The sequence below is a fragment of the Enoplosus armatus genome, chromosome 3, assembly GCF_043641665.1.
Source record: "Enoplosus armatus isolate fEnoArm2 chromosome 3, fEnoArm2.hap1, whole genome shotgun sequence".
Lineage (NCBI taxonomy): Eukaryota > Metazoa > Chordata > Actinopteri > Centrarchiformes > Enoplosidae > Enoplosus > Enoplosus armatus.
In genome coordinates this window covers 18,811,554-18,862,781 of record NC_092182.1, presented here as the reverse complement: position 1 = coordinate 18,862,781, position 51,228 = coordinate 18,811,554, and the positions used below count along the sequence as shown (strand labels likewise).

General features: G+C 41.4%; 5 protein-coding genes and 1 long non-coding RNA gene across 15 annotated transcripts in view; 4 read left to right on the top strand and 2 right to left on the bottom strand.

Annotated features, from left to right (window-relative positions):
- Positions 1 to 2,705: 2,705 nt before the first annotated feature.
- tubb1 (tubulin, beta 1 class VI) lies at positions 2,706 to 6,194 on the top strand. Of its 8 annotated transcripts, none has more exons than XM_070902022.1 (5): positions 2,713 to 2,795; positions 3,751 to 3,859; positions 4,088 to 4,198; positions 4,594 to 4,686; positions 5,290 to 6,194. In XM_070902022.1, the coding sequence occupies exons 1-5, from the start codon at positions 2,739 to 2,741 to the stop codon at positions 5,736 to 5,738; spliced, it is 819 nt and encodes a 272-aa protein (XP_070758123.1). In that variant the 5' UTR covers positions 2,713 to 2,738; the 3' UTR covers positions 5,739 to 6,194. The 8 variants fall into 8 exon arrangements, with proteins under 8 accessions (XP_070758122.1, XP_070758123.1, XP_070758124.1 ...); XM_070902023.1 differs by having other exon boundaries at positions 4,594 to 4,721; positions 5,445 to 6,194; XM_070902020.1 differs by having other exon boundaries at positions 4,594 to 4,910; positions 5,412 to 6,194.
- Positions 6,195 to 7,387: 1,193 nt separating this feature from the next.
- prelid3b (PRELI domain containing 3) lies at positions 7,388 to 13,853 on the top strand. Of its 2 annotated transcripts, XM_070902675.1 has the most exons (6): positions 7,388 to 7,483; positions 8,866 to 9,034; positions 10,356 to 10,445; positions 10,824 to 10,894; positions 10,996 to 11,098; positions 11,625 to 13,853. In XM_070902675.1, exons 1-6 carry the CDS (start codon positions 7,452 to 7,454, stop codon positions 11,739 to 11,741), a joined length of 582 nt encoding a protein of 193 aa, XP_070758776.1. In that variant the 5' UTR covers positions 7,388 to 7,451; the 3' UTR covers positions 11,742 to 13,853. The 2 variants fall into 2 exon arrangements, with proteins under 2 accessions (XP_070758776.1, XP_070758778.1); XM_070902677.1 differs by lacking the exon at positions 10,356 to 10,445.
- Positions 13,854 to 14,532: 679 nt separating this feature from the next.
- On the top strand, positions 14,533 to 15,738 carry LOC139283459 (uncharacterized). The gene is made up of 2 exons (XR_011597316.1): positions 14,533 to 14,669; positions 15,236 to 15,738. It is a non-coding gene; the product is annotated as an uncharacterized lncRNA (long non-coding RNA).
- A 1,635-nt stretch (positions 15,739 to 17,373) lies between these two features.
- Positions 17,374 to 20,849, top strand: aurka (aurora kinase A). Of its 2 annotated transcripts, none has more exons than XM_070902834.1 (8): positions 17,374 to 17,433; positions 17,805 to 18,141; positions 18,253 to 18,295; positions 18,444 to 18,635; positions 19,312 to 19,450; positions 19,612 to 19,760; positions 19,980 to 20,154; positions 20,483 to 20,849. In XM_070902834.1, the coding sequence occupies exons 1-8, from the start codon at positions 17,374 to 17,376 to the stop codon at positions 20,663 to 20,665; spliced, it is 1,278 nt and encodes a 425-aa protein (XP_070758935.1). In that variant the 3' UTR covers positions 20,666 to 20,849. The 2 variants fall into 2 exon arrangements, with proteins under 2 accessions (XP_070758935.1, XP_070758936.1); XM_070902835.1 differs by having other exon boundaries at positions 18,253 to 18,299; positions 18,448 to 18,635.
- A 3,290-nt stretch (positions 20,850 to 24,139) lies between these two features.
- Positions 24,140 to 26,991, bottom strand: slc32a1 (solute carrier family 32 member 1). The gene is made up of 2 exons (XM_070903379.1): positions 26,605 to 26,991; positions 24,140 to 25,327 (listed from the first exon to the last, which is right to left on the bottom strand). The coding sequence occupies exons 1-2, from the start codon at positions 26,989 to 26,991 to the stop codon at positions 24,140 to 24,142; spliced, it is 1,575 nt and encodes a 524-aa protein (XP_070759480.1).
- Positions 26,992 to 49,679: 22,688 nt separating this feature from the next.
- Positions 49,680 to 51,228, bottom strand: part of LOC139282983 (rho GTPase-activating protein 40) — a 17,302-nt gene continuing 15,753 nt past the window's right edge. The window contains 1 exon segment of the mRNA XM_070902911.1: positions 49,680 to 51,228. This exon segment is cut by the window's right edge and continues 1,211 nt beyond it. The gene's annotated coding sequence lies outside the window, so the exon portion shown is untranslated.

Here is a 51,228-nt window from a genome sequence, read left to right as displayed (position 1 = left end):
TACCTCCAACAATATCTTGGGTTGGATAATGATAAACCTTGATGTCTCAGTCCCAAAAATGTATACTATTATTTGCAATATTTGGGTTCAAATGACTGGAGAGTTTCCATGAACGGCTTTTAAACCCAATGGTTATTCAAAACAGTTGCAACATTATTTTAATTAATCGATACAGTTTGAGAAACATTGAGAATTCAACCCAGATGTCCTGTCAGCTTAACTCACCTAACGGTGATCTGAATGTTTCCCCTTTAGCTCTCACATGCATGCATGGAAACACTGTGCATCACTAATCATACACCCACAGACACACATACTGTTTGGAGCAGACAAATAGGCAGAGTGCTGCACGCGCACACACACACACACACACACACACACACACACACACACACACACACACACACACACACACACACACACACACCAACACCTCCCTCCACAAATACGTCAAAAGGCAAGGGAAAGAAGCTCAGGGCAAAACACATAAAGGTCATCAGTGACAACTAAATGCTACTGTGGCTCTCTAATGAACCCCAACAGACAACTGAAGGAGTAAAAGAAGTAATGGCTTTAATCTTAGAAGCAAGTTAAAGGTGATCAAATCTCTCAGAACAACAAACACTGGTCTGTGACCTCATGTTGTGCCTCTGTGGCGTTTCTACTTTACAAACTTTGTGTACTCAGACCAGGAAGGCCACACTACTTGGTAAACATCTAGTTTCACTGGTGTACAGCAGTGGAAAGTAAGTTGTACTACTTTGTACTTCAACTCCATTATAATTCGGAGGGAAATATCGTACTTGTGACTCTTGGTTGGAGACCACTGGACGAACATAGTAGTTTAAACTAGCTCCACCTTGAACAGCTATAACAGTAAAATGTTGGTTAAGCATCGATGCATCTGTAGCTGTATCATTTTGCTGATAATACTTCTATACTTGAGTAGGATTTTAAATACATGACTTTTACTTATAATGGAATATTTTTTACATTGTAGTATTGGTACTTTTACGTAAAAGATCTAAGTACTTCTTCCTCCACTGCCGGTATACCTGTGACCACTGAACCTTTGTGCATATGCTTCGTAACTATAAGAGGTTGGTGGAGGAAAATACACGCATTAACCACAGCAACAAATTAGAAGTTTTTAATTTGGCATTTCTGTGAGTAACAGAGTTTTCAGGGTCCTTTATCTTTATCATCATCCTGTGCTCTACTAGTATTGTAATAAGTCAGTTAATACACTGTCTTGTTTAAACTGGTGACCTTGTGAACTTCATATGCTATTAAATAGTTAACTACATTTTACACACACACACACACACACACACACACACACACACAGATGAGGAAAATATAAAGCGCACACTGGCTATCTTTTTTTGACAAAAAATATGTATCCATTCAGTGTGTGGACCCCCATCCAAATCAACGTTTCTTAAAAATAATCTACTAGACAACCTTTATGTATTTAGGTTTATCCGTTCAATGATTGTGCCACACATGTCCTGTGGTAAATCAAAAGTTTAACTAAAGATGCTGCTACTATTTCTAACATTAATACAACAGGCTTTTTTCACAGCAGATAGCTTGACATGTCAGAGTAGGAATAGCACCAGTGTTACTAATAACATTAATGATGGCTCTGCTCTGTTCAGGTGTTGCAGTAAATCAAACCATTCTTATCAGTGGCTTTATTCACATGTTGGATTGATAAATTCTGACATGAGAAAATGCTCAAATCTACAAATTAAATCACCTTGCTCATCTATAAAACAATAAGTGCTCCAACAGTATCGTGTTATGCCTGTGACAGCCCTCTAGATGGTAGCATCAATAAAGTATTTCTGATTCTGATTCTGATTCATCTCTCATACATGATCTCCCACCTGTCTCATATTTTACTCCATTATTATTACACCTACACTGACATAATCGCTGATTGTTACTGTTTATTTTGTTACCTCTGGTTCATTTAGGGGGGAAAAAATGGAATACATTGTCAAAATCATGTGGTGAAAAGGCAGCAAATTGTCATATTACAATCTTTTAAAAAATATGTTTATTAAATTTTTTTAAAAACTATTCCTTCCTGTCAGACATGGGAACAACATGTTCAGTATTACCGTGTGTGTACAGTATAATCATATTAATGTAGTTCTTATATTATTGTTGTGTTATCTGATACTGGCCAGAGAAACAAACTACATTCATCTTCTCTACACTTCCTTCCTGTTTTTGGTAGGCGGCACAGCTGTGTTTTAGCCATAGAGAGCCAATATAATAATAATGTTGTTCTGTCGTGCATCATTTTCTTCTGCAACAGTTGATAATTCATTAATTTATAGGAATTACTATATACATTTTCCATTATTAACAACTCCTTTTTAATGTAATTGAATACTTTCATTGTATTATTTACACACAAAACAGAGTACAAACAAAATGAAACATACACATATACAACGAAACACATGGCAGCATACCAGAGGACACAGTAATCCAACCTAAACTACCTAAAGAGTGTAAAAGTATGGAAAACTCCTTCATGTAAAATAATAGATACTTCATCTAATATTTTTCATTGTGTATTGGGAGTGCCTCATATATAATTGACTGGGGTGACTTGCTGACATCACTGATGACATCACTTCTGGTGCTGTATAAAAGACTGGTTAGAGTACTGACGCCTATTAGAGACCCCCAGCAGCTCTGAGTACTGTACCTTGATCATCATGCGTGAAATTGTACATCTGCAAATTGGACAATGTGGCAACCAGATCGGCTCAAAGGTAATACATTAAAATCCTTCTCCACTGTTAAAGTTATAATGTGTAAAAGTCCTGAGTTTGTTGAAAATGTTGAGACGTTAATATAATGTTCTGTCTGTCTCCCGTGGCCGTCATCACAACTATGTATGTAATTTTGAGAAGAATCCTAATGACAGATCTATTGAAATATAAGCTACAAGTGTCACTGTTTGAGAAGAAAAACCTTTGTCACACTAGCTGAGATAAAAAGGGGAAATGTTTTTAAATATTTGACACTTATATCATTATCATTTTACTTTTTAAAAAATGATGACACATATTTTGACGTGTGCTGTTCCTTTGCATGGAGCCATCAACAGTTGTGAGTGACACAGGGTGTTCCCTGTCAAGCATTCAGAGAAAAGATAAGGGGCAAAGCGAGACGAGCATGGGTGGGACATTTTTATCATGGCTAACACAAAACAAGAGAGAGGAACTACAAGATAGTAACACATAATACTTTTTGGCATTGGAGAATGTGGCTGTTTAAGAATCAAGCAGTTAATTATTATTCTGTTACATAACTTTATTATTTTATTGTGTGCAGCAGGGATTCTGGTCAGCAGAATTGCCACAAGCTACTCTTGTTTCAATAAATAAGCAGGGACACATTATAAAATGTACCCATTTGGTGAAGAGTTGGTGTGAGCATAGATCTGAGGTACATGCTGATAAAACAATTATTCTTCTGCTAAGCTGCATAAAAAAACTTGCAGATGTGTCATAAGAGAGCAACCATATAAAGAGCTGAAGGTGAAAGGTGTGAAATAAAGAAAGATAATTCTTGGGTGAAAATATTACCTGTGTATTAATATTCTGGGGAATTCTTTCATCTCTTTAAACAGCTAAACTTTTAAGGTTTTGGCTACAACTAACACCTTGTTAAATTCTGTTGATATTACAATGATGATTTCCCTCTTTGGCTTTGTCTTTGTAGTTTTGGGAAGTGATCAGTGAAGAACATGGGCTCAATGCAACAGGACTCTATGAGGGAGACAGCAACCTCCAACTGGAGAGGGTCAACGTCTACTTCAACGAGGCACATGGTAACATAGAGGTTACTGTAGACAGACTGCGAATACTTCATTTGATAGCTGCAATATTCTTTCTACATCAGTTTATGTCATCTGTATAGTTGTTTACCACCAATTACTTATTAACTAGTTGTTCTTTTAAAATATGACTGTTCTTAAGCTTTGACGCAAAGTGAGGACATATTTATGTTCAGGATACCCATTTCCTATATTAGTAATACATTTCCATTCTGTTTGCAGGTGGTAAATATGTCCCCAGGGGCCTTCTTGTTGACCTGGAGCCTGGTACGATGGACAGTGTGAGAGGAAGTCGCATCGGAGCACTTTTTAGGCCAGACAACTTCATCCATGGTGAGACAAAAAACAAAACAGTCATACTGGGGAATACCCAAGACTGTCTTGCTTTTATGTGTTTGTATCATGTCAATGTTGGGTGAAAATGAGATATTTATAAAATTTCAACCTTCGAGTAAGAAAAATAGCCTTGCATTTTCCAATGGCATTGAAAAAGTTCCATTTAATTTGAGAGAATAGAGAATAATTAACACATAGAAGAAAATGTAATATCTCAAACTGGAAACAAAAACAAAGAATAGTGGAAACATATGTACTGGCAATGGAGAATTGATCATCTTAATGCAGTGCAGTTTTCCATAAAGAAGTGGCACAACTTTTGTGTTTTATGTTTTCATTATTGCAATAGATTAGATTAGATGGACCTACACGCCTTTATTTTGGTGTTACAGGGAATTCAGGAGCTGGGAATAACTGGGCGAAGGGCCACTACACAGAGGGAGCGGAGCTGGTGGAGCAGGTGGTTGACAGAGTGAGGAACGAGAGTGAAAGCTGTGATTGCCTGCAGGGCTTCCAGCTGGTTCACTCATTGGGGGGTGGCACCGGCTCTGGCATGGGAACCCTCATCATCAACAAGATCCGAGAGGAGTACCCTGACCGCATCATGAACACCTTCAGCGTCATGCCCTCCCCTAAAGTCTCTGACACGGTGGTGGAGCCCTACAACGCCACCCTGTCAGTGCACCAACTCCTGGAGAACACAGACGAGACCTTCTGCATCGACAACGAGGCCCTCTATGACATCTGTTTCCGCACGCTGAAACTGACCACACCGACTTACGGGGACCTCAACCACCTGGTCTGCATGACCATGAGCGGGGTCACGACCTCTCTGAGATTCCCCGGACAGCTCAATGCAGACCTGAGGAAGCTGGCTGTCAACATGGTGCCTTTCCCTCGCCTCCACTTCTTCATGCCAGGCTTTGCCCCCCTGACAGCCCGTGGCAGCCAACAGTATAGAGCCCTCACGGTACCTGAGCTCACCCAGCAGATGTTTGATGCCCGCAACATGATGACAGCGTGTGACCCAAGGCGGGGCCGCTACCTCACGGTTGCTGGCATCTTCCGTGGCCGGATGTCCACCAAAGAGGTAGATGAACAGATGCTCGCAATGCAGCAGAAAAACAGCAACTACTTTGTGGACTGGATCCCCCATAACGTCAAGGTTGCTGTGTGTGACATCCCACCCCGAGGCCTCAAAATGGCCTCCACCTTCATCGGCAATAACACGGCCATTCAGGAGATATTTCGGCGCGTGGGCGAGCAGTTCTCCCTGATGTTCAGACGAAAGGCGTTTCTCCACTGGTATACAGGAGAAGGTATGGATGAAATGGAGTTCACAGAGGCAGAGAGCAACCTCAACGACCTGGTGTCAGAGTACCAGCAGTACCAAGACGCCACTGCTGATCAAGATTGGGAAGCAGAGGACGAAGAAGAGGAGGGACCCTCATCACCAGCGACAACAAAGGCTCAGTCTCAGGAGCAAGTTAAACTGGAAACAGTGACTGAATTGAGCAAAGACACTGTAGATGAGTAGAAGACATAGGGTATATACAGTGTGGTGTGTAGGTTGTTGCAAGGATGTGGAAAACATGTGGGATTGTTGGTCTGAAAAGGAACTCCTATTTTGTAGTTTATGTCTATAGTCGATTTAAATAGCCTTTACTTGATAGATAAAAGGTGCTGTGACATTTAGCACAATAGTACTTATTGTCTTTTATGTATTCTTCAAATGATTTGTAAGCTTGTATGTTTGTTTTTAAGATTTTGAGTTTTTTCTTTTATAGTAAATATTTGAAAATTGTGGACATTTCTTCATGTATATATGGAAAATTGTATGTCATGCCAGCCCTATATAATCCACAGCCATAAAAATGAAATTGATGTTAACACTGTTTGTCCAATATTTTCTGTTTCAGACCTACAGTAAATGTTGCATTGAGTGTTTTGTATCTAAGTTATGACGGTAATTAAAAACAGTAAAAACCAAAGAGTGAACAGCTGAGGGTACATTTATTACGACACTAAAAAAATATTTCCCTTTTCATTCAGTTTTATCATTTGAAGTTAAACTGGACTAAAACAAACTAAACTGAGCTGCAGTGATGGACAGCACCCTGACAGCACAGTGACAGTGGTAACGTTCAAGGCTGTCACACAGTTTCCTCCCGTTGTTGCGAGTCTGGGGCATAGAGATTACACATAACTTGGCCAGAGTGTCTGCACTCTGCGATAAGCACACATGACGTGGAGATGCCCCTGGACTACTGCAGTAAAGTCAACTAGACAGGGATAAAGGAGATGATACTGTATGTAACCCACATGTGAATATAGGTTATGGTGACAACACACAGTATTACCTCACGCAGGCCAATCTGCTTCAAGTTACAAAGTGGCAATGAGGTCAAGAAGCCAGCACTCACTAACACACAGCTTTCAGTAGACCAGTGGTTCCAAACCTTAACCTTAAATTAAGCAATGTCAACTTGTGACCCCTCGTCACATTGTATATTTCTTTTTAATGTGACTAGTTATTCCTTGTTTCATTTAAATAATTTTTATTTATAGTCCTGAACAAGTACAATTATTGTGTTAAGAAAGTCTGAGAAAATAAAACATAACTGTCTTGAGCAGAAACATGCTTAAATGTTTAAAAATCACTAAGGATGGTTTCTGTAAATTATGTCATGTAAAAAATATACTCTCTTCGGGCACGTGTTAATAGCTGCAGAGAGTAAAAATAAATAGCCCATCAAGTTTTGCACATTCCAGAGTGATAATTTAGAGCAATACCATATTTGCATAAAGATATCAGTTGATCCTGTTGGATCAACAGCCGACTTTCTCTCAGTCTTCCAAGGTTGCAGAGGACAACGTTCAACCTTCACTGAGCTTAATTGTGTAACATCAAAGGTTAAATGTAGGTTACACTGGTGAATAGGAAATACACTGCGTGCTGTATGTTAAGATGAAGAGCTATTTTCATATGTTGTTCTCTCTACAGTTACGTCGTTCATCGATTCTCGAGTTTAAATAAACTAGTTTTCATTCAGCTTCAGTGGACTCGGCATGTTCTGACTAGCGGAAGTGCGTCACTGTTTCAACCCATGTGACCGCTTTGGTACAGTGGGAGGGGACTTGCGGTTGTCTTTGAACGTGGTTCACCGATTTCAGACAGTGAGACTGTGCCTGTCTACCCACCGGCTAATCCACTCATCCCTCCGCATCACCATCAGCTTCAACTTAAACCATGAAGATCTGGACATCAGAGCACATATTCAAGTAAGTAGCCTAACGTTCGTCTGTTAGCTAGATGATAGTTTTTTTTTTATCCCGGTAGAGATGGTCCAGCTGTCATTGGTTCATGGTCTGGTTCAGGCAGTTAAGTAACGTTAATGGCAGCTGGCTTCGTATTTTATCCTGTAAAGAGCATACGCATGGTTTATGACAGAAAACGTCAACCAGAAAAAGATGCTAAACTAGGTTAACTAATAACTTACACGCTAATAGCTAGTATGCTAGTAGTAGAAGCAAATAACGTTAACTGTCACATTGCCAGATTTCCCTCCGTCCAACAGTTGGTGCCTTTTTTATTGATTACCACTTTGCAAGAAGGCAAGCAACAACACCAAAAACGTACAGATTTACTAAAATGAACTTAAAAACGTATCAGAGGTGAGCTCAAGACTGTCCGTGTCTGGATGCTGAAAAAGCTGTCAAATTGCGTAATCAGCCGGTCAGGGACAGCCACCAGCGCGCGACCTTTCCCCTACATTTTGCCGTGCCTCCTTGCGTCACTGTGCAACGCGGGCGCGTTCACGCGTCACCTTGGCAACCATCCACCACTACGTTCGACCCGCATTTCTACTCGACAGACCACCATCTTTACTTTTCAGTGCTGTTCAAAAATTTTTATTATTATACTGATATTAATGAGACTGAATACCGTTTCGTTTCACTTCGTTCACTCTAATTTAATCCCTGAAAATATTGAAGAGTGGGCAGTCATTCAGAGGACTGGAACCAGGCTAAATTAAAAAAGCTCCATATTAATATATTAACTTTGTTTCAACACATCAATTTGAGCTTTTGTTTAACAAACAGTTGGTGCCCTTGGGTCGGTTAAGTTGTTAATGTCTCAAAAGCAGTGGTGAAAGTATGCCACACTGTACAAATACTAAATTATGGATTATATAGTAGCATTTTACTGTTGTAGTTGGTCTATTTTATACACTGTAGGATAGTTTAATCTGTGACAATGCATCATATTTTATAAGATGACCGTATATGTTGTATGTCCAATTTTAATTTGTGAAATAACTACAGCTGTCAGATAAATGTAATGGAGTACTATGAAATGGGAATGCACAAGTAAAAGACAAGTACTAAAACAATTGTACTCAGTAGGTGTACTTAGTTACATTCCACCACTGCACATTTATTAAAAAACTTAGAACGTAGGGTACTGAGATTTTAGTATATGTTTTTACCATGAAAATAGAAAAAGTAAGTTCAGTTGGATATCAGTGTTTTGTTTTCACTTTTGTCTTGAAATTGCAAAGAATTATTTATTTCTAAAGACATGTTTACAAATTGCAACTGACTATCAGCTCTAGAATTTTAATGCAATGTTACAATAAAATTTTTGGCTTTCTTTTCAACAGCCATCCTTGGGAGACGGTGACCAAGGCTGCTATGCAGAAGTACCCCAACCCCATGAACCCCAGTGTGATCGGAGTGGATGTTTTGGACAGAGGCATCGACAAACAGGGACGCCTCCACAGTAAAAGACTGCTCAGCACAGAGTGGGGTCTTCCATCCATAGTGAAATCTGTGAGTTTCCTTGTCGTTGAACTACTTTGGTCACACTGAAAATGTACACATGTGACTCTGAATGGAGAAACACATGACCTGCAAGTGTGTGTGATCGTGGTCTGGGTGTTTCTCTTTGACTTTGTTTCATCAAAGCAGTAGACACTTGATGAAAAAAGTATTGGAACATAACAAAACACATAATCTTCTCATATTGTGGTGATAAAATGGCTTAAAATTAGTTTAACTGTCAGACCATAAAACACGACACAACAATCCAGTTATAGCCTGAGTCAGTTATGTACCGGAGGTAGGTTAATGCTTTCCAGCCAGTGAGCGTGACCTTAACCCTGCAAGGCTATTTCTATCCAGGGGTAGCAGCAGCAGAGGTGGTTGCTGACTGGAGCCCAGGCGAGTTCATGGCTGGCTGTGTGCCAAGGCTCGTGTTGTACAGGACACGGTAGTGCCATTTCTGTCATGGCTGAGAAGTAACCCGTGATGGCATGTGATATAACTTTCCATCTCTGTCAGCTCGGGTTTAAACTAGAGGTCACTAGAATGCACAGCAGTGACGGAGGCCTCTGGATTTCTGCAACATTTGAACTTTTCCCCTGTTTCTTTGCCTTTCTGAACTCACATGAATGATAAGGCTGGAGAAAGAGAATATCCTGCTACTTGGTCGTGTGTCAACCTTTGTAAACATTGGCCAATCGGCTGCTGTTCTTTAGTACTGACCTTTGCTTAGATGTCTGAGGATGGGGTTATAGTCAATGACGATGTCTATGAATATCCCCTTTTAATTCCAAGGACAGTCTATGACACAGACTGTCCCAGTGATTGATAGCATATTAATGTAACCCTTAATCGGATTGTCTCAAATCACCCTTGAGCCTCAGTGTATGTGTATGAACTGGATGTATCATGAAGACGTCTTCCTGTGATGTTTACCTCTGTACTCTTCTAATCCTGGGGGCAATAGTTGCTTAAAACAAAATAATCATAACAAGTTCAGATTTACTGCATATAATGAAACTGCACTGGTGTGTTTCTGCTGAAAACACTGATTAAGAATTATTTTTAATGTGATTTATGTTAGTTAAGCTGAAGTCAACAGATGATTTGTTTATTAATTGCATACAGTACATGAAGCTTTGTGTACTTAGTGACTTTTTGGTGTAGCCCAACCATAAATAAATAAATATATATATATATAAATATAAGTAAATCAATCAATAAATAAAGGCTCCATTTCAAGGACACTGATTCAGTAACATCTGCAAGAAAACAGTTTTAGCTGTTAATTTCAGTTTGTAGTAAAGCGTGTTTCCATGTTTGTCTTCAGATCATTGGCAACACACGAACGTACACGTATGTTAAGGAGCACTCGGTTGTGGATCCCAAAGAGAAGAGTTTCGAACTTCAGTCCACAAATGTGAGTACTTAAGACATAACACCCCCTCGTTTGGGTTATTGTTGAGATTCAACCATCAGTGTGTGCGTGACAGCCACGAGCAAGAGCGAGACCTCAGTGTGCTTGAATGTATCTGTTTACAAAATAGATTTTATTTTGCATGCCTCAACCAAAAACACACTTAACCCATCTAGATCTAGTTTTCGTGACTTCCATTTGTCTGAACACATAAGCTTAGGGTGTTAAACATGTCTGGAATGAAGTCTTGCTTGTTCCACAGGTCGTTAGCTCATTACATTCATAATGCTGCGTTCCCATGCCCTCACTGTGGGGTGTGATATATAAAACATTTAAAATTCTTAACGTTAACATTAGTTTCTTGTGATGTTTTCTCAACAGATCACTTTCACAAACATGGTGTCTGTGGATGAAAAGTTAACATACAAACCACACCCTGAGGATCAAGAGAAGTACGTTTTTACAATTTTAAAATAACACTGATAAATCAAGAATTTCTGAAGGATTCAAGTTTTTTTTACCATTATTTATTTTAACCCCTTTTCAACTCTAGAACAATACTGACTCAGGAGGCCATCATCTCTGTGAAAGGAGTCAGTCTCAGCAGTTACTTGGAGGGAGTTATGGCTAGCACCATCTCTGCTAACGCTGGAAAGGTAAGAGATCCCTTAGTCTTTCAGGTGGGACCCAAAACATTTGTGAGACCCATTTATGGTAGTTCCCAATATGACAAATATTAAACTAAACATCTAGGCTCAATATTCTTTGTGTCCTGCGCTTAAAAAAACATGTTGCGTCAGGACATTAATTATCATATTCTTGCCCAGTTGTCCAATGTGGCTGATGATATGGCCTATATTTACTACTTATAAAATAATAAAGGAGTGTGTCATCTGTTTCAGTGGCTCCCAACCTTTTTTTTTAAGTTGTGATCTCTTAAAATGAAGCAAAGTCTACTTGTCGCCCTTTAGTGTGGAAGTAAGTTGTGAGCAGTTCAGCCAAATAGTAACTTACCCTTGAAATGGATTTTTCTAGGCCATGAAACTGTGAAAAGTATCTGAGATTTCACAAGAAAAAATACAAAAATCCCCAGAAAATTCTTGTCCTTCTTCTATTCAACTTGACGTAATTCTCTTTATATTGCCTCCTGTGGACTGATGCTTCATGTTTGTTCTTCTTCAGGGCCGTGAAGCCATGGAGTGGGTAATCAGGCGACTGAACGCAGAAATCGAGGAGCTGGCAGCCACAGCACGCGGGACCATACGGACCCCCATGGCTGCTGCGGTCACTGAGAAATGACACCTGCCTCTCTTTTCCAGCAGGTTTCTGAGAGAAGCTGCACGCCAGTAACACCGGCCTCCCTTTATGATGCCCTGGTGCTGTTTTGGTGCTCCAGAGTTTTTGTATTATTTGAGGGTACAATTCATCCGTCTCGTATACTTTACTATCTACATTAGATATATTTTTGACACCAAGCTGCAACATAAAGGGAGTCTGTGGAGTATGTTCAGGAGATGCTGCCTGGCAGGGCCGCAGTGATGAGGGACTTGGGGAAGGAAAGGGAGAGGCACACTCAGGGTCAAACACCACTGTTATCTGTGTGTTTGGAAAGATGTAGCATTTGCAAAGAGGTATTGGAGGCACGGGATGAACTGAAAACACACAAAAAGTGCCAAAGAAGAAACACTGCTTTTTGTCCAGCCTCTTAAAAGCATCTTTGTAAGCTGCGTTTTTATCTGGCAAAAGACCTCAGAGTGCCAGCAAGTCTCCTCTGGCATGAACTCTGTGTTTACAGCGACAGAGCTATAAGAAAAACAGTCATGGTGAGATGTATAGACATGACTGTGAGGAATACTCCTGTTGAAATATGATAGCAAAAACAACAATGCCTTGTTCAAGTCAAGGGTACATGGAAGTGGTTTTGTGTGGTTGGGTTAACAACCGCCGACAGTGACACGTTAATGAAATGTGTCACTGTCAGGTTTATCTGTGTAAGAGAGTCGTCTCCTCAACAATATTTTCTTGCGGGACCTCAGTAATAACAAGACGCTCTGTACCAGGCAATGTATGTAAGCCTGAATGTAAGCTGTATTTTGTTATTATGTGATAACTAATTGTTATTAAAGTATTTAAGTGAAGTGAAGGGATCAAGACACTTGTCATATTTATGTTTTTGAAGTAAAAGACCATCTCCAATGCTGCGTCAGTATAACTTAGATGTAATTCAGTCTGATGTGTAAAGACAAGCAAAACGGTAAGAACTTACTGTACCTGAACACATTTTCTGAACTCAAACTGTTTTATCAATACACACAAGACTACTATTCCTCACTTGTAACACAGTCCTCTCAGCATGTCCTCTCTGTGTAAAGGCTGAGACCTTTATCGACCTATATTTGCACTTGCTAAATAATATATTATAACAAAGAAAAGCTGCTACACATGCTGAGGGTGCTGATAATATGTGAATATTTTGGTATTACTGTTTGAGTGATTAAATGTGGTTACAATTTGCATTTGAGAAGGTCTCTCTTCATATAACAAACAGCAGTGTAGCAATGGTGAAAGATTTAGTTTCTTTTAATATATTTTTTAAACCTATAACAGGAATATTTATTTAGAGAAAGAGCTGGTTTTGAAGTAGTGAGCTGCGACGTGGGTTGACCATTGAGAAATGTGGTATCAAATGCCTTGTTAGAAATTGTACTTTGTGCATTTTGTGCCTATGGAAAAAAATGCAGAATGTGGCAATAAAAAAAATGTTTTATCCTGTTTAATAGAAGATCCAAAGGCAGTAATTCTTCAAATTAGGTACACCAGCTTAAAATAAAAAAAGGTTGCTGTTGAAATGAAAATTGAATGTATTCCAAAAAATAATTGTTCTGTTTTTGAGTTAGCATTCAACATAAGTTATACTATATTTAACATGGAGTGGATATTTATCCAGATAAGTTATTGTCAAATAGCAACATGGCCCATGTGAAAAGGAGCATATGATTCTGTCAAAATAGTAGCTCGACTGCCTTTGGGCGGTTCAGTCAGGAGATTTGCACTAAACATGCATTCCACAAGTCATTGGTATATTTTTGCAGTGCTCCTCTGTATTATCAGCGTCTATACACACTGAAACACCTACAGTAGGTGTAGGACAGTACAACTGCATTCTTCTAATGTTGGTCACTTGATAGCATGCATTGATGTTCCATGTTTGAAATGCAAGAGCCACATGCCGCCACACTGTGGCCAAATGCTAGACTTACAATTTCATCTTGAGAAGTATCATGTCATCTAGGAAAAAAAGATCAAATCTTACCTTGACAAAAGTGAATTAAATATCGCTGTTTTTAAGTTACTTTGTGGAAGTGTGATGTTAATGGTTGAAAATAAAGTTATTTAAATTATTATATGTTTTATCTGTGTCATTCCTTTCTTTATGTGTAGTATAGATAACGGGGTGTTGAGTGCATTGTATCCATTGTGATTGTGCTTTCTTGTTAATTTGGTTATTTTGCAGTATTTGCCTGTCAAAAAAGAAATACATGTTATTATTGATTGCAGCTTCAGTGTCTTTAGTTTGACCCAATTCAAGACCATACAACTATGACTATGAAGTGCAATCAAAAAGACACTGATCCCTTGAGTCAATGCAGTCATGTTGAATCATAAGAAGCAGATGATTATAATAAACAGGCTTCACACAAAACACGTTGATCGTCGTGTTTTTCCTCATTTTCAATGTTTGATCAATTTGATCAAAATAACTACAACCTAAGTAAAATCGAAGATGGCTGCAAAAGAAATTGGTATAATCCCTCTGTAGGAGCATGAACTGTTGCAATATAGCTTCTGACCACAGAGTGGCAGCAACACTCCGGGAGGGGGGGGGGGGTCAGAGAGTAGAGAGACATTCAGACCGGCGACGCGGCGAAAAACGCCGGTCCTCCCATTCATTTTGAATGTGGGTTGTGAAACGCAACCCGACGTCACGCTGCGGTGGCCAATCATGTAAGCCGCCCATCAGACCGGAAGACGCCCACGAGAAGAAGAACTTTGTTTACCATTTAGCATTGTAGCATTCCGCGGTTTACTGAGCAACTGTGAAGATGGAAGAGATCGGCGTCGTGATGACCCTTCCAGAGATGTACGACCCCGCCGAGAGGGAGGGCAACGGCGTGAATCGCTGTGCACTCGCTTGGCGTTGTGTCGCTCTGCAAGTTGGGATTTCTGGTTAGTATTGTTACAATTGGAATGGCTAGCAAATGCTAGCAGCATGAACGACCAAAACACAATGGAGTGTTAACGTTATGTTTCACGTGTAGTCACCAAATTAGGCAGAGTGCACCAGTTTAAACCACACGGTAATGATAAACCTCGCATCCTGGTTATTTATCGAATAACTGTTAACCATATGGGCTATAAAATGTGTGCATACTAACAGCATGGCATAAGAAAACAACAATCTTATTCTTTTACCTTTATATTTTTACATGCTTGTTGTCTGTCAGATCATATGTTATATGTTAAAAAAAAAATGTAGCACCATCAGGCAAATTCCTTGTAATGTATGTTACGTGGCAATAAACAGTTTCTGATTCTGATTCTGAACAATCCCTGTGTTCCATATTAGATTTACCAACAGTATGTGCTTACTGTTCACATCACACATCATACTCACTTACCACGTGTCCCTGTTATTCAATACTTTTAGAAAACCTGTAGGTTGTCTATCTACGCTAGAAACATGGGGATGTAAATTTAGGCAATTTGTCTTGTATGTTTTGTTGCACATGTAGAGGACGCTGCTAAGAAGAAGTGGAGAAATGTCAGACAAGTACAAGAAAGAGCGCTGAGAAAGAGAGTGGTTTGACAGCACAGCCCACAAGGACATGGAAGTTCATGCCACTGCTTCAGTTTCTCGAGCCCTACACCCAGGAGAGACAGACGTGCTCCAACATGAGGCCTAACACACGTTCCGAAATGGACAGTCTCTCAGCATCTGAGCCGTGCCCTCCTGCAGCACGGCCATCGGCCTTGCGATGCGCCCGGTGACGCCTGAGGAGAAGCCGTGATGCCCGCGCCCCAAAAGAGGACACACTGAATTTGAGGCACAGGTGTTAAACTCACTTTCTAGTCACCATCAAGATGAGGATGACTACTTTGGATGCAGCCTGGCGCAAACTCTGAAGAGACCCCCCAGCAAAGAAGCGGCTGCTTCGGTGCCGCATTGGATATCTGATTTGATGTATTGTGTAATATTTGAGTGCGGTACTTGGGTATAATAAACACTTTTAATATATACTGGTGTCACATTTTTTTCAAGTTGACACAGGTCTAAGAGAAGAAATAGAATCACCAATTATCCTGAAATAACATGATTTCTCCACAAAGCATCATATATCCATAATTCCTCCATCAAACACGACGAAACTAAATACTTGATTTAAAGTAACAGCAGCACTAAATGGTATTTTGCGCCATCTTGGATTGACTTAAGATAAGTCGTGGTTTAGTTACTTTAAACGCTCCTGACATCGTCCTTTTTACTCCTGATTGGTCACTGAGGAATCTTTCCCTCTGGTTAGTTCGTAGTATCAATATTGAGCGTTAGGAAACATGGAGAGGACTGAATGCTGGAAGTCACTCAAAATAGAGCCGCCAAGTGGATTTAACCATAATACGAGTTAGCATCGTGAAGTTGATTAATGAACTGAGTGATCTAGCGCCGAAACACCAACTTTGTACTGACTGAACACATGCCAGACATAAATAGTTATTTACACAATACAGAGAGAAGTAAGTTTGATCTAAAAACATAGACTAAATTAATTAAAAAATGACAAGGCAATAATAAAAAGGGATCATTTGTTGCCACTTAATAATCTTGTTCGATGTTCTAGTCCACCGTAGATATTTACATACATATACATTGATTTCAGTTGTGATGTGCGTATTTCATCTGTGAGCGCTCAGCCCTGTCAGCAACGCTGCTGCCCTCTGCTGTTTTGGAGGACTCCCTCTGACGTCACGCCTCAACTCTTATCAGCCAATGGTGAGAGAGCACACAGCATTCCCTCAGCCAATCGGAGCCTGCAGTGTATTTAAAGGTTTTGAACAGAGGGACGTTTGAAATTAAACAAGCAGTGTTCGCCTGCCACATTTGAGGTTGAATACGCACGACTTCGTAGTAGAGTATAGTTTGCATCGGTCCTAATTAATCTGCATTTACCTTTTCACAACGTCGAACGGACTTTCAAAGGAGTTATACTACGATAACGTTGTCAGAAAATACATCTAGCCGGAACGTATAAGTGGATATTTATGTAGCTAGCCACAAACATCAGCTTTCGTCAACTGGCCGACGTAGCTGTTAGTTAGCTAGGATAACGTTAACGTTAGCTTGAATTCTGGAGAAGTTGTCGGCCAGTGGTTCCTCTTGGTCATAGTGCAATAACATCTTTAGGTAAGTTGCGTTATCTATAATAGTTAGATAATGTTACTTAATGACGTGTTGGTTCGCTATGGTTACCAAAAAGCTAACGCTAGCTCTGAACTAACGTTCACGTCTTCATAACTATAAACGTTACTCACGGTAACCTAGCCACGCCACGGAGATTGCTAATGTTGAATCTTATTTTAAGGCTGGCAGCGTGTAACGTTAATGTTTAGATTTCCTGTCCAGTTTCTTCATTCATATCTGTTTATAAAAGTATAAGGGACCATCAATGATACGTTACACTGCTTTTGTGGTGATGAGCTTCATTTTCACATTCAGATAAATTAGCCAAAGATAATTAATGTAGAGTGGCTAACTGCTCAATACGTTCCATCGTTGTGTTCGTTGTTTGAGGTAGCTCTATCCCTATATTAACTATTCATGATTTGTTTGATTAAAAATTAAAGAAACCATCTCCACTTTACCTTTTCTCAGAACATGGACTCTGCCAGGCTCAAGCTGACAAAGGACATGAAACTTCATAGGCCTGAAGTGAAGGTAATGCACAATATTCACACCATCCGCCACACCAGTTAACATGTTGAAGTTCTGCCCCATGAGTATTCGGTAGTCATTATTACATAAGTACTCGTGTAGTAATGTAATACCCATCTATGAAATCTGCCTTCATTTTGATCTCAACTACACAACTGTAAATGTTTGACGATATCATGTTGACAAAGACACACAGATGTATAAACACCAGACACAGACTCACAAGGTGAAAACAATAGGATAGGAGAAATAGGATAATTAGATGTCAAAGTAGAAATCAGTTGAATGTTTACCCAGCTAGTGAAATGATGAGGGACCAAACCAGAAAGATCAAATGTGAATGTTTATTCAGTGTTTCGTGTTTTTCATTGCAGGCAAACGGCGATGGGCCGAAGCGGATTCCTGTGTCGCAACAGTCACAGATGGCTGTAGTTACACCTACTCAGCATCAGCGTGTCCTAGGTGTGTCAAACGGACCTCAGCGCATTCAGCGACCTGTGAGCCATCAGAAACCCGTATCTCATGTCTCTCTTGCTGTCAAGTCCACACGCCCCGCTGATCAGAATTCGAACCCTGCTATTCAGAAAGGAAATCCTGCACCCCAGCCCAAACGTAGTTCCCAGCAAATCCAGCCAAAGACAAATGTGCCGAAGGTGAACCCGGAGCCGGCCAAACCACCATCAGAACTAGCAAAGCCAGAGAAACCACAGAGTAAGTATATTACAAAAATGGACAAACTAATCAATTGAGAGAGAGAGAGAGATCTGAAATATATATATATATATATATATTTTTTTTTTTTTCCCCCCTCCTTTTTGTTAGACAAAGCTGCCAAGAATGAGTCTGCAAACTCCTCTGCATCAAAGTATGTATGATAAGTGTGATTCATTATGTGTATATATATATATATATATATATATGTATACGTATATATTTTTTTTTTATATGATCTTTGGTTTTCCACATTTTGTTGCCATTGTTGTCTACAACTATGCAAATTTCTGCTCACACAGCAAGCGGTGGACCCTGGACAATTTTGACATTGGTCGTCCCTTAGGAAAGGGTAAATTTGGCAACGTCTACCTGGCCAGGGAGCGACAGAGTAAGTTCATCTTGGCCCTCAAGGTGCTCTTCAAGAATCAGCTGGAGAAGGCCGGGGTGGAGCACCAGCTGAGGAGAGAAGTGGAGATCCAGTCTCACCTCAGGTAATGTGTCATTCAAATGCGATACACAGCAGCCACTGCTACTTACTAGAAGACAACTTTCGATATAAATAGCAGTCGGGACAGTAACACCTTGTAACTCATCTCTTTTAAAAAAGAGTGATCAAGATAGCTGGCTAAACTGAAATCTTTTTTGGATAATTATGTAAATATGTTGTGTTTGATGTGTATGTATTACAGTAGTAGACTCAAGTCTCTCTGAACAGTGACAAGGAAGAACTGGGTCCCTCAGTTTAATGCAGCGTTGGTAGACTCATCATATATGAGCCTCCTGTAAGACAGAGGTGTAAATGTGCAAAGCCTCTCACTATCAAGTGTGAACACTAGTTGCGCTCCATTTGGCAATGCTGGTGTGCCAAATGCTGTGTAGCAGCAAGGTCAGGAAAACCAGTTTAAATTTCTAGGTAGCTGGTTAAAAGTTCTTGTATCGCAAGTGGGTAATTCCTTGACAAGCAGAATGAAAAATCTGAAAATTGATAGATTGCATTTTGCACGAGTATTAAAATCCTCAGCGTGAACTCAGACCATGGACCTCCTGTATAAAGCGTCCGCTAATGCAAATGTTCATTAAGTTCTGCCAGTCTTGGCTCTTTTGAAATATCTGTCGGATACTTAAACAACATTTCTGAGAATACTTCTCGGCATCTGCGTTCTACAGGCACCCCAACATCCTGCGCCTCTACGGTTACTTCCATGACTCCTCTCGTGTGTATCTCATCCTTGAGTTTGCACCCAGAGGTGAACTGTACAGTGAGCTGCAGCGCTGTGGAAGTTTTACTGAGGAAAGAAGTGCCACAGTAAGTCTGCCAATTTAAGAACTTTTTGTAAAATGTATACTTTGCTGTCCAATTGACAGTGGAAGTAATTATTGTGAGTGCATACTAATTCCACAAACATGTTGATGTTCGGTGCCCTTCTTGATTTTATGTAACGTTTCTAAACCTATGTGCCACACTAGTACATCATGGAGCTGGCAGATGCCCTAAACTATTGCCACTCCAAGAAGGTGATCCACAGGGACATTAAACCGGAGAACCTGTTACTGGGGGCCAACGGGGAGCTGAAGATTGCCGATTTCGGCTGGTCTGTTCACACACCCTCCTCCAGGTATGCACAGGTGTTTTTCTTCAAATGGCACCTTTTTTGTTATTTGATCTGTAGAGCTTTTTACTAAAACTATGGTATTGTAATGTTTGCAGAGGATTTATGTTTTGGGTTGCATTTGAAATTCACTTGTTTGGCTTCACAAGTCAGGGATTCCTTTTAGCCCCTCTACATCACTTGGAGCTGACAGACTAACTTTCCCTTTTCTCTTTGCTTGTTCAGGAGATCCACGCTGTGTGGAACACTGGACTACTTGCCTCCAGAGATGATTGAGGGAAAAACCCATGATGAAAAGGTGGACCTGTGGAGTCTGGGTGTTCTTTGTTACGAGTTCCTGGTTGGAAAACCTCCCTTTGAAACAAAAACTCATGAGGAGACCTACCGCAAGATATCAAGGGTAAGACAGTCCAACAACTGGCGCATATTGTGGAGCTGCGTAGTTTTTATTGCAGCATCAAATCTGTCATGCAATTTAAAATATTTTTTTAAAAGTATCTTTTTTTTATTGTCCCTTTTTAATGCAAAAGCTATCTAAAAATAAATGACAACCTGTAAATAAAATGTTTTAAATTGTGCCTTACAGTCTGAACAGAAGTAGCACCTGCACTTTGCTGCAGGACACTGGACATATTCATCCCACTTGAGTTTGCAGGCCGGCACCACAGTTTGTCTCGTAATTGCTGTTTAATGTTTAATCTCACCAGTTTTCTGTCTTTGTCATCCAGGTTGAGTACACTTACCCTGCACAGGCCAATATCGGTGCTGGAGCCAAAGATTTGGTTGCCAGCCTGCTGAAGCACAACCCCATGCACAGACTACCCATTCAGGGAGTCCTGTCTCACCCCTGGGTGGTCGAGACCTCCAGCAAGAAGCCCACGACCCTGAACAACGAGGAGCCCAGCCAGTGAGCCTTTTTTTTGTCCCAACATTCGAGGGCTGTACATGACGTGTGAGGGCGGGGCAGTGCACAATACCGGCTGTATAAAGTTGTGACACATGAACACTGGTGTACAGCTGATTGTCAGAATCTGCTTGTACTGCTATGTTGACCACAAAATCACTTCATGTGGATGTTTTTTATCTGCAGGCATCTTGAGCCACTTTTTCTTTCATCTTATCCTTCTGAGTTTCCTTGTCTTACCAGTGGCATCCTATTGCCTGTAAATATTTCACCATTTTGTGTAATTATGAAAAATTTTATTGAGCTTTTCTAAAATTCCATTACTTGAAATAATAAATTATCTTTCATGGAATATGTTAAGCGCAGTATATGTCTGTTAGTAAAATATTTTATTTTTGTCTTCTGTGCATTTCAAGCTCTCAGTTAATTGTCTCAACTTGGCAAACAAGATTTTGCACTAATGTCCAATGAATGAGATGCTTCCATCAACCCGCAAATACTGATTTATCAAGCTCCTCCAGTGGCCCGCAGCCAGCAGAGGGCGCCAGCACACCACTAAAGTTGACTCGGGAGCATGTTACAGGTTTTTAGTTGGTGTTAATTACATTGTTAACAAACCTTCAGCACAGTGAATTTCTGCTACAATAAAGTGTTAAAATGTAAAGAAGTTAGTGTTTTTAGTAGCTCTGTTGGAGCTGAAAGGCTTGTATATCATGTTTTTTGGCATTTGAAAAATTAAAAGGACTCATATCCAGAGGGCTGCGTCACAGATCAGTGTGTAAACTGAAATGTATCTCTTCTTAAAATTAAGTTTAAACTAAAGCCACGGGCCTTTTTAAATGAGTAACTTCGCTGGGTAAAACCGGGAACTTCCTAAAATGTTGATCTGTAGACTGATTCTCTCGGCGAAGTTATCCAGATAATTTGGTAACCCTGCTTTAAAAAAACTGCTCTAAAACGTGGTCGTCATGAAGAGAGAAGAAGTCGGCTATGTTGTTAAACCACAATGTTCTGTCATAAAGACACTTCAGTATCGCAATCTGTGTTACAAGAATATTACGCAATGCGTCAATCTGGCGCCTTGGAGGCACGAAAAGGTCACAGGGTATTTAATCATAAACAATTCTAACGTAATTAAATGTTAATAAACCTGTTTAAAATGACTGATTGACGAGGTGCTCAGTGCCGCAATGTTCCTGTGTGTCTCTATCGCTCTCCTGTCCGCTAGGGGGCTCCCCAGGCAGGCTAATGTTTTGTAGAACTGTGGGACGTGATTATAGGAGGAAATTCGTCTTATTACTTGTTAGCTATTGTTAGAATTCCTTCATTTGGTTCATAATGTTATTGTAAAGCGGTTTTCTTAATATGTTTTAAGTTTATTCGGTTGTGTCTATAAACTGTTGGCACGCACGGAGTGATGCGTGCCCTCAGGATAATGGCAGTATTATTTCAGATTGGCTCAGCTTTAATTTGGATCTTGTACTACGATAATAAAATAATCAGATTATCGAAGATGTTGATCCACGTGCAGCTCTTTGCTTGTTCTCGCCCCCCCCCCATATCCCTGCAGTTTGGTTGCATGTGGACTGTCCCTTTAAGCTGCTTACAGTTTAGGTGGACTCCATGCTATAAGGAAAATCTGTGCATTCGTATGCACTAGATACCTTGACGCCTCAACAGCTGGAGAATGAACGGTTTGCCCAGATGTTGCCTGCGCAGCAAGTCAACACAGTGGATGAACAGGTCGACCGTAAGGCCTGATGCTGGATGCACACGTGCCTGCAGCAGAAATTCTGTCCAAACGCTCTTCAGCTGAGCACGAGGCAAAGCAAGGCTCGATGGAAAACATGCGTGCTTTTAATTTCTCTTTAGACCAAACTCCACGATATAGAACTCTAGAAAAACAGACCCGGTAGGGTTTGTAAAAGGATTTAGAGTCGACAGGAGGCCTGTCCCCACCCACCCTCACAAACACACACATTGTATGACTCTCTCCCTGTAAGCCGGTAGGCCTTTGCAGCCTCTGTTAACCTCAATCTCGATTTAAAAAAATAAATAAATATCAATGCGACTATTTTCTCCATCATTTTCTGTCTTTTATTATAGAGAAAAAAAAATACACGTTCTGACCGTTTTTCGTTTTACATAAAACCACACACATTTTTACAATATAATTTCACTTATTTCTTTATTCTTTAATATTAATTTCACGATATATGATAACGACTTTGAGATATACATTCCATCTTTTTGAAACCACAATAACACACTACACATACGGTTTTATAACATTTCCACAGGACCCATTGGATTGCACAGAATGAAAAATGTCTGTATGCACATTTTCCTCTTTGATCTCTTCATATTTTTTTAATTTTTTAATTTTCAGACACCGAATTACCGAGACGGGAGTCTTTCAAATTAATTTCAGAACAGCCCATGTATTTTCAAATGTAATGAAAAGCATTATGGTAAATTGAGAGACCAGGATTTCAATTTGGGGTCCCCATCTAGCTGGTCTTGACGTTTCAGGTGAATTTTGTTTTTGCCGATTTAATAGCTCAATAAAATAAATGTCAAATATTGGAAAATAAAATATCAAAGCATTAACACTTTCACGCAGAAGAATCGAAATTTGTAGGATTTTTTTATTTATTATTATTTCCACTTCCCAGTTTCATTATGTTTTGTGTGTCTGAAATATCATACATTCAATGCATAGTTTGTATAGCTGCTGTGTACTTTGATATTTTGCATTTCCAGTATTTTAAACTACTCGGGGAAGGTCCAATTTCCTCATTTCTAACGAAACTTCGCTATTCTTTAACATATTTCTGTATGCATTCATGTGTTTTTGCTGGTTATTGCCATTGTGTTATTTTTCCGTCTTGTGTGTCCACAGGCTTTTTTCTGGATTTAACACCACATTCACTGCCCATAATCATATTGCAAATTACCTAAAGAAGACTTATCTTAATCATCATTAAACCACATTATATCCGTCCATCACGAATTCGAGCGTTACATGAAGTGAAGTCTCATGTGGGGAAGCACCACAAGAGCGACGAAAAGACAAACTGCCCTTTTTGCGATTTTAGTTTAAGGTCAATATTGTAAACGGTCACTCCACTGGAAAATATGTATATGTACGTTTGTTCGCATATTTATACAACATGTATTGTCCATATAGTGTGTTGTGGATGCATTGGATTCCCTCACTGCCACCGGCTCTATTTCTGTGTGTGTGTGTGTGTGTGTGTGTGTGTGTGTGTGTGTGTGTGTGTGTGTGTGCGTGCGTGCGTGCGCATGTTTTTCTGAACTGATGCAAGACTGTATGAGTGCGGAAATGTCTGCGTGTGTGTTCTGTGCGCGCTCTTTACGCATGAATTAAGCAGAGGGGCTGCGCTTGCCGGGTAGTCGTGTGTTTTTTTCACTAAATGGGGGTTTGCAGTTAACACCTAGTTCCAGCAATGACTTGCATCTACTCTTCTATGTTATATTTGAAAGCCTCTATGAGCCCCTCCATGGAGTGGATAAAACCAGATATGCTGCATATACCTCCTATTACAAAGATGGCGACGTCAAAGAAAACCTGGTGCCATAGCAGCTTTCTCCATAAAAGCTTGAGGTGGAAGAGACTGGGAAGCAGAAAGCACAGGCCTGCACCTGTCAGGCTGCCGGTGAGACCCATGAGGAGGGCGAAATGTGGCACATAGATCGCCATGAGCAAGGTGAACACAACAAGGATACATCGGAGAGAGAGTCCCCAGGATTTTAGGCGTCCGTCGCCTCCATAGCAATCCGGAAAGTACGCACGTCCCCCGTCCTGGAAAAAGGATTTCTCCAAAACCTCGACGGCAGCGAAAAACGGCAGCGGGTACGACAGCAAAGCTTTGGCCACGAGGAAGAGGTTGACGACAGCTCGGATGGTTGGGGGCAGGTTGTCTGTGATGACCTCCTTGGTTTCGTCAGCCCAGGTCAAGTAGGCCACTAGTGCGAACAGGCCCTTGAGGATGCAGGCAGCGATGTGAGTCCAGTTCATCATGCAGTGGAACTCGCTCGGTTTGTTCATGTTCCCCTCCAGAGACGGCAGGAAGATCTGCGAGGTGTAGCTGAACACGATAATCCCAATGGAGATGGGGAACTTCTTGACATCGATGTAAAACTTGACCTTGTCCCAGGCCCAGTCCCTCGCCCTGGAGAGGCAGTAGGCTATCACCAGGACGTTGATGACAAAGTGGGCCATTGTGCACAGCAAGCTGAACTTGGAGACGGCTTTCAGGTTCTTGAGGAAGGCGCAGGGGAGGAGGGCGGCGGTGGCGATGATGGCCCAGGACTTCTGGGAAATTGGCATGTTGGGGAAGCTGTTGTACATGAGATTACCGCTGACCACCACGTACAGGATGCAAGTCATCACTAGCTCTATGATTTGGGCTACATTCACGATATGGCCTCCTAAAGACGGGAACCTGGGCGCGCAGCAGGCGTTGGCAATGTCCACATAGGAGTCCCTCACACGGACGAGCTGCCCGTCTTCGTCCTCCTCGTACAGGCAGGAAATGAGGATTTTCCCCGTGTAACAGCACACCACGGCGGCGAAAATAATGAGAAAGAGTCCGAGGTATCCTCCGTGCAGGATGGCGTAGGGCAACCCCAGAACGAACATCCCCTGTAAACATAAAAAGAAGGGGGGAAACACACACACACACACACACACACACACACACACACACACAGTGAAAGGGTTCAATTGTTAGTTTGGTCATTAAGTATTAATCATAATGCTTTTCTGAACATATCACTTTTTTATTTGAATGAACCAAATCATATTTGAACGTGGTTCTTCGGCTTTGGTCGGCCTGACTCTTCAATGACTCCCTTTTTTCTTTCTTTTCTTTTTTTCATGTTGTGGGTTTTCCACTTCGCTTTGAGCTCATCCGCCCGCCTCTGACGTCACCACGAGCTGGAGGAGACACACTCTGACGTCACGGTGACCACGGTCGTGATAAGGCATGAAAAGGATTGCGTCTAGGGATTTTTTTTTTTGTCGCATAGCACTACACACACAGACTCCACTCTCGAGTACCTCCTCGCGCTTTAACCGATGGTCGCTCTCTGCTCACGTAATAATCACCGCGTTTTGGACAAAATAGCTGCGCGCGCACATGGCTCTTTGTGCGTAATTGTATATTCAGTGTAGAATAGAAATATATCTTTTCTGCTACTTATTTCTGTCTGGAAATTCAAAGACAATGTTGGAATATATGTGACTCATTACACTTTATATGATGCGTAAAAATAGGCCTCTGTCCAGACATCTTAGCCCATTTCCGTAGGCTACATAACATTTGTGTTATAGCTGTAATTAATTACAGTGCCTTTTTAAATAGCCCCAAAATGATTGAAACATTAGGCGTTTAACACTCTCTATGCTGAAAGTCCACAAAATGATGGTGTGTATTCGTTGCCATGCGGAGGTGGATTAGGTGAGCAGTTATCAGGGTCGTGCATCGGTGACACTGGACATCACTATACAGACAAAGAATGTGTGTGAGGGGAGGGGGGGGGGGGTACAGGGTATCAACTACCTCCCTTTTTTTCAGCGCATCGTAACGCCTGAGCTGCTCTGAAACCTCTGCATTGTTTCAATAAAAGTATATTAGAATGAAAAATGTGTTGGGTGTTCAAGAAATCTTCTACGTTTAAGCCAAAAGTAATTTAGAGTGAATCATTTTACAGCATTATTAAAAACAGCGACTTGACGAAGTTGCTTCAGAGGGACCGAGCCTGGTGATGTTTTTGTTTGGAGAATATTTTGAACAACCTTTTTTATGCGGTCGCAGGTGTGAGTTTATCTCAAATTTCACTGCTGCTCCGGAGGCGACTCAGCCAATTACAACCGAGCACCGGAGCCGCCCGTTCATAATCCGTGAAGTGCGTCTTTACCTGGATTGCATTCGTGACGTTCCAGCCCGCCTCCCAAGCGGTGATTTTTGGTCTCACTTCAGTCAACTCGTTCGTCGGACCTCCGTCTTTTGAGGCTGAGTGCGGTGGACCGGTGCCGTCCCTCTGGTAGTGGCTGTCCCCCGCCAGCCCGTCTCCGCTCCCCTCTCCTCCCACTTCATCGGATGTCAAAATGTCCATCTGCATGCCTTGCCGGTGGTCGTAGTCCAGGTCATCGCAGGCGGCGAAACCCAGAGCCTCCTCGTCGGTGGCGGCCTGGAACCCCATCTTGGCGAACATCCCGCTCACCTTCGCCTGGGATTTGTTGGAGACGGCGGTGGCTGCATTTGAGAGTTTATTAGAAAGCTTGCTTCTGATTAACGTCGCCATTTTTCGTTCCTCTCCTGAATCTCAACTGTCTGCAGCTTAATTAGTGTTTTTCTCCTCCAGTCAGTACAAACGTGGGGCTACTTTGGATGGCAGCTCTTGACTCTCTGCATGAGATAAAGCCACGAGGAGAAGCGCAAGTTTTGTTTCAAGACACCGACGGTTTTCAGTTGCTATCTCCACTTCTTGTTCAGTGTACTCCTGCTGCTCTTGATTATCCCCAGGTTCATGTCACCTTCAGACGTCGCAGCTCCGTTTCTGCATCTTGGCACTGCGCTCTGATGCTCGACGAGTAGCGCACCTATTCAGTCTCTGAGGCAGTTTGGCGGTGTGCGCAAAAGCTTTACGCACGACAAAAGGCGAGCCACAGGTTCCTGTAGGGCCTATAATATCGTTTTCTTTTGGGTTATAAGGTGGCAGGCGGCGTTTCCAGGAGTTGGTTGTCGGTTTTCAGGTGCCTTTACTGATGCCAATGCGGTACCGTGGAGCCCGGGGGGGAGGCAGGGAGGAGACACGTGTCCTCATCAGCCTGCCAATGCAAAGCACGTCTCCAGCCCTCCCAATGCCCCACCAGGAGAAAACGGGAGAGATTTGCTGCATTTCTAGGGGAGGTGCTTGTAGTACCCCCACCATCCCTTCCCCAACCCATAATCTATAATACCTCATCCTAACATCCAATGACATTCCGGGGGCCTCAAATCTTGCATAACTTTACGCGTATAAAAGCAGGCTAGAATTTGACGAAAACCCAAACTCTTTGGACCAAATTATATACATAAAAAATTAGGGTTTGTTATTTTAAAAGTACCCTCATTTCTTTTTTAAGGAGAAGAGGACGTGGAGCATGAAAATAGTAACCCAAATTGTCTCTGGGATTACATGGACCGGGTTTAAAAAACGTGTTGCGTTTGTTGATGAGGAAAAATATATTTTCGTGCATTTTGTTTTTGCTAAATGATGGTAAGATATACAACTTGAGACCGCACGTATTTTATTATACCCTTTGAAAGTTGTAACTAATTGTTTTTTTAAAAAATATATAAATTAAAGCGTAAAGTTTGATCTACATCTATTCCACCGGCTCTATTTTCAGTGAAGTCTTCATTCAGGACGCTCATTCATTCATTCATTCATTCATTCATTCACTCATTCATTCACTCATTCAGTGACTTTGATTGTGTCTGTGAAGATGATGAGACAGTCTGAGCCATGGCGGCGATTCCGTTGAGAAAACTGTACAAGCTACGAGCTTTGTTTGCCTTAAAAATCAAGGAAAGCGAGTTTGAAAAGAAAAGTTGACAGAGAATCCTGATTTGGTCTGGAGTGAGAACGCGTGATGCGTTTCTTTTTATTCTTTGGAAGTCGAGCGTACTTCCTCTTTTTTCCAATCATACCCTAAAAATACAGTAAGTATTTTTTCCTGTTTCATACAAAAATGAACCACTTTTAAAAATGGAGCCTGGCTGAAGAATCATCTCAAAGTCATGTAACACTGCGGTTATACTTTTAATTTCACAGTCTTTTATTCGCCTTGCTGAAAATTTCTAAAGAGTCATAAAAGCTTTAATTGCAGTGATTGAAGTTTTCGATGAATGTAGCCCGAGTGATTTAGTAACGGAGGCCCAAAGTGCTGTAAACACTTTGTTGACATTGCCTTGTCACTTGTACTTTGTGTCCAGCATGTTCAGTGTTTCCTCAGGCTGCAGTATCAGAGTTCATCACCATGATACAAAGCCGCGGCCCTTACACTAACACACAGTACACTGTCACACGATCTGCTGCTGTATGCATGCAGGCTCTCTGCTCTGAACTGGAGGAAATAATAATAATAATGATAATATGACCTATTAAAAGCTCTGGATCTGGTTTCCTGAATAGGATGTAACCTGATCAGAGCAGCGATGCAGCGGAATAACAGAAGAGTAAAGTGACATCTCCGACTGGTGATCGTCACGAGACAAACGGCAACAATAGTCTGCTATTATTTCTGCTCAGGGTGTCACTTCAATCAGCGTGAGAGGCCTAATGTGAGTGTGTGTCACAGACTTAAAGGAGGAGAAAACACCACGGATGCGCCTGTTAATGTCAAATATGATTTTATATTTCCACAACTCTTCAAAAGTATAATAATTAACTCGTTTGGCGCGAGCTGGAAATTAGTAATTCACCCTTCAATGCCGACAAAATGCGACAAAAGAATATTTTTCCTTTATTGTTAGTTTATCACAGAATTGAATGATCATGAGCTAAATTGCAGGATGAAACCAAAGCCGCGTCACGATGCGATGATTTCCCCGGCAGGCTCAGACGGGGAGTCCAGGCCGAGCTGCATCAGGCCTGCGACAGGCTCTGAATCATAAAACAAGAGGCAAATAAATCGCTAACGTGCTCCTGCTGCGTGCGTCTTGTGTGTGTGTGTGTGTGTGTGTGTGTGTGTGTGTGTGTGTTTTCTTTTCATTTTTCCGTTGTGGGAACGAAAATGGCTGCTTTCGCTGAGCCCTGAATGAAAGAGTTAATGACAGAGGCTGTTATCAGCGGGCTGCAGCCTCCTCTGATCTGCGCTCTGAGCTGTCTGATGGAGTGTGCAGCTCCATGAAAAGAGCAGCCGTGACACCACCAGCCAGCAGACCTTCTCACGACCTGCCGTACACACGATAATAGCGCTAATAATAATCATCATAATAATAACCGAAATATATTTAGTTTGTCATGAGTGTGAAGGGATCCAGACTGGGTTTACAGTAAGATTTAAGCTTATTATGATCATATGAAGAATCCCACACACGCACGCGCACACGGGCTTGTGCACGAGGACAACGCTCAAAATCCTGGTTTGAGGCCTCCGTCACACCGAGTAAGATGCAAGTTTTGCCCCATATTATTAAGTGCCTCATACTGACGTAATCAGCCGGTTCGGAGGTTTCAGACACACACAAAGGTGACAATAAGCGATACTTTCCGATTCCTCCCGGGCCTCGTAAATACTTTTGCACGTTTGATCACATCTACGCGTCCATGCACGGCGCCTCTGATTTGCGGGAGCTGCATGGTTATCCATCTGCAAAGAGGAGGGAAGTGATTTTCCCAGTTTATCACCCATCCTGGAGAGTCATCAGAGGGTCAGGGTGCCACGTCCCAGGAGGATCCTCGTCTCTGTCGGTGCAGATATGACCAATCAAAGCTCTTTATCTGTGTTGTCCGAGTTTTCGCTGCTTTTTGTCTTTCTTGGTGATAAAAAGTCAAATCCAAAATGGCATTGTGCTCTCACTGTGTCCTCAAATTCATTCCCTCGAGTGTACTCACGCCCCCCCCCCCCCCCCCCCCCCCCATCCTCCTCCACTCCTCAGTATTTCACCCCCCGGCTCTCCTTTTTCACATTACACACATGGGTGAGCTGGCACAAGGTTCTCCGCCTTCATGTAACCCCACCACCACTACCCCACCCCTCCGCCGACACCGACCCTGCCCCCATCTTTTCCTCGAATCACAAAAATAAGAGTCTAATTTTCGCGATTATGGGGGGAAATTTCTCCCTGAATGAGCGTCCTGATAACAAAGCCTTTAAAGAACCGCAAACAACAAGCTCCCTTTGGTGATTATCATAAGCTACACCACATTATATGAAAAGAATAAACATCAGATATTTCAGATAAGACCTGATCCACACATACTTGATGTGTTTTAAGCTGCTGCATGTGTATTGTATTTAAATCACACTAAGCAGGGTGAACCGGGTTTTATGTTACCATGGCGTCGCTGACTGCAATTATGTAGGTCTACAATGACTTTCATTGTAGGCTATCATTACCTCACCCATTAAATGTTTTCAGTGAGACAAGGTAATGACGAGTGGAGGGGGGGGGGGGGGTGTTACATGAATCGTTTGACGCACGACCCAGATTGAGCCAAGATAAGAGAGTATTTGAGGGAGAGAAAGAGTTGGGAAATAAGCTCACAAGTGCAGAGATTTTTTTTTTGTTGTTGTTGTTGTTGTTGTTGTTAAGAATAGACGAAGGTTCCTGGAGACAGGAGCGTCCACCCTGCGCCACATTACCTGTCATTTAACCCATGATTGCCTGGCTGCTGCGTCTATCTGTCAGCCCAGCGAGGCAGAAAAACACCACCCAGCACCAACACACTCCTCAATTAATAAGGGACAGAGAAAAGGCACTCGGGGCTCTCTGGGGACTGTAGAGGAGGGAAATTAGCCCACATCAGACTAATCAGAGGACCTCAGAGTCCATTAACATTTGCATCACAATCACAGGTAGCCCGCAGTCTGTGTTATCGACTAGGTTATGTTTTGTCTGCGCTGAACAGTTCTGTGCAAATCGTTTAGAAAGCAGAGAGAAACACATTTCGGAGCCTGTTGATGATGCGGTCCAGATTTCAGGACCACGGACAGCGTTTCTTTCAGCGTCTTTAAAGGGGAAATCCACCCTAAACAGCAATCTATACCTGGTGCGTTTGGAGGTTCAGTCCTGACCTTGGAAACAGCAGCTTGGCAAAAATATTCATCACAAAGTCCACTCGCTTGGTGTTTGTGGGGCTTTCAGTCACATCTCGTGGTCTTCCACCGTGCATAGAGTTGCTTAGAAGTTTTTATCTGTTATTACAGCAGGGCTGTAAAGTCAACATCTTCCTAAGCAGGAAGTCAGAGAAAGACTTTGAATTGACTACAAGTTGAAGAATCTGTAATGCCCTTAGATGACACATTTTAGAAAAAGCACAGAAGAGAAGATGGTGACTGACTCATTGAGATATTAAACTTAATTCTGTTTTGAATGTAGAGCTTCGAGTTGTGAATCTGAAAATGATGTCCCACTAACCTCGTCATGCTTTCATTGTGTCCTATAGGATGCTTGATTATTTACTGTCTGTAGCTGAAGGAGTTATGTCCAGATGAGGCTGCATTGTCGCCTCAAGTTGTTTATCTGCTGTTCATCTTGAGAGAAATGCTGCCTCAAAATCACATTAAAACTGAGCTGCAATGTTGTAAATATTACAGATGTCCAGTAAATTCAACTTTAGGGTGGATTTTCCTTTAAATCCTGAAATTAGCCAACACCCAGGCCAACTTTGAAGAAAGAAAGAAAGATAAATAAGAACATGTGCAGACACAGAGAAGACACACAACAAAACACACAAGCACAAACAATCATCAGACACAATCACACACACATAAAAATGTTCATAATTATAAGTTTAAATGTATCCAATAACACTAACAATAAACTTATCTGATAGCCTGTGGGTGGTATCCAAAGTTTATACCAAACCAGGCACATACATCTTATTTACAAATACTTATCCGCATGTAAAAGATGGATAATACCAAGATAGGCTACGTTTTACCGACTGTCATAGTCCGGTTCAGAGTGGAACAAAGAGCATCGTGTTTGGAAATGAAAATAGCCTGTTTACATGCAAACATCATCGTGTTTATCTCCGCTGCTTTTCCTCCCCTCACTGTGAAGCTGCAGCCGAGCCGTCAGGCAATCACAGCCGCCGCCCACTTCCACAGAGACAAAATCCAGGTGGCCCACAGTGGAAAACCACTAAGAGCCTTTTCATTACTCCTAATGCGCCTGTTTAATGGCTTATTATGGGCTCCCGAGAGACTTCCTCGGAGAGGGGTTTGTATTAGTCCTGCATGATGGCGTCTGCCTGAGAACAACAGTGACAAATAGCATGAGACATTCTTCTACTATCCATCCATCCATCCATCCATCCAGCTATCTATCTAATCCATCTATCCAGTCTTGGTGATCAAATGAATAACAATACTAACTTGGCCAATTTTATACCTCAAGAGTCTGAACTGTATCTATTGGTGACTTTATTCCTCCGTGTGTGTTTGATATAAAACGCTCCCCAGACGCCGTTCTGCTGTTAACCCACAGTGACTCCGCTCTCTCCATCAACCTTTGACGTCCTGCTTCCCGGCGCAGGTCGGGTTCACTCTCCTGCTGCGACACATTAACATTGTAATTGCCTTTTTTTGAGCACAATAAACTGAGCCCGTCCGCGGGGACCTGCACGGCCCGGGGCTGGCACAAAGCTATGCCATCGATTTTTCACACACGCAGACACACACACACACACACACACACACACACACACACTGCCAGTAAAATAAATAAATACATCTCAGCCATCAACAAACACGGACCTGGACATGCATGTTAGTTTTTTCCTTTGCATTTTTTCTCCCATGTTGAAATTCTGCAGATGATGTAGGGCATCTGGTGCACATCTGACACTCGCCTCAGGGCGAATACAATACATTGTGGAATAACGGAGCTAATTATTGTTTTAAATGGTCTTCTAATGACTTGAAACGCTTTTATTCTCAGTTGTTTGTATTTTGTCAGACATCATTTGTAAGTGCACGTGAGTAGTATAGCGAGGAACATGTCTCCTGTATTGATCAGGACTTAAAGTGATGGAAAATCATCAATATCTATCAGACCTAATCTACTACAGTAAGAGCTCCTTCCATTGGTAGTGTTGATGTATTGATGTGTGTGTGTGTGTAAATGCATGTTTAATAGAGTGTATGTGTGTGTGTTTGTGGCTGTCTCACCCCAGGCATGTACAACAGTGTGTGCATGTGTTTGCATATGAGTAACTCGACTTTGGTGTGCGTGTGTGGACGTGTATTACTCGTGTTGTGGGGACATACATCTGTTTACACTGTCACATTGTGGGGACTTACTGCCAGTCCCTGTAATGTAAATCATTATATTTTAGGATGAAGACTTGGTTTAAGGTTGGCTTTAGGCAAGTGGTGGTTATGGTTAGGGAAAGTCTCCAGAAAATGAATGTAAGTCAATGTAATGTCCCCTGAAGTGATGGAAACACAACTGAATGTGTGTGTGTGTGTGTGTGTGTGTGTGTGTGGTCTTGTCACCCAGAGCAAAGTCAATAAATGAGCAGACCTCAGTGGCTGCTTAACTGATGTGTAATAGTTTTGTTCTCATTAAAGTTTTATGTCATGAGAGCAGCGACATCTTGTCAGCTCTCACAGGGATCCCCCCCCCCCATGTTTGAATCACGCTGACACTTTGACTGAGAGAGCTGAAAGGTTCACACAGTGTTTCATCCTGCAGAACTCGACACCAACTAGAGTCACAGGGAGTTTTCCATCAGGACAAACCTGCCTGAAAAGCTTAATTTGTAGTTAGTGTAGCGGTATCATGTCATGTTTTCAATCCACATGTTTTAAAATGTACTCTACAGACTTGCCTTCATGTGTCAATGAATTAATGAATAGTTGACAAAACTGTCTCGCCTTTTGGTAATCTCTGTTTCAAGGTCAGGAATGAATTTTCAATCTCAATCTCTAGTAATGAATACTTTCAAGTGTCACCCAAAGATTCCCACAAGTAAGACACTACTTCCATTACATTACAGAGACAAGAGGGAGAAAAAACAAAGCAAGAAAAACACATAGTATATCAAAACATCGTATATCATTTATACATTTATAAATTCTTACATTGATGGAAAGCTCTTAAAGGAATATTTCGACATTTTGTGAAATATGCATATTTGCTTTCTGGCCGAGAGTTAGACGTGAAGATTGATTCCACTCTTATGTCCGTGTGGTAAATATGAAGCTACAGCCAGAAGCTAGTTAGCTTATCTTAGCATAACGGCAGGAAATGGGGGGAAACAGCTAGTCTGTCTAGCTAATCTGTCTACCAGCACCACTTAAGTTCACTGATTAACCCGTTATGCCTCGTTTTTAGTTTTCTCGTTTTCAAGTTTTAGACTTGCTAGTAGGTGCATTTGGTTACCTTTGGACAGAGCCAGGCTGTTTCCATTCTTCATGCTAAGCTAAGCTAAGCTAAGCGGCTGCTGGCTGTAGCTTCATATTCAACAGACAGGGTGATATCGATCTTCACATCTAACTCTCTGCAAGACAGTGAATAAGAGTTTTTCCCAACAGAGTTTTTCTACATTCATCGGTCTTGTCAAACAGACCGGGACATTGAGCAGACATTTTCAGGACAGGTTTAACTCAAAGATTATTATATAATGGACAGTAGAATACAGAGTGTATTTCACTATCACCCTCATCCAAATCAAACAGGTGACACTGACACTATTAGTGAAAAAGTGTGAATGAAAATATTTACTTTCTCTCATTTTAAGCAGTTTATGGATACACATAACAGAGTGAGATGAGTTCAGGTCAGGCAACATTTATCAACTTGTCTCACAGCTTTTTGTCATGTTTAGGTGCACAAACAGTGCTTTAATTACTGTGTTTAGTTCATTATTAAAAAGGTCTTTAAATCAGTTTAAACAGTAACTCTTTAGATGTTTAGGTGCAGAAAGACAAAACAGCATAGCAGTATATTGATTACAACGATATATCAGTAAAAACAATCTTTTCATATGTTTCAAAGGCCATATGTTATCTCCTTGAGTTGCCTGCATTCAGCACCCTTCAGCTTTCTAAAATACATTTCACTTTCTTAACAAGTGTTTCTTCTGGGAACATAAATTGTTTTATTTCTTTTAATGAGACGCTGGATCAAAAGCGGAGATGAAACAAACATAGCCTGGCAATACAGGGAATCCCTTTTTCAAATTAGCATTGATGCTTTGTGTATTCTAACGCATCCCTGTGTTTTTATTAGTATAACCCATCCATTTCCTCTCCCCATCCAGTCTGAATGATTCATTGAAATGCACATCTTGTTTGCAATTGACTACATTCACAACCTGCTGAAAGCTTTTTGTTCCCTTCCTGTGATGTCGGCAGGCCTTCAAACAGCTTTGATTTAATTGAAACTCGCAGCGCTCATGTGAGAGTGCTCCGAGCTTAATAAAGGCAACCGCTGGCCGTGTTGCAGACAGGTTTATGAATAAAAACCATGTACTCTTTTGAAAATGGGTTTTTCCCTCCACGTCCTCCCATCCCCCACATTCAAACCGTGCAGCCACTCTGGGCTGTCATTAACTGCTATTGTCAGCGGCACAATCAAGAGCTGGAAAAAAAAATACTCCAGCACTTATCATGAGCTCAGCCACAGGACCCACACGTATACACACACACACATACAGGAACACACAAAAATGCACAACACACACCGGGAGAATGGATGTTACTATTGATTTCTGGGCTGATGTGCGAGACGTTGCACAAATACAGGAGCCTGGCTACAAAAGGTGTTTTTGTCTTTCAAGAGCTATAATCGTTCTGCAACACCAGGCCAATGACTGGCTCTATATTTAGACGGCAGGTCAATTCAGCCGTGGAACAGACAGACATGCTGCATCGCTCTGATCTTCAGTTCAATCTGACACACTCCTGCCTGCAAGAGCCCACTTCCTTGAAAATACATATAGGATGAATATGATAAATGAATATGTAATAATTTCTTTCCCCTTTTCCTTTTTAAAATCCAGTTAGCTTTTAAAGATGCATCTGGTGATATTCTCAAATTTTCTTATCAACAAATCCCATGAAAAGACCAAAACCCAACAATGAATGATCCTTCTAACAAGTAGGATCAATGTCTGTACATCCAAAGTCTGATATAGCTTGTTCTTCTGTGCCATAGACCTCCATCGTTGTCCAAAAACTATTAAAAACACACCAATGATCCACACAGTTGCACTTCAAGAACATGGCCACTGTAGATTATTTGGAGTGAATCCCACACACTTCCTGGGGCTTTAAATGCTTACTAACGCATCAAATGTGTATTAATCCACAGCTGAAAATAGTCCCCAACAAATACACAATTTACTCCTGTTTGAGTAACATTTGCTAAAAACTACAGTGGCCAGCTGTATGCATCATTTTATACACATTTACCCCCAAATAGGCCCGACAGATTTGGTTTCTTGGGAAACTAAAAAAATAAAAAATAACCTTCAGAGGCATGACTTTACAATGAGTGACCACCTGTAGGTCGGTCAGTGGGGTTGAGGAGGTAAAAAAAAGTTTTTTTATAAAGAGTTTTTCTTTATAAGAGCAAAAACCTTTCTTAATGTACACCTCTTATATTTCTAGCTGTTTATTTTGGGTCTGCATTTTTGCACAATGGATGTTTCTTTCACCCACTTTGATGAAACCAAACTTCTGTTTTTTAGTTTTTGAAAGCCCCTCAAAACTTCGATTCTAATCTTCTAAGTTTTTCTCTAAAACATTAAATATTCATGACTAATTGAGCAACAATCACAGTCAAAAATATTTATCTTTAGGTAAAACTCAGCTAGTCTTTTCTCATCTGGACTGTGTGGGTGTGGTTTGGTAAGATTGCATTGACAGTGAACTGTCATCAGATTCTGATTGGTGTATTGAATTACATGACATCACCTTTTTCCATCATAGCCCCGCCCACTCCAAACCAGTGAAAAAGGGCTCAGGGAAAAAAGAATTACAAAAAATTTGCACGTGAAATAAGCAAAATTGTTCAAACTTTTGCAAGAAAAAAAGTGTGTTCATATAGGAAACCGTTCCTCATAGTAAAGAGCTAATTGAGAAAATTAATCTTCACGGCCTTTAAAATACTATCAAAACGGTACAGAGTAATGTCCCGCACATTTGTGTTTCTGTTATTCTCTGAAACACATCTTTCATTCTCTTTCATCGACAGAATAGAGACTAATCCAGCCTGTTGTTTTCTCCCTGAGTTGTGCTACAGTGAGCTGCGTCCCCGAGGGCGACTGCAGTAACACGTCTCATACAAAGCTGTCAATATACTCAACTTCTCTCACTCCTCTCGACACCAGCCCTCAGGCTCTCTCCCTGTGTGTCTACAATTCACCACTGATTGCTTTCTGATCCCCCTCTTGTTACTGTTTAAGCAGAACATTGAGGAACACATGCAGAGGGCAAGCTGGCCAGACAGGAAACACACAGATATTCAGGGATTTTCTACATCTCAGACGAGTCCGGTAAAGGTCAAGTCTTCATAATTAGCCAATGATGCAGATGGATGCCTTTTGTTATATACTTTGAGAGTTGGTGTATGTTTGTTTGTGGATCTAGAGGAAACAGCTATAAGTGAGTCTATATGTTATAAAAGAAAAATTATTTATTTCTTTTATAGTCACTGAATATTTCTCAATTTACTAGCTTTAATGTGCAAAACAAAGGCTGCATGTTCGCCAGATTATTACAGCAACATTTTCTGTATTTACCTTTGGTTGCACACACGTTAAACTGCAGCCACTCACACACATTAACAATGAAATGTTAGATATGTAAAGAAAGAATTTAGTGTTGGTGATCACTTATAAATAACAGGCTCAAAATAACTGCAACCTGCGATATGCAAAGCAGGACGTCTCCATTTCCACGCTCGTTTTTCTTCATCCCCTTTATCTTTGGGTTTTGACAGAAACACAAATCAGGCCCTGTCCGCAGCCTCCCTGCTGTCTGACCACAGCCTCTTGTTTTGGTCTCCGGTGGACACGTGTAACAAAGCCAAGCAGGTAAAGAACTGCATGCACTCACATTTCCCCTTGAACGTGGTGTTGGTGGAAACAGGGTTGGGTTTAATTACCATGAGAGCGTTGAGGACCGAATTAAAACAAAAACCTGAAGGACCATACCAGTGGGTTTGCACATTTTAGCCCATTAACTACAATTCACATACTTATACTACATTACTGCCACCCATTTCCAACTGCTTTTTTCAAATTCATTAATGTCCAGGTGGCCATTAGTTTCATTTCATACCAGTATGATGTGAAGGAAGACACCTCTGTAAGTTCAGGTAGACAGTTGCAAGCATGGACTGTAAAAAGGGATACAGAGAATTATGTTTTGCATTAAAAAAATGCTGTTTGGCCAATTATTCTTCAGTCTCTTGTGTCTGAGTTTCCTACGAGTACTTCAATGCACCAACAAGGATTTGTAAAACACTGATGTGTTAATTAAGTGAGGTTGCAATCCTTTGAACAAGGAGGTATGTTGGAAATATCTAAAGTCTGTTTGTGGCCTCAAGTAATAAACACATTACAATTTTAAACAGCTGGATTATCACAGCACTAAATCAGTGTCTATCACTCTCTTTTAACTTAGGATATCAAGTTCATTTTACTGTCTTCAAGAATAAAAATAGGCCCACAAGGTTGTGTCCATGTTGAAGAATTCCTATAATTTCCGCAACAGAAGTCAAACTATACGATCACACCTCTCCCTAATTCAATCTTGAATGTAGCTTATCAGCTTCCACCACGATCTGAAATGTTTCTCCCCCTTTGGTGGGCGAGATAACATCTCTATTGTGCGGTTGTGTTTAGTCAAGATAAATAGCAAGCAATATTAAACACCGCCATATCTGCACCTCCTCTCTCTCCAGTTCTCACTCTCACTGCTGCGTTGTTGCATTTCAATCTCACAGCTCTCTGTATTCTCCTGTAATATGCCCTCACCTCCTCCACCACCCTGTGTGTAGTGGTATCTCCCAGCGACGTGGCTGCAGTTTGTACCTAGCCATGTTAGGTGCATGGGACAGGGATGATACTGAGGGTCAGTCCGCTGATTTGTCCACACATTCGAGGCCCCCAGAGTATGAATCCTTATTACTTTGGTGATCCCCTCACTTTTCATCTACATTTTGTGTTTTTTAGAGAAATGCATCGACAGCTTGACAACTATTGGATGTATTGCCATGAAATTTTGTTTCAGACGTTCATGTTTCCCTCAGGATGAATTGTAATAACTTTGAATTGTAATTACTTCATGACCAAATATCTGTAAAACGAATGACATTCCCGTCATCGTCAGCTAGTAAACGTTGGCACGCTAACACACTAAATTAAGACAGTGATCATAGTAAACATTACACCTGTTAGCATTGCCATTGTGAGAATGTTAGCATTTTAATGTTAGCATTTGGCTCAAAGCACTCTTACTATTGTTGGATGAAATATGATTTACTGTTTTAATTTTAGAGCTCGAGCAACAGAAAACGTATTAAATCCTGATAATTGCTTATTCATTTAAGTCAATCGTCAAGCCAAGATGCCAGACATTCTCCAGATGCAGCTTCTCAAATTTGAAAATTTGCTGCTTTTTCTTGTCTTACATCATAGTAAACAGAATATCTTTGGCGTTGGCTCTAGGAAATTGTGATGGGCATTTTTCACTGTTTTCTAATGTTTTACAGACCAAATAATTAAACGATTAATTGGCAATGACAATAATGTTTTGCCGCAGCCCTAATTCGTTTAGTGACCTCTCCTTCTTTTCAGTGGTTTTATTTCTCTCTTTCAGGTATCCACCTGCAGCCATTAACAATTCTGCCTCTTGTGTCCTTGCCTTCCAACCCTCATTGTCTCCTTCAGATCTTCTCTTTCCTCTCCACCATCCTCTCTTCTCTCCTTCTTCATTGTCCTTCTCCTCCTCCTCCTCCTCCTCTTCCTGTCTCCGTCCTCCTCTTCTTTCCCTCCCTGGCTGTGTCCTCTCTCCCTCTGTTGTGATCATACCTCCACCCAGGCACCTGACTGCAGATAATCACCCGAGAAGAAAGGAAAAAAACAAGCTGAGTTTTTATCTGCAGCCACAGCTGCAATTCATTGTAGAGTAGTGAATGAAGGGGAGAGATTAATAGCACCCCCCCCCACACTCACACACACACACACACACACTCTCTCCTTCTCTTATTTTTTTTCTCCCTTTCCTCCACTTTCTGTCAATGCTGTCTCCTACAGCTGGTGCTTTCTGAAGGGTGAAAAGACCCAGCTCCATTTGAATGCCCCATTTTGAATTTGCTGAACAGCAGCTGTAAATTGCAGGCTGTTTTAGCAGCAGAAGATGATCATGTCTCAGATGAAGTTACACATTCTACGGGCTCAGAAAGTGTCCCCCTTTCATTGTTCAATTTTTATTTTTTATCTTTGGTCTTAAAATGGCTTTAGATATCTTCTTTCTAAAATGTTAACATTGACCTGCAAAAGTACTTTCAGACAGTTTGTTTACAGACAAAATTTAAGCTGCTGTGTATTTAAAGCCCGTTTAAGGGATGGTGAGAGGAGCGAGGTGCTAAAGAACCGTTTGCTCCTGCTATTACAGAAAGGACAATTTTGACCCGAAGGCAGCGCAGCTCACAGCATGATTTAAATGGCACAGGGGAGCAGCGGTTTGTAGGGCTCTGTGTAAATGGCTCACTGGCAGGTTGAACAAAAACACTTTGCTTTGGCCCAGTCAAGGAAAAGGGGGACAAAACTGTTCCGGGCTATAACCTGTACTGACTTCCTGTCCTTTTCTGCAAACATCAAACAGGAAGAGTTCTATATCTTTTTGATTTCTCCTCCTTCTGACAGCCACTGGCGCCAAATTGAAGGAAAGTTTCGAGATTTGCTGTTGCTTTAAAGTAATGTCCGTAAAATGCTTTGAAATAACACACAAGCAAAGAAAAAAATACATTCAATGCTTAGAAGAAAACAAAAAAACGTTGAAAAACATATAAACCAGCACTTACATTGGCCTCATATTGTTATAACCCTCAATAGTTTGTGCTGCCTACTTTTAAGTCAATTCAGTTCAAGTGTTTTTTCAAAAATATCTTTCAACTCTACAGCATATTATTGATGTTCTGTGAAAACCCTGCATCTCCAAAATGTTTCATGAGCTAAGAAACTTATGTTATGTTAGTTATGTTTTCAGTTATATGACAATGCATTTTTCAGACGATCCAGTGGGTTTTAAAATGGTTTATGTGGTTTAAGAAGTAGCTCTCTTCTGAGATTCCTGCTTGAAGAATGTTTTCATGTATGAACACCTACTTTACTGTTTTGTAACTCATGTGAAGCAGATACCTTTCACAGTTAATCAAAATACATTTAACCTGTTTCTCCCCGTCCGACAGATTACAGTGAGGTCGCTCGTGTCTGCAGGCAGAAGGAAAACAGAAACAATTGCTCACCTGCATCATTTAACAAAAGAGCAGAAGAATTTGTGAATGGGGACTGTTTGACGTGTGCAGCGCCATCAACAGTCACTGAAACTGAGCAGATATGTTGGATTCTTTTCAATTCAGATACAGACATGTCTGACTTATTACAAAATATTTTCTATAACTTGGCCTGAGCCTTGAATCAGGTGTCATTTAAAGTGATAAAAATGGAGATAATAGGTTTCTCCTTGTCACCTGCAAATGATTAAAGAGACAAATAAATACATAAATTCACTTTTTTCTTTAGAAACTTGAAAGATTTCCTTATTTAGTGCAAACTAAGTGAACAACAACTAAAAAACTAAACAAAACATTTTTAAAAGTGAACAAAACCTTGATAAAATTATTTTGCATCACTGATAAAGTTTAAAAAGAATATGGAAAAAGGTATTTCAGGTTACATTACACCGTTGACATGGTATCTGAGATGATCTCAGTATATCGGCTCATTATCTCCAGAATACTGTTACTCTGTAGATCATCTGAGATCCGTCCTGCTCTCAAACGCTTTGAGATTATGTCCGCCTCATGGAGTGGCATGGCTCTCCTCTCCACTGTGTGAAGGGGTGTCTGGGGACGTGGACACGGGTCGCAGGCAGCGCCGCATCAGGGCATCGAGCTCCAGCCGAGTGGGAATTCATGTTGATTTTCATGCTTGGCTAAGCCTGTTTTGCCAGCTGCCATTTATGCTCAGACATTCATTCTGTATGAGCAACTGTGTGTGTGTGTGTGTGTGTGTGTGTGTGTGTGTGTGTGTGTCCTATTTTGGCCAGTTTAATGTGGCATCCGGCTTAAAATAGAAACAGTGTCATCATAGCAAAGCATGACCATCAGAGCCTCTTCAAAACAAAATAAAACTCACTTTTTGCGTATAAAACTATGAATGTAAACACACAGCAGGCACTGCAGCATTTTCTTATTCCTGTCACTTCAGAAGCACAGCTGAAAGCTTTTTCTTCTCTGCCCAACATAATTCAGCTTGGCCTCTAATTCATATTATTACTGAAATTGCCTCAAATTTGTTGCCATGGTTATTTTTCTCCTCTCTTTTTTTAAGCTTTGTGCCTCCTCGGTGGCCGATGATTAGAGCCGACAGCGGCTGGAAAGAGTCTGGGTGTGGGTAGACAGTGTGTGTGTGTGTGTGTGTGTGTGTGTGTGTGTGTGTGTGTGTGTGTGTGAGAGTGAGTGAGTGTGTCAATAGGGGGGCAGATAGGCTTCAAGGCAGTGACCTGGTAATAGTGAATGTATTCACAGGCCATATTCCAAGATAGTTGCCATGGTCACAATAATTGGGAGGCAGAGCAGTGAGAGACAGAGAGAGACAGAGAGAGACAGAGAGAGAGAGAGTGTGTGTGTGTGTGTGTGTGTGAAAGAGAGTGTGTGAGTGTGTGTGATGATGTCTCAAGTCTACAGACAGAGAGAGAGAGAGTGTGTGTGTGTGTGTGTGTGTGAAAGAGAGTGTGTGAGTGTGTGTGATGATGTCTCAAGTCTACAGACAGAGAGAGAGAGAGAGAGAGAATGATTGACTTTGAGAAAAGCAGGCTTGAGGCAACACTGCAGACTAGCAGCAGGAAATGGTACTACATTAGCAGCTGCTGACGAGTGCTCGCTGTTCACAAAGACACATTATACAAATGGTGGACAAAATAATGGGAACACCTTGCTGCATTGTAATGCAATACAGGTCAACAGCAACACAAACTATAGTCTCAAAAAGGCCCAAATGTGTTAAGAGTAACAAAACACTGACTCCTCGTAGGAGCTATTTGTTTTGAGATATCTGTTTCTGAGATGTTGCCACTATCGCAGTATTGGGCTGGAGGCAGATATCTTGGAAACATTTATGTCCAAACCTCAACAAAACTATCTGCATGACCAGAAACCAATAGAGGCAAGTGAGAGAAGATTATCTTTGTAATACCGACTCTGATTTGAGCCGATCTCTGCATTATATTTCTGGGTTTTCCTGTTTTTTGTCCATCCCCTGTTGTAAGTAAAATATGCTTGCATATATATGAGAGTCATATAATTTCTCGAGTCTGCAGTAAATGTGCAAACACTTCTTCAAGGGCATTGTTAAGCAGATTTATGACATGGAAAGACTCGCAACAGAGAGTTTTAGTAGTTACCCTTGTCAGTATGAGTACGATGTCCTCCCTTTTGACACTATTCATGTTGTTGTTTTGTATCAACTTGAACAGTGATTCAGTGTGAGAGTGTGTTTCCTGCCTGCTCACTGCGTTGTGTGTAACCCTCTCTGTATACGTCTGCTGTCACAGTCTGTCTGCGGCTGAATGAGGCGCTCTGTCCCGTCTCTCTGTCACAACGCGGCAGCATCATCATCCTCTGACACACTGAGATCACAGGGGTGTCCCCCCACCCCGACTGCAACACACACACACACACACACACACACACACATTTGTGACTGTCTTGCTAACCTCCGGCGTCCTACTGTCATCATTAATACTGTCTACCCACATCTCTCTCCTCCTTCCTCATGCTGTGGTCAGGAAAAGCCCCCTGGAGGTAGTGGTGCAGCGTGGGTGTTTCTCTTCACTACGCGTGCCGTAAAGCGAAGCAACCGGCAGCCTTGACAATGCGGTGATGACGTGGTGTGTCGGTGGGCGTGTGCTGAGTTTGTGGTTCTTCATTGGATGTTGGATTTGCGTGTGCACGGTCACGATTATGGTGCAAAGGAGCCGTTAGACATCTGAGGGCACACCTGAAGGACAGAGTGGCAAATTCAGCTTTTCCTCTTGTTCTTGTTCTTCTACTCACTCTAATTTTTTATTTCCTTCTCTCCTCTCTTGTCCTCTTCTTCCTTTCCTCATCTTTCCTCCTCTCCTGTCCTTTCTTCCTCTCCTCTCCTCTCTTCCTTGGATGTGGAGGACACAAAGGTCAAGTGTGGGGTGACAGATAAAGACATTGTGGAAGCAAACAATAAAAAGAAAACAAATGTCAACTCATGTAATCATGTACAGTATTTGGATCGGGGGGGGGGGGGGGGGGTTTGATGTGTGGGGGGTTTGGTGGGAGTCTTGATGACAGTGACACATGGGGGGAAGGGAGGAGGGGGTCTTGAGCCATGAGTCATGTTGAGGAAGGGAAGAACAGCCCTCCTCCCTCCCTCAGTGGTTTTGACGCTCTGGGCAAAAAGCTCTCTATTGTCACTGTGTTGTAGCGATAAGGTTTGTGTGCCAGTCAGAAGCTGCTGTCAGCATGTGTACACAGGCATGCAGACTCACACACACACACACACACACACACACAGAAACAAACCCCCTAACCTGTTTCTTCTGTGAAGTATGAAAGCATCAGTTTGTGGATACATACAGTCAGATTTGTTCAGTGTGCGACGTGCTGTCAGTCTGAAGTGTCATTGTTTGTCTGTGTGTGTGTGTGTGTGTGTGTGTGTGTGTGTGTGTGGGTAATGACCCAGGGGATGGAGCGTCTGTCGTTGTGAGTGAGGCAGCGCTGCCAGCGGGGTGTGTGTGTGTGTGTGTGTGTCACAAACAGCATCAGCTGCCACAAACACAAAAGCCACTGCAGCCTCAAACACACAAACATTTTTCTGCCACAACCCCGACAACTGAGAAAAGACTGTAAAAGGTTATCAGACAAGTCAGAAATAACGCTTAATACATAAATAAATACTGAATAAATAAATAAAATGGAGTGTGTGAAGAAATATAAAAATGTGTGATAATGTATACTATAGTAAAGTGTGCTATGCTATAATGCTATATGCTATAATGAGGTGGGTGTGTTTATGCATGTGTGCATTTGGTCCAGAGTTTGTCAGCACTCAACATCAGTGGAGAACACGGATCAGCACCATCAACAGAGCTGTGTAGCTAGCTAGCTTATCTGAAAACACTTGTATGTAATGGATACAGACTTAGCAAGTAGAAACAATATGGTCTTCCATCGTGTGAAGTTTGAAGTTCGTCTGACATGATTTAATACCTCAAACGTAACTAATTTCGGTTGTTGATAAAGGATGTGACTTCAAGGTTAGCGGTGGGGTTAACCATCTTGAAATAAAGCGAAAACAGGTTTTCCCGCTCTTCCCCACTCTCCTCACTCCTCACTGAGCACCAGCCCGCTGCTAACTCTCGTCATAGCTAACTTTGCTAGCGTTAGCTTGCCAGTTAAAGTGCCTTAGCTGAAGCAAGTTTATACGTGAAACTACAGCAGTACACAGTGTATATGGCTGATGTAGTTTTATGATGAAGGCTTGCTGCACTAGTTTTTTTCAGATAAGCTATCTTAAAATAAATTAAATATGAATTTATCAATATCAAATTGAGTATTAATATGATGTGTTAATTCTTCTGTCTGTTTTGTTTCAGGGCTCCGTATTGCCTCAACTCATCACACTATTCATTTAGTAGTTTTTGAAAAGACTTAAATATATTTTTTTCTAAATTGAGAAATATGTCCTGAGTGGCTGAAATGAGCTCAAATTCCCGCCTGCTGGAGTAAATCAGTTCGGGTTATCTGCATCGGAAGCAGCCTCCTTTAAGCATATTTGCACTGATGGATATTGAAAGATAAAGACGGCCTTTTCAATGCAATCATTTTATCTTTAATTATGTGTTTTATTAATGGCACCTTTTATATGGAAATGGGATCATATTAACACTACATACATATTGTAGGTTTATTTAAAGCAGCTCTGCTTTTAATTTGGCACTTTTCCTTCCAAAAGAAAAAACAGGAACGAAGTGGCTATTTGAATATCTTTGATGTTCCTTTCACTGTGTCTTCCTGATGCAGATTCACAATCAGCTCTGCGCCTGTCTGTCGGCTTTCTGCGGGAGAGATAGCGCGCTCTTCATTACGCGCTTCATTAATTTAAATGCTAATTGATTCTGCGAGGGCCTTTCAGACCGAGGGCCAAGTCCTGTCTTCCCCCATTGATTGTGTGTTAGTATGTGTGTGTTTTAGTGTGTGTTTTGTGCACCTGCTGGATCCTGGAGTGACACGTCCTGACACAACAGCCTCTCCTGCCTGTCTGTCTGCCTCAAGTGTGGCACTGATATGGTTTGAGTGCTCCAAGCCAGAGAGACAAGTACTACACTAAAAAAGAAAAAGAAACACCAACAGCCAGGCTCAGAGGGTAGTTTCAGGGCCCCAGACGTGAAAATGCAAGTGCAGAAAATGTGAATAAAGGCAGTGGGCATACTGTATGTAACTGGATGGATAAAACAGAGGATGCAGGGGCAGTTAAATGATCCGTGCTCCGTTGCTAGGAGACGCCAGGGCTGGATGCTAGAGATAAACGCAGGGATCCACCCCTGGCGGCGAGCAGAGGGTGGGAAAGAGTGAGGGGGGAGGCAGGGGGTAGGAAAGGGAGAGTCTAGATAAGAAGGGGGGGGGGGGGGGGAGTCATGTGACAAAGACGACGGCATCCTCGTTCATGGCAGATAAGGTTTCTTTTCTCCCTCCAGTCCCCATTTTCCTTCTTGTCATTCTTCGTCTGTTATTCACAAAAGTTGGTCAAGGCCTGTCTGTTTTCTTCAGGGACTTCCATCCTTCACATCTTTCACATGTGAGGTTAAAGACCCCGCCAAGATCATTTTCTCAATCAGCTTCATACTATAAGTGATGGAAGTCCTACATGTGCACAACATTTTCTGCCAAAGTTAGAACAGATTTGATTGTTTCGCATGAGAGATTTCTGTTTGCCGCACACACACACACACACACACACACACAGTCCTGATTAAGCAGGCTAGCTGAGCTTTTGAGTGTACTCTAAAGGAACCTTTATTGTTGCTGAATATTTAATGATATTGAGAAAAACTTTAAAAGCAACACAACCCCAGAACATTACTTCTAGGGTAGAGTTAGTTCTGAAAATATATTGTATATTATATCTGTGGTACACCCATGTATAAACATAAAACATAAGAGGCTATATGTAAGAGAACCTGAACGATAAATCAGTCAGGCCAATATACATAGGCCAATACTAGTTCATTGCAGATATATCAGTTTATATCAGCCAATAAATGAAAATAAATTGAAGTACAGAAATGCCAAAGATATTAGTTGTTAGTTATGGTCCGTCTGAATCTGTCATATCTGTTTGTTTGTGTTGTTTTGTCTGCGTTTGTGTAAATATAAAATATAGACTGGATAAAAGAATATGTTTGCCAGAAAGTTAAATATCAGAATCAGCCTTCAAAACCCACCATGTGTAATATGTGTAACTCAGCTCATTAAAGCCCCCACAGTAGCAGAAACCATACAGTGGTATCTAACTAACAGCTAACCAACTAACAGTGAATTACACTTTGACATGATTATATAACACAAGTGGTTTAAACCTGATATTCAAGCCTGTGAGATTTTACACAGACTCTTCAATCATTCGGACAAATTATTTCCATCAGTGATTACCTCAGTTCAGTCCTGCAAATCTGCTAAATTTATACCAGAACACGTTTTCTTTTTCTCCATCCGTTTCCTTCCTCACTTGAACACATCATTAGCAGCAGAGATTAGAGTCTAAAATTGAATGCGAAACTTTACTTTTGTGCAAACTGTCCCATCAGTGGTCGAGCCTCTACAGCTGGTGCCAGGAGGGAAACCATGGCTGCCACCATGTAAGCACCGGAAAAAAAGCTTCATCTTGCACCGTCATCCCTCATCAATCCGGCCGGCTCCGGTCAGCCCGGCACAAAAAGACAAAAGGAGGAGAAGAGCGTTTCCTCCATCAAATGTGAGGGAAGTGGTGAGCTCTGAGTGCACGTCGTGATTAGTTGTGAATGGGATGTAGCGGTCTGATTGGTGGAGAGAGCCGGGGGTCAGGCGTTCTGCCAGCAGCTCATACAAGGCTGCTGATTGCTTTTCATCCACTGATTACAGTAATTTAGATCTGCAGTAGGCCAAAGGGGGCCTGCGTCTGGCAGCTCTGTCTGAGGGGGTGCAGCTTGGTTTGCTTTGGGACTTTTTTGTTGTTGTCACAAATGAGTGAATGAGGCTGGAAAAAGAATCAGACATGCAGTATTTACTCAGAAAAACATAACAGCCGCATTGAAAAAAGGTGTGACGCATGTTTTCTGTGCTGAGAGAAAGTCTTGGAGGTATGATGGAGGCTGAGCTGACTAAAACATTCATATCTGTACCGCTGTTGAGGGATATGTTTAAATGTAGATGATAATACCCCGAAAAAATATGTTGCTTTTAAGTTTAAAGATATTAAATCCATCAAACCAGAATTCATTTTATAATCATCTATTTTTCAAATAATTAATATCTCATTTTGGATTCAAACACCTCATTCACAGCCCTCATAAATCCACTACACAGTTCATGTTCTAAACATACAAATTGCACAGCTCCAAACAAAATTTTGTGAAAGAGAAAACAATGAATGCTGTATCACACATCAGTTTTCCTCCTTTTGTATTTCAGGCGGCCATTTGGAGAAGCTGAGACCTTGAATAATCAAAGTTGATGAGGCAGTTAGTTGTGAATGTTTTTTTTCCAGGAGCGAAGGCGATGATTAATCAAGGAGCTGAGCAGCTCTGGCCTCTTCACCCGCTCACATTACAAGGTTAATCTCTCTATTGATTACAGCAGCAGAATCAACCAATACTTCACTACAGATTTTCTCTGTTTTCACACGTGTGTATGTTTGCTTCTGTCTGTGATGAAATTGTAGATTCACAAGAGTGATGAATGATGCTTTTGTTGATACCATCGTCCTACCACGCCCATTACCTCATATTGAAAAAATAAATCATGTTTAGCACAATATTATATTCACATTTATTGACAATAAAAGGACATTTTTCAAAAGTTTTTCTTTCTACAGCAAAGACTAAGTTTTTTTCCACAGAAGTATTAAAAACAATGACTTAGGGCATAAATATACATTCTGACGTCTGCTGACTGACGTCTAAAATCTTCACAATAAAAGCTGGACATTGATGAAGACAATAAGAGGTCTGCAACCACACTTTGATCACGACAGGAAACAAATGTTCCTGTAACTGTCCATCATTTAGTGTTCAAAGACTCCCTGGGTAATAATATAGACAACACTGTTTCAGAGACATCTACCCCAAAGGAAGCTTCCTCTTTTTCACACACACACACACACACACACACACAAACACACAAACACATTCACATATGTACAAACACAAACAGAACAGAAAACTGGTGTAGTGTGTGAACTCGTGCCCCCTGTTCTGGTGACGTCATGTGTGTTTAGACAATACATGTCCGTGTGCTCTGCTCCTCGGGGTGTTTGGACTCACACTGCTTGCCCTCTGGGATGCTGCTTCAGAGGTGACCTACTTCTCCTGATTGTCAGCAGAAGGCAGTTTCATCAGCTCGCTTTGTGCCGAGGCACTGAACTGTGCCTGGGACCCTGGGACAGGCCAATTGGACTTGTGTAATGAAGCTCATCACACACATGCATGCACACACACACACACACACACACACACACACACACACACACACACCGCTGCTGTCGTCAGGTCCAGGCCAGCAGAATTTATAACAGCCATTTATTACCTTCTCCTTTATCAAAGAAATGTGATTCCTCGGTGTGTTTCTGATGCATGCACCACACTGCCATTATGGTCCATTATTGGGAGGTGACAGAGATGGAGCAGAGGGTGTTGATAGATGCTGGTGCCGGGGCCGGCTGTCATTACGCCGTTTATTGAGTGGAGTGTGAGAGACACTTCCCACAAAATGGCCGCAGAGCACCAACATGGCTCCAATTGCGAGGAGTAAATGATTCACATCTGACGATCGGCACAAAATGTTAAACACATTCATTTGCTGCTTGCGTGTGTTTGGAATACTTTGAGCGGCAACACAATCAAAACAGTCCAACTGCAGTGACTTCAGTGCCTCTTCACAGCAGAGAGTATGAATGAGCAATATTTACACATGACATTTATCTTACTGTACTGTTTAGGAGAAACATGATGTAAAGAGATCTGCCAAAAAACAAACGTAGCAAGAAGAAATATGTACAAGAACACTGCAAATTCCCACACTGAGTATGGGCGACAACATACTGTTACACTGAGTGCAGCAACTCCACATTATCCTAAAGTCTCTCTAGCCTACAGAATACTCATCAAATACAGAAGCAACAATGGTTTCACATTCATATAAATAATAATAATCCCAGTATTCCCAAAGAGTCACTTCAGCACCTTCGGCTCCATTCATGTGTTTAAAAATGAGAACTGAAGACCAGCTTCACTGTGCGTCCTTAACAACTCCCTTTAGAGGTGCAATAACTGTCCTTGAGGTTGTGACACCAAAT

Excerpts from the sequence above, each read along its gene's own strand:
- tubb1 (XM_070902015.1), top strand. The coding sequence starts at position 2,739 with ATGCGTGAAATTGTACATCTGCAAATTGGACAATGTGGCAACCAGATC. Across the intron at positions 2,796-3,750 it reads GCAACCAGATCGGCTCAAAG|TTTTGGGAAGTGATCAGTGA; the intron begins GTAATACATTAA and ends TTGTCTTTGTAG. Across the intron at positions 3,866-4,084 it reads CAACGAGGCACATGGTAACA|CAGGTGGTAAATATGTCCCC; the intron begins TAGAGGTTACTG and ends CCATTCTGTTTG.
- prelid3b (XM_070902675.1), top strand. The coding sequence starts at position 7,452 with ATGAAGATCTGGACATCAGAGCACATATTCAA. Across the intron at positions 10,895-10,995 it reads CACCCTGAGGATCAAGAGAA|AACAATACTGACTCAGGAGG; the intron begins GTACGTTTTTAC and ends TTTCAACTCTAG. Across the intron at positions 11,099-11,624 it reads TCTCTGCTAACGCTGGAAAG|GGCCGTGAAGCCATGGAGTG; the intron begins GTAAGAGATCCC and ends GTTCTTCTTCAG.
- aurka (XM_070902834.1), top strand. The coding sequence starts at position 17,374 with ATGGACTCTGCCAGGCTCAAGCTGACAAAGGACATGAAACTTCATAGG. Across the intron at positions 18,142-18,252 it reads AAAGCCAGAGAAACCACAGA|ACAAAGCTGCCAAGAATGAG; the intron begins GTAAGTATATTA and ends CCTTTTTGTTAG. Across the intron at positions 20,155-20,482 it reads CCTACCGCAAGATATCAAGG|GTTGAGTACACTTACCCTGC; the intron begins GTAAGACAGTCC and ends TTTGTCATCCAG.
- slc32a1 (XM_070903379.1), bottom strand. The coding sequence starts at position 26,991 with ATGGCGACGTTAATCAGAAGCAAGCTTTCTAATAAACTCTCAAATGCA. Across the intron at positions 25,328-26,604 it reads ACGTCACGAATGCAATCCAG|GGGATGTTCGTTCTGGGGTT; the intron begins GTAAAGACGCAC and ends TTATGTTTACAG.